Below are 72,089 nucleotides of genomic sequence, written 5' to 3'. Positions count from 1 at the left end.
CTAAATGTGACTGTAAAAAGCTCTTTAGAGTTTCTGCCACTGGTATGTAGTAAGCACATTTTTGTGTCATGTTTTCATCCTTTCCCAATGCCACTTTTTGGGGTTCTGTGTATTTAAACATCTTTGTGAATGTCTGATTTCTGGAGTATGTTGTTCTTAAGTGTCCCTGATGACAGAACAAATCTGACTCTTTAATGCAGTCACATATTTTAGTGACTGCTTCATCTGATAGGCTCATCTCATTTTTTAATAAAGAACATACTTTAGTTATTGTGTAGGCTTGACCTAACTCACATGACACATGTTTCGGAGATAAGACTGACTATCATTCTCTGGCATATCACTGGCTGCACTAGATGTTTAGCTTCATGTGTGTTTTCTAAATCATCTGTACTGGCAATGACATCTGGGGGCTGAGGGTGAGTTTCCCTGTAGCCTACATGTCATCAATACCATCAGGGGAGCATGCTTTATGCTTCCTACACATGTGAGAAGTACAGTGATGACTTTTTTGTAAACACATGCTTACAACCACTTACTAGACATGACACAGACCTGCCCTCTCCGATATAATCATTTAAGTGAGACACTAGCTCTTTCACAGTGTGAAAATGGCGGTCACATAATGAAACTGCACATTTTAAATCCTTAAAACAGCTATAGGAGCAGTTTGCGATGCAGGTGCATTGTGTACACGATAAAAATGGCCCTTGAAAGCTGAGTAAGTGGTAAATGTTTGACTACAGTCGGCAGCAACACATTTGAAAAGACAACGTGGCTCATTCCTATGCTCTCTGCAATGTAGTACTAGTACATAGCCTCTTAATGTATACAATTTCTTTTTACAAAGTTTGCCTGTGATTTTCAGCTGAACTAAGTTTTCACACATGAATCAAGCTAGTTTGCTAGTAGCTACTGATCTTAAATATCAACTGGTGCTAGTTTACCAGTTTGGTCTCGAAAAAAGTAGGCTAAATGTGAAGCTTACCGTGCCAAATTCCTTTTTCTGATTAAACAGCAACAGACTATAGAAGCCCGTTTTCCGCCACTTGAAAAAAACCTGCCAGATAAGTCAAAATTATGAGATATAAAGTCATAATAATGAGAAATAAAGTCGTAATTTTGAAATTTATACTATGATTTTTACAATTGTTACATGTCAAATTTACACAATTATTTTGTTATAAGTATTACAGTATTTCTCGGTTTTTGATAGCAATATCTGTAGTTTTAACAAATGAATTTGATTATAATCACATATTGTTGTTGTAAATATAACAAAACATTCTAGTTTACAAAAGTTCACTGTGATTTAAACAAAAAATATATGTTTTTGGGTTTACAATACTTTTCTGTAGGGATTTTACATAGTTTTTTACAGTGAACATAAAAATAAAATGAAAGGACATACTGTAGATATTTAGAATATGAACACAATTGTCTGTGAAACGAAGAACATTTTAAAAATCTGACAATACATTTGTCTAATGCAGATCCATATAAGGGATTGCCCATTACTGTATATTCAAAGCATCTATATGTGTTTTCCTTGAAAGATCACTCAGGATCAGTCAGATTAAATTTAAGATTATCATCAGATTTTGTTTGTTTTTGTACCCAAAACAGTGTATGCTCTCTGTTGAATTGCAATGACATGGCATATCCATTACATTTGCTTTACCATACACAAAATATATAAACGCAGAGGGGTGAAAATCCTGACATCACATTTACATTTACATTCCATTATTTTGTAACTATTTTGCAAAATCTGATGAACAAATAGCACTAATCAAGCTACACTCATTATTATACATCTATATTTGGCTTCCACAATATCACAATATACAATGATGTGCTGAACGGGGCTGCTATGCACAAGAGTGCATGTTTCCAGAGTGGAAAACCTATTGGTTGTGGTTTTTAAGAAAATAACACCTGCAATGCAAATGCTGTGTCAGAGTAGAGCAATGACAGATACTGACCATCTGGGTCCCACAACTAGTATTACAGGGCATAACTCATGTCTGACAGGACAGGAGGCTGAAGGTCACAAGGATGTCAGCATGTAATTGACCATATAGTCATTAGTATATAATGAGTGTATTTCATAAATAGGAGTTACAAGTAAAACGATATAACTTTGTAACTACTTTTCATAGTTGTATCCTATTTAACTACCATTCACCTAATGTTCATGGCATGAAGTTTACATTAATGAATTAGTTTGATTTGTTTTTGTTTGTGCACATTCAACCCCTTCTCACATTGTCCACTACCATGGTCAATCTGACAGTCTGTTTCTGTTTTGTGTTTTACAGATGCATTATGTCTTTGCATTTAAACCAGTTAGATTCTAAAATCAGACCATACAAATGCTTGAATATAGTTTAAAGCTGCAGTTGGCAGTTGATTTTTTTGATCATATTCACAGAAACCGACAATATGCTCCGACAGAACAACATAAATCAGCCGGTTTTAGAAAAAAAAACGCACTTCTACCTCCACCTATAGCCTATTATTTGTTTTGAAAAAATCCACAGCTCCCGGTTCTTCTGGTCCAATCAGTCTGGTGCAGTCTGGTGCGCATTGAAGAGCACAAACTCAATGAGAGGGTGCTCGGTGGTAGTGGGGGAGGGGCATGAGAGTTTCATGAGAGTTTCATGAGAGAAAGTCCTAGCCTGGGTTTTCCCATGCTGCCTTGCGCACAATTTTATTCACGCTGCTAGGCAGCCTGGATTCCATGGACTTCGTTTTCACCTCAACGAAGGAACCAATCACAGAATGGAAGGGGGACAGCAAGACAATGACGACACACCGAAGCGGTTAGGAGCTACGTACAGACGCATTTGATAGACATTCGTAGCGCCCAATAAACGGCTCTGGGCATTCTTAAATCAAGTTTCAAATACGAGAAAATGTAGTTCCCAGACCCCATCTCAATGAGATGAGGTCTGACGTTAGCCAGGCTATAAGTCCCCTCAATGTGTTAAACTTGCCAACTGCAGCTTTAAGTGATCCAATTGGCCAATCATAGTGTCCTGATATCCTATGTCCTATGAGGCCTTGCGTCAGTAGAAACTCTACCATCATTGGCTGGAACACTCAAATGTAGTTTTAATAATATATTAAAAAAGACATATTAGGCTAGCCTGACGAGCCAGACCCACATTAAAATGTAGGGTCTGGGCACTCACCGTTCGCAGTGCTCAGTCCGAGGGGCGGGATAATCGGTTGTCTTTCAAATTCCCTCTGCACGCAATAGGACAGAGCTATGAGTCCCATGCGTTTCCCACCAGCGGAGCTAGTTGGATAGTTCAAACTTTTGCCAACTTAATAAAAGCTTAACTTGTGTCACGCTGTTCGCCAACAGCAACATTATCTTATTTGTTTTCAAGTAGCAGGGAATTTAAGCCAAACCGTTGCAACTCTGCCATCAATCATTATGTTAAGCCAGCCTAACGACTCTATACACGATTTGATTGGCCAGATAGAAGTTTAATTTTTCGAGCTCACAAGCCAACGGAGAGTTGCTAGACTAGCCCTGGCAGCAAATGTAATTAGCTGCCGCTAGGGTGCATCTAGATTTCTAGGCTAATATTAGGCCACTGAATTAGTTTAGTCCAGTTATATGTACAACCACAAACAGTACATGTTGTCTCTGAGATCCGTAGTGACATCTCTTATGAAGGTTTGCGACTTTACACAGAAAAAGTACAGAAAAAGTCCCATCTCATATTCATTAATAGGGAGAGTCAATGGGTATTTGTCAGGGTTGGCTTGCAAGGTAGTCTCCCTGAAGGTAGAGGAGAAGCTGAATGAAGCCTGTAAGTATCATTATGGAAAGAACAGTGTTATAGTTTAAGATCTTCACCTCATAGCTGACTTTGCTCAAGAGGATTATTCCTATGGTATATAATTAAATAGCAGGGACAGTAGTGTAGCCAAAATTATTTTAAAGACCTTCATCCTTGCTTGGTTGGCTCCCTCTCCCTCTTCTCAACCCTCTCCTGAACCAGGTGTTGTCAGGGCCCGTAAGATGACCCAAGAACAAAACAGCATCACTAGGAACAAAGCTATGTTGACAGTCAATTAAATTTCTATTTAATTGTATTTCAATTTAATTGTACTTAGAGCGCCAAAACATTCCAGGAGAAACTGGTGCACAAATGGATACACTATTGATCCCAAGCTGAAGAGAATCTGATGTGAAGTTTAGAGCAAATAATTCAGAAGCAACTCATGTTCCTGCTCCAGTGATGATTAACCATATCACACCGATGTGTAGTGATAAGCCAATTAGGAAATTGATGGCCACAGCAACAGCATTCAGATTTTGAATAATAGGCAGTATCATATATGTGAATCTGGAACATGACTGTCAGGATGTTCCTTTCATGAGAACCCAGACAATACAGTAGCTCTGGGAAAATAATTGAAATCCATATATCAGCACAGTGCATATTTTCCGGAGGCACTGTATGATAATGGTCTAGGGGGAACACATTTGAGGGTGTCTCACAGAATAGCTATATTAGGACACAAGTTTATGTTGCATGTACAGTAGTGTTGTCTAGTGTCTGACAAAAAAATATATCTCATGTACCATAGTATATAGCCCAGGCTGAGTGATGTTTCTCATACATAATGAACTTAGCAAGAGAAAACATATGGCACATAATGCAATATTTTGAGGAGAATGAAAATGTGAAAATAGTTTAGACATTTTATGTTTGCATTACAGAATTAATGACACAGTTTACATATACCATCTACAACAATAATTAGGAAACCTTTCACACGAAAATTATGAAGACACACTTTACATTTCTATGATGAAGTTATTTGTCACATTTTAATGGTGAAATTACTGTATAAGTATAACTATGTCACATTTTAATGGTGAAATGACTGTATAAGTATAACTATGTCACATTTTAATGGTGAAATGACTGTATAAGTATAACTAGCTCACTTTCTCATTGTTTTTTCTTCACCCCTTCTCTGAGAACCCACCCTCCTCCAACTGCACTTCATCTCAACACAACAAGGGATGGCAAAACAAAACCATCAAAGGGACTTTTTAATTATGCATTATCCAATCTAGCATTGCATTTACAATGAAAACAGTCATTATTATCGTCTCTCTCTATGCATTATCCAATCTAGCATTGCATTTACAATGAAAACAGTCATTATTATCGTCTCTCTCTATGCATTATCCAATCTAGCATTGCATTTACAATGAAAACAGTCATTATTATCGTCAACATTATCCAATCTAGCATTGCATTTACAATGAAAACAGTCATTATTATCGTCTCTCTCTATGCATTATCCAATCTAGCATTGCATTTACAATGAAAACAGTCATTATTATCGTCAACATTTTTATCACGGTTTACCATTATACCGGTAATCGTTACATCCCTAGGGGAAGCTTTTAGAAGATGTCTGCATTATATGCCATTATATATCAGATACGGAGGGCAACACCAGGTGGTAAATTAATGGAAGTCAATTGAGGGAAAAAAACATATTTTCCTTGGCATAAATAGTGTTTGAATAATCCATTTTAAAATATAGTTTATCTACCTTTAAAAAAAAACATTTATGGCCATCGGTTGAGAAATGTATGAGTTTGAGGGCTTTGTAACCCAAAACCCTTGCAGCTGCTCATTAACCTCCGTTCATTTGCTGGTAAGTATAGCCCATATGTGGTGGCTGCATTGACATGTTCTCCTAATAACTTAACACACAATGCAGTATCTAGTGTAGGTTTATGTGTGAGGTGAATAGAATAGAATAGAATAGAATAAAATAGAATAGACTGTGGACTACGTTCTATCAAGGAGTACCCACACAGTGGAGTTTCCCGGTCCTCTGAAGGAAGAGAAATGGCTGGATAAAACCTCCACATATCAAAATACATCGAGTAAAAGGTTCCGTTACATAAAGAGCATCTGATTGGGATTGCATTATTAGAAACAATACCACTGTTTCAGGGGCATATTGCACAATTGTGCTCACAAGTAAGATTAGAATGATTTTGACAGCCCTCATCTTGGCCTGATTGGCCCTCTCTCTCTCCCTCCCTCCATCCCCAGGTTGGGGTTGTTTCAGAGCTCTGAGGACTGCCAAAAAGCAGAACAGTTTCACCACAATCAGAACTATAATCAAAATTGGAAATGTATACCAAACAGACGTTATGGCATAGATCAAAATACAGGCTAGGATTATTAGCCAGACCACAGTTGAGCATACCATCTTGTACCTCAGTGCTTTGTATTTAAGAAAAAATACAGGGTAGACCACAGCCATATAACGCTCCACACAAATGGTGGTCTGAAACAGGGGACGTCCAGACAGTAACAAGCCACTGAATAAATATGCTGCAAGCTGCAGTGTATTATGGGAATATGTACACCAGGCAAATAGGTCAAATGGTGACAGTATTCCCACTACAATTTCACACAGAGACAAATTCAGTTCGAAAAAGCAGGATACTAGAGTCTGTGCAGGATCCACAACGATAAGCCACATCATGTAGCTGTTCAGAGGCACGCCTATCATGCTGATGGCTACGGCTGCTATTTTCAAAACTTGGTGCGGGCAGAATTCACTTGTAGTGTTCGTGTGGGACAGAGAGGGGAATTCTGTAACGTTGAATGTGTACATCCTCAAGTTGCTGTTCAGCTGATGATATATCTGTAGTAACATAAAAACTAAAATGAAAGGACATAGATATTTAGAATATAAACACAATTGTCTGTGCAACCAAGAACATTTTAAAAGTCTGATAATACACTGTCTAATGCTGATACATATAAGGGATTGTCCATATTATATTGTATATTATATTGTATATTCAAAGCACCTATATATGTGTTTTCCTTGAAAGATCACTCAGGATCGGTCAGATTAATTTAAGATTATCATCAGATTTTGTTTGTTTTTGTACCCAAAATAGTATATGCTCTCTGTTGAATTGCAATGACATGGCATGTCCATTACATTTGCTTTACCATACACAAAAATTTATAAACGCAGAGGTGAAAATCCTGACATCACATTTACATTTACATTTACATGACATTATTTTGTAACTATTACTTTGCAAAATCTGATGAACAAATAGCACTAATCAAGCTACACTAATTATTATATATCTATATTTCGCTTCCAGGCAGAAATCAAACATCATTCTTACCGAGGCGATAACATCTGACAAGAGATGTTAGGTGGCCTGATGTGCTGATCACAATATACAATGATGTGCTGAACGGGGCTGCTATGCACAAGAGTGCATGTTTACAGAGTGGAAAACCTATTGGTTGTGGTTTTTAAGAAAATAACACCTGCAATGCAAAAATGATGTGTCAGAGTAGAGCAATGACAGATACTGACCATCTGGGTCCCACAACTAGTATTACAGGGCATAACTCATGTCTGACAGGACAGGAGGCTGAAGGTCACAAGGATGTCAGCATGTAATTGACCATATAGTCATTAGTATATAATGAGTGTATTTCATTAATAGGAGTTACAAGTAAAACAATATAACTTTGTAACTACTTTTCATAGTTGTATCCTATTTAAGTACCATTCACCTAATGTTCATGGCATGAAGTTTACATTAATGAATTAGTTTGATTTGTTTTTGTTTGTGCACATTCAACCCCTTCTCACATTGTCCACTACCATGGTCAATCTGACAGTCTGTTTCTGTTTTGTGTTTTACAGATGCATTATGTCTTTGCATTTAAACCAGATAGATTCTAAAATCAGACCATACAATTGCTTGAATATAGGTTAAAGCTGCAGTTGGCAAGATTTATTTGATCATATTCACTGAAACCGACAATATGCTCTGACAGAACAACATAAATCAGCCGGTTTTAGAAAAAAAAAACGCACTTCTACCTCCACCTATAGCCTGTTATTTGTTTTGCAAAAATCCACAGCTCCCGGTTCTTCTGGTCCAATCAGTCTGGTGCAGTCTGGTGCGCATTGACGAGCACAAACTCAATGAGAGGGTGCTCGGTGGTAGTGGGGGAGGGGCATGAGAGTTGTAAACATTAAAAATGTTGGCTAAGTCCTAGCCTGGGTTTTCCCATGCTGCCTTGCGCACAATTTTATTCACGCTGCTAGGCAGCCTGGATTCCATGGACTTCGTTTTCACCTCAACGAAGGAACCAATCACAGAACGGAAGGGGGACCGCAAGACAATGACGACACACCGAAGCGGTTATGAGCTACGTACAGATGCCCATATATACTTATAGCCTGGCTAACGTCAGACCTCATCTCATTGAGATGGGGTCTGGGAACTACATTTTCTCGTATTTGAAACTTGATTTAAGAATGCCCAGAGCCGTTTATTGGGGTCTGGGAACTACATTTTCTCGTATTTGAAACTTGATTTAAGAATGCCCAGAGCCGTTTATTGGGCGCTACGAATAGACATTCGTAGCGCCCAATAAACGGCTCTGGGCATTCTTAAATCAAGTTTCAAATACGAGAAAATGTAGTTCCCAGACCCCATCTCAATGAGATGAGGTCTGACGTTAGCCAGGCTATAAGTCCCCTCAATGTGTTAAACTTGCCAACTGCAGCTTTAAGTGATCCAATTGGCCAATCATAGTGTCCTGATATCCTATGTCCTATGAGGCCTTGTGTCAAAAGTGGGAGCAACTTGTGCTTCCAAGTTTAACAAATGAGATGTGTTTGGGAGGCTTTTTTAAAGTTTAAGTTATTCAGACATATTCTTTTTAATTCGTTGTCATTTGGGGGGCAGTAGAAACTCTACCATCATTGGCTGGAACACTCAAATGTAGTTTTAATAATATATTAAAAAAGACATATTAGGCTAGCCTGACGAGCCAGACCCACATTAAAATGTAGGGTCTGGGCACTCATCGCAGTGCTCAGTCCGAGGGGCGGGATAATCGGTTGTCTTTCAAATTCCCTCTGCACGCAATAGGACAGAGCTATGAGTCCCATGCGTTTCCCACCAGCGGAGCTAGTTGGATAGTTCAAACTTTTGCCAACTTAATAAAAGCTTAACTTGTGTCACGCTGTTCGCCAACAGCAACATTATCTTATTTGTTTTCAAGTAGCAGGGAATTTAAGCCAAACCGTTGCAACTCTGCCATCAATCATTATGTTAAGCCAGCCTAACGACTCTATACACGATTTGATTGGCCTGATAGAAGTTTAATTTTTCGAGCTCACAAGCCAACGGAGAGTTTCTAGACTAGCCCTGGCAGCAAATGTAATTAGCTGCCGCTAGGGTGCGTCTAGATTTCTAGGCTAATATTAGGCCACTGAATTAGTTTAGTCCAGTTATATGTACAACCACAAACAGTACATGTTGTCTCTGAGATCCGTAGTGACATCTCTTATGAAGGTTTGCGACTTTACACAGAAAAAGTACAGAAAAAGTCACATCTCATATTCATTAATAGGGAGAGTCAATGGGTATTTGTCAGGGTTGGCTTGCAAGGTAGTCTCCCTGAAGGTAGAGGAGAAGCTGAATGAAGCCTGTAAGTATCATTATGGAAAGAACACTGTTATAGTTTAAGATCTTTACCTCATAGCTGACTTTGCTCAAGAGGATTATTCCTATGGTATATAATTAAATAGCAGGGATAGTAGTGTAGCCAAAATTATTTTAAAGACCTTCATCCTTGCTTGGTTGGCTCCCTCTCCCTCTTCTCAACCCTCTCCTGAACCAGGTGTTGTCAGGGCCCGTAAGATGACCCAAGAACAGAACAGCATCGATAAGAACAGAGCTATGTTGACAGTCAATTACATTTTTAAATTTAATTGTATTTCAATTTAATTGTACTTATAGAGCGCCAAAACATTACATGACTGGGGAGCTTGAACACAGCTAGATAGTGCTTCACAAGTCTGGAACAGGGGACAGCCAGTGAACAAGAATACTGTCAAAGAAGTACACACATTCCAGGAGAAACTGGTGCACAAATGGATACACTATTGATCCCAAGCTGAAGAGAATCTGATGTGAAGTTTAGAGCAAATAATTCAGAAGCAACTCATGTTCCTGCTCCAGTGATGATCAACCATATCACACAGATGTGTAGTGATAAGCCAATTAGGAAATTGATGGCCACAGCAACAGCATTCAGATTTTGAATAATAGACAATATCATATATGTGAATCTGGAACATGACTGTCAGGATGTTCCTTTCATGAGAACCCAGACAATACAGTAGCTCTGGAAAAATAATTGAAATCCATATATCAGCACAGTGCATATTTTCTGGAGGCACTGTATGATAATGGTCTAGGGGGAACACATTTGAGGGTGTCTCACAGAATAGCTATATTAGGACACACGTTTTATGTTGCATGTAGTGTTGTCTAGTGTCTGACAAAAAATATATATATCTCATGTACCATAGTATATAGCCCAGGCTGAGTGATGTTTCTCATACATAATAAATAAATAAATAAATTAGCAAGAGAAAACATATGGCACATAATGCAATATTCTGAGGAGAATGAAATGTGAAAATAGTTTAGACATTTTATGTTTGCATTACAGAATTAATGACAGTTTACATACCATCTACAACAATAATTAGGAAACCTTTCTATGATGAAGTTATTTGTCACATTTTAATGGTGAAATGACTGTATAAGTATAACTATGTCACATTTTAATGGTGAAATGACTGTATAAGTATAACTATGTCACATTTTAATGGTGAAATGACTATATAAGTATAACTATGTCACATTTTAATGGTGAAATGACTGTATAAGTATAACTAGCTCACTTTCTCATTGTTTTTTCCTCACCCCTTCTCTGAGAACCCATCCTCCTCCAACTGCACTTCATCTCAACACTACAAAGGATAGCAAAACAAACCCATCAAAGGGACTTTTTAATTATGCATTATCCAATCTAGCATTGCATTTACAATGAAAACAGTCATTATTATCGTCTCTCTCTATGCATTATCCAATCTAGCGTTGCATTTACAATGAAAACAGTCATTATTATCGTCTCTCTCTATGCATTATCCAATCTAGCGTTGCATTTACAATGAAAACAGTCATTATTATCGTCTCTCTCTATGCATTATCCAATCTAGCATTGCATTTACAATGAAAACAGTCATTATTATCGTCAACATTTTAATTATGCATTATCGAATCTAGCATTGCATTTACAATGAAAACAGTCATTATTATCGTCAACATTATCCAATCTAGCATTGCATTTACAATGAAAACAGTCATTATTATCGTCAACATTTTTAATTATGCATTATCCAATCTAGCATTGCATTTACAATGAAAACAGTCATTATTATCGTCAACATTTTTATCACGGTTTACCATTATACCGGTAATCGTTACATCCCTAGGGGAAGCTTTTAGAAGATGTCTGCATTATATGCCGATGCCTCATATAAGATAAGATAAACTTTATTGTCCCTCAAGGGGAAATTTGTCTTGGGCTGTAAAGTGCCTTCACTGTGAACACGAATCACATACATGCAGGACAACAATCACATACATGCAGGACAACAATCACATACAAGCAGGACAACAATCACATACAACAATCACATACAAGCAGGACAACAATCACATACAACAATCACATACGTGCAGGACAACAATCACATACATGCAGGACAACAATCACATACAAGCAGGACATGACCCTGAGGGAGAAAATAGCCCTTCAAATTTGTAAGAAGGCATAAATAGATAACCCATAATATTCCATATGATTTTATTATTCAGCAGTAAAAGCACCTTAAACTGATCAAATCATATACATATACCGTTAATTTATACGACATTAAATAGTCTTTGAAATCACCAAACAGAGTCGATGTATGACATGGAGTCTGTAAGGTCATGATAATAAACCCAATTTTTATGACTCTTTTGACACAAAATCTGGTACAATGGTATATAGGTGAGTTCATAGAGAAACCTAGATTCCCCGCTGGCCTCTAGAACGAATGTCAACATTGCTGCCATCTTACGGAGGGCAACACCAGGTGGTAAATTAATGGAAGTCAATCCATTAAGTCACCACAAATGGTGGTCTGAAACAGGGGACGTCCAGACAGGAACAAGCCACATAATAAATGTGCTGCAAACTGCAGTATATTATGGGAATATGTACACCAGGCAAATAGGTTAATTGGTGACAGTATTCCCACTACAATTTCACACAGAGACAAATTCAGTTTGAAAAAGCAGGATACTAGAGTCTGTGCAGGATCCACAACGATAAGCCACGTCATGTAGCTGTTCAGAGGCACGCCTATCATGATGATGGCTACGCCTGCTATTTTCCAAACTTGTAACGGGCAGAATTCACTTGTAGTGTTCGTGTGGGACAGAGAGGGGAATGCTGTAACGTTGAATGTGTACATCCTCAAGGTGCTGTTCAGCTGATGATATATCTGTAGTAACATAAAAAATAAAATGAAAGGACATAGATATTTAGAATATAAACACAATTGTCTGTGCAACCAAGAACATTTTAAAAGTCTGATAATACACTTGTCTAATGCTGATCCATATAAGGGATTGTCCATTACTGTATATTCAAAGCACCTATATATGTGTTTTCCTTGAAAGATCACTCAGGATCAGTCAGATTAATTTAAGATTATCATCAGATTTTGTTTGTTTTTGTACCCAAAACAGTATATGCTCTCTGTTGAATTGCAATGACATGGCATATCCATTACATTTGCTTTACCATGCACAAAAATGTATAAACACAGAGGGGTGAAAATCCTGACATCACATTTACATTTACATTCCATTATTATGACGGCCGCAAGCGAAGCGGTCATATAGGGATTGTCAAAGTTTTTTTTTTTTTTCTCCGTCATCTACTTCCTGAATTTTTGGTCAACGATACCCGGGACACCGAACCACCGGGGCACATGAAGATATTCAGAACTGCACCAAATTTTATGTGTATGATTGACCTGGCATTCTCTGGGGTTATGCCAAGTTTCATAGAATTTTATCCATGGGGGGGTCTAAAAAAAACATACATTTAGTACATTTAGTGACTGTACACTCATTGGCCTGTAGATGGCGGTGCACACATATACACATGCACGCACATACTATCGGTATTAGAACAGCCGATACATAATTACAATTTCAGTAGGATTAAAAGAAAGCCAAAATAAATATTCATCATCATCATGGCTGCATTTCCAGTATTGGCGATAAGTAGTCGTTTGTCCACTAGATGGCGCATCGTTGCAGTGAGACGTAATTTTGTTGGAAGTTAAAAGTGGGCTGGAAAAACAATGGACGCTTCCTACAAGGACTGTAGTTTACCGCAGAGAACGTCTAATAAGGATAGGACGATGTTCATATTAAATGTAATTCCCGTTTCTTTTATCGGACATGCTTGGTTTTTACTGCATGTACGTTAATCTTATAATATCAATAAGGACCTAGGTAATGTTACCGTTAGCATTGGTTGAGTGATGGAGGCCAATTTGATTGATTGCATTTGTAGAAAACTATAAATGCGGTTATACCAAGCAAATTGATAGCAGCACTGTAATTGTATCTTTCGACTAAAAAAGCCTACCTGTAGCTTAGGGAAGCTAACAGCTTTCTATTAGTATCTAGTTTGTTAGTTACAGTTTTGTCATAACTCCCTGATGCATTTTTGCATTTAGAATAGCCAGAGCGTGGATATCTCAATCGGACAGAGCGTGGATATCTCAATATGGACTAGGTCACCCAGCCTGATCTGCCCGCTATTTATTTTTTTGATTTATTAAAATATTGAGCTTGGTCTGGTGAAAGCCAGACTAGCCATGGACCTCAGTTACACAATGCAAGGGAACACGAATCAGCCTATATTTGCACGAACAATAACGGACAACAGCTCTTCAACTTTGGCCCGTTAAAATGTGTATGAACAGTCTAGCGACGCATTTCATCAAGGCCCATTCGGACATGTCAGTTATTTGCACCACTGATTAGATGTAAAACAGCATTTCGTTTCAGACTACTGTTACTTAATTTGTGCATTAACAATAACATTTCAGACTACTGTTACTTAATTTGTGCATTGACAATAAAGTATTACATGAACTAAAGATGACTAAAATCTTATGTAGAAGAAGAAACATTCACAAAAAATCCACCCATCCAAAAATTACCTTTGTTTTTGATAGCTGTTGAAAACGGCATGGAACTGACAGAGATGTTTTTGTTTATAAATAAATAAATAACATTATGCTGATACCTTTTGCTTTTCCCTAATACAATGTAGCCTACAGGTGTAAGTGACATTTCATCAATCCAGTTGCAATGGATGAACTGTGATGAACTGTCCTACTTGTGATTGTTTAGAGATTTTAAAGGTTTTATAACAATGCTACATCTTCTTTGGCTATTCTACAATCTATTCACCTTTTCAGCACCAGTAGGTTACTTTCTGTGCAGCCGCACACACACACTCAGGCATGCCAAACAAGCATACACAAAAGTTTCAAGAGTGGGGGATGGAGTAAAATATGGAGACAAATTGAAGTGTGATTTATTTTCGCGGAACGGATGTACAGGACTGAGCGGCGGTCATATTTTGTACCGCTATGCGGTACATCTAGTTTTGTAACTATTTTGCAAAATCTGATGAACAAATAGCACTAATCAAGCTACACTCATTATTATACATCTATATTTGGCTTCCACAATATACAATGATGTGCTGAACGGGGTTGCTATGCACAAGAGTGCATGTTTCCAGAGTGGAAAACCTATTGGTTGTGGTTTTTAAGAAAATAACACCTGCAATGCAAATGCTGTGTCAGAGTAGAGCAATGACAGATACTGACCATCTGGGTCCCACAACTAGTATTACAGGGCATCACTCATGTCTGACAGGACAGGAGGCTGAAGGTCACAAGGATGTCAGCATGTAATTGACCATATAGTCATTAGTATATAACTAGATGTACCGCATAGCGGTACAAAATATGACCGCCGCTCAGTCCTGTACATCCATTCCGCGAAAATAAATCACACTTCAATTTGTCTCCATATTTTACTCCATCCCCCACTCTTGAAACTTTTGTGTATGCTTGTTTGGCATGCCTGAGTGTGTGTGTGCGGCTGCACAGAAAGTAGCCTACTGGCTTTAGGTAGCCTAAAGGTGAAGTTTGCGGACGACACAACACTGGTGGGCCTCATCACTAAGGGCGATGAGGCTCACTACAGAGAAGAAGTAGACCTGCTGGCTAAATGGTGCAAAGACAACAACCTCCTGCTAAATGTCAGCAAGACCAAGGAGATTGTTGTCAACTTTCAGAGAGGCCACAAACAACTGCCACCACTGTCCATCGACGGAGATGCTGTGGAGAGAGTGAGCAGCACAAAATTTCTGGGGGTGCACATCAGCGACGACCTCTCCTGGACCACCAACACAGCATCACTGGCGAAGAAAGCCCAGCAGCGCCTCTACTTCTTGCGCAAATTGAAGAAGGCAAGTGCCACGCCTCCTGTCATGACTACATTCTACAGAGGGACCATCGAGAGCATCGTCTCCAGCAGCATCACAGTGTGGGGCGGAAGCTGCACAGATCAGAACAGGAAGACCCTCCAGCGCACTGTTAACACAGCTAAGAGGATCATTGGAGCACCACTCCCCTCCCTGCAGGACATTTACACCACCCGCCTCACCCGCAAAGCACAAATGATTGTCAAGGATACAACCCACCCTGCACACGAACTGTTCAGCCTCCTGCCCTCTGGAAAGCGGTACAGGAGCCTCCGCTCCCGCACCACCAGACTGGCAAGTAGCTTCATCCACCAAGCAATCAGGATGCTGAACACTCTACCCACTCTCCCATCACTGACAGCCCCCCCCACCCACCAGCCAACCAGGAACCTAGGAAACTAGGATCCTGTCTACCAAACCCCCCCCCCCCCCCCAACACTGCTTCACATCAAGCCTGATATACTTGAATTACTGCATACTGCATATCAATGTAAATATACAGGTCACACAAGCACAAGTTTAAACTTCATGTAACTGTTAAGACTATAGAAATATACAACACAACTACCTCTATTTTTTTTATATATATGTCCTATATTTCTATTTTGGTACATACATGTTCTATATTTCAGTCTTGCACTTTAATTTAATGTTTATTGTCTATGGCTATGTCCATAGTATGTCTATGTCTGTATTTAAAGCATGTCTATGTCTGCATGGGAAAGTAAGAAACGAAATTTCAATTCTTTGTATGACCAGTGCATGTAAAGAAATTGACAATAAAAGCCGACTTGACTTGACTTGACTACTGGTGCTGAAAAGGTGAATAGATTGTAGAATAGCCAAAGAAGATGTAGCATTGTTATAAAACCTTTAAAATCTCTAAACAATCACAAGTAGGGCAGTTCATCACAGTTCATCCATTGCAACTGGATTGATGAAAGGTCACTTACACCTGTAGGCTACATTGTATTTGGGAAAAGCAAAAGGTATCAGCATAATGTTATTTTTTAATTTTTTTTAAATTTTTTTATGTATTTATAAACAAAAACATCTCTGTCAGTTCCATGCCGTTTTCAACAGCTATCAAAAACAAAGGTAATTTTTGGATGGATGGATTTTTTGTGAATGTTTCTTCTTCTACATAAGATTTTAGTCATCTTTAGTTCATGTAATACTTTATTGTCAATGCACAAATTAAGCAACAGTAGTCTGAAACGTTATTGTTAATGCACAAATTAAGTAACAGTAGTCTGAAACGAAATGCTGTTTTACATCTAACCAGTGGTGCAAATAACTGACATGTCCAAATGGGCCTTGATGAAATGCGTCGCTAGACTGTTCATACACATTTTAACGGGCCAAAGTTGAAGAGCTTTTGTCCGTTATTGTTCGTGCAAATATAGGCTGATTCATGTTCCCTTGCATTGTGTAACTGAGGTCCATGGCTAGTCTGGCTTTCATCAGACCAAGCTCAATCTTTTAAGAAATCAAAAAATAAATAGCGGGCAGATCAGGCTGGGTTCACCCAGCCTAGTCCATAGGCACCCGATATTGTTTAATTTTCAGATTGAGATATTCACGCTCTGGCTATTCTAAATGCAAAAATGCATTAGGGAGTTATGACAAAACTGTAACTAACAAACTAGATCCTAATAGAAAGCTGTTAGCTTCCCTAAGCTACAGGTAGGATTATAAGGTAGGCCTATTTACAACATAAATTGTCAATAGGCTATGCTGGCGACACAAATAAAATTTCCTTTGGAAACCAATGGCTTACGACTTACAGTATCAAGCGGACTTAAACTGCCATATCGTGGCGAAAAGTTGTAATAACATTCACGCAGCTCCATGAGTCAAGGAAAGCGCGAATGAAGTAGTCACTTCTAAATGGGACCCACTACACAGTAGCTTAAGGTGTTTTGCTAAAGCAGCCATAATGAAATGAAGGTGTCATTGTTTGGATACTTCACACACACGTGCTTTTTAATTTCACAGACTACAACTACCAAGCTGGAATCAAAGCACATCGATTCCCCTCTCTCTCACACCCTGCACGCACTTAAAACAGAATAAACAGGTGTCTCAGTCTCACGCATGTATAGGCAAAACTGTATCAGACCGGTGTAACGTTGGTAAATCTTCCATTGCACAGAATGATTTTGTAGCACGTGCAATAAATGACAGTCGAAAGATACAAACAGTGCTGCTATCAATTTGCTTGGTATAACCGCATTTATAGTTTTCTACAAATGCAATCAATCAAATGGGCCTCCATCACTCAACCAACGCTAACGGTAACATTACCTAGGTCCTTATTGATATTACAAGATTAACGTACCTGCAGTAAAAACCAAGCATGTCCGATAAACATCCTCAGATTTATTTCGGCTTCAAGAAGAAATGGGAATTACACTTCATGTGAACATCGTCCTGTCCTTATTAGATGTTCGCTGCGGTAAATTACAGTCCTTGTAGGAAGTGTCCATTGTTTTTCCCCAACCCACTTTTAACTTCCAACAATATTACGTCTCACTGCAACGATGCGCCATCTAGTGGACAAACGACTACTTATCGCCAATACTGAAAATGCAGCCATGATGATGATGATGAATATTTATTTTGGCTTTCTTTTGATCCTACTGAATTTGTAATTATGTATCGGCCGTTCTAATACCGATAGTATGTGGGTGCCTGTGTGTGTGCATGTTTATATGTGTGCACCGCCATTTACAGGCCAATGAGTGTACAGTCACTAAATGTACACATAACCTAATTTTTTTAGACCCCCCCATGGATGAAATTCTACGAAACTTGGCATACCCCCAGACCCCCAGAGAATGCCAGGTCAATCATACACATAAAATTTGGTGCAGTTCTGAACATCTTAACTGAAGATAGGGGCGATTAAAGCAGAATAATATTGCATTTTCATTTTTTACCGGGGGGGTGCAAATCACAAATGAGTGATTATGAGCCAGGTTGATGTGGGCCCTTGAGACCAACATACCATAAAAGAGAACTGTGTCTGCCCACAGAGAACTGTGTCTGCCCTACCCTCCTTTCGGGGGGTCCAAATACCCCGGTCTTTCAGTGTCCCGGGAATCCTTGTTGGTGTACGTCACTAAATGTACACATAAGTTATTTTATTGTAGGGCCCCCATTGACCGAAAGTACACAAAACTTGGCATGCATTCGGAGGGTGTCATAATGATCCTACACTTTTAATTTCGTGCAGTTTTGACCTTGTCAGCCAGAGATATTGTGATGAAAACACCTAATTTTTTGCTTTTTAATTTTTAACTAGGTGGCGCTATACATGAAATAAGTGATAATGGGATGGGTTGACATGCCCCCTTAAGACCAACATACAAAAAAAAAGGTGGACCTCCTAGGCCCTACGGTTCTCGAGATATTCACAGAAAACTCCGGCCACCTACAGGCCAGTTGGTGTATAGTAACATAAATTAATTTATTGTGTGGCCCCCCATGAACGGAATTCCACAAAACTTGGCGTGCATACAGAGGGTGTCATAATGATCCTACACTTCCAATTTCGTGCAGTTTTGACTATGTTAGGTCACAGATACCTTCAATTACACCACCTCATTTTTACTTTTTTGTGTTTAACTAGGTGGCGCTATACATGAAATGAGTGGTTATGGAATGAGTTGACATGGCCCCTTGAGATCAACATACAAAAAAAAAATGGTCCTCCTAAACCCTACGGTTTTCGAGATATTCACAGAAAACTGTGTCTGCCCTACCCTCCTTTCGGGGGGTGCAGTCCAGCGAGGGGGCTACAGATCAAAACGAAAAATGATGGTTTCATGCTATCCATATGGGGTTACATGCCCACCAAGTTTCGTCTACCCCAGTCTTTCAGTGTCCCGGGAATCCTTGACGGAAATGCGAAAAAGAAAAAAAAAAAAAATCTGCTTCGCTGCACGGCGGTCATGATAAGATAATGTTGCTGTTGGCGAACAGTGTGACACGAGTTACTGTAAGCTTTTATTAAGTTGGCAAAACTTTGAGCTAGCCAACTAGCTCCGCTGGTGGGAAACGCATGGGACTCATAGCTCTGTCCTATATTGCGTGCAGAGGGAATTTGAAAGACAACCGATTATCCCGCCCCTCGGACTGAGCACTGCGAAAGGTGAGTGCCCAGACCCTACATTTTAATGTGGGTCTGGCTCGTCAGGCTAGCCTAATATGTCTTTTTTAATATATTATTAAAACTACATTTGAGTGTTCCAGCCAATGATGGTAGAGTTTCTACTGCCCCCCAAACGACAACGAATTAAAAAGAATATGTCTGAATAACTCATAGGACATAGGATATCAGGACACTATGATTGGCCAATTGGATCACTTAAAGCTGCAGTTGGCAAGTTTAACACATTGAGGGGACTTACAGCCTGGCTAACGTCAGACCTCATCTCATTGAGATGGGGTCTGGGAACTACATTTTCTCGTATTTGAAACTTGATTTAAGAATGCCCAGAGCCGTTTATTGGGCGCTACGAATGTCTATCAAATGCGTCTGTACGTAGCTCATAACCGCTTCGGTGTGTCGTCATTGACTTGCTGTCCCCCTTCCGTTCTGTGATTGGTTCCTTCGTTGAGGTGAAAACGAAGTCCATGGAATCCAGACTGCCTAGCAGCGTGAATAAAATTGTGCGCAAGGCAGCATGGGAAAACCCAGGCTAGGACTTAGCCAACATTTTTAATTAAAAATGAAAAAATTGAAAATTGAAAGTGTAGGATCATTATGACACCCTCCGAATGCATGCCAAGTTTTGTGAACTTTCGTTCATGGGGGGCCTTACAATAAAATAATTTATGTGTACATTTAGTGACCGTACACCAACAAGGATTCCCGGGACACTGAAAGACCGGGGTACACGAAACTTGGTGGGCATGTAACCCCACATGGATAGCATGGAACTATCGTTTTTTGTTTTGATCTGTAGCCCCCCCGCTGTACTGGACCCACCAAAATGAGGGTAGACACAGTTTTCTGTGAATATCTTGAGAACCGTAGGGCCTAGGATGACCAATTTTTTCCGTATGTTTGCCTCCAGGGGTCATGTTAACCCATTCCATGTGCACACATGTGCATAAACAGATACACACGCACACACATATATTCACAGTTATCATACGTATGACACATACTCACACAGTAGACATATGTACGCATGCATGCACATACACAAACACACAAACGCAGGCAAACACACAAGCACGCACACACACACACACACACACATAAACATAAACATGTACACGCACACATGCACACAATTCAAGAATTTCTCAGAATTATGAACAGGCAAGATGGGGGTGGGGTTGTATAAAATGAATTTTACATGTGAAATCTATGAACTAATCATGTTTTGGTACTTGTTGTCTAGCAGATACCAGTGAGAATTGAGTGTGGATAATGCAATTTAGTGAGACAGTTAGAATCATATAGGCCTTTCAGCGTGATTTTTTTTGGTGGAAAAAATGTGCTGGACTGGGTGGCGGTCATATTTTGTACCGCTCTGCGGTACATCTAGTTTGTTTTCAAGTAGCAGGGAATTTAAGCCAAACCGTTGCAACTCTGCCATCAATCATTATGTTAAGCCAGCCTACGACTCTATACACGATTTGATTGGCCTGATAGAAGTTTACTTTTTCGAGCTCACAAGCCAACGGAGAGTTGCTAGACTAGCCCTGGCAGCAAATGTAATTAGCTGCCGCTAGGGTGCGTCTAGATTTCTAGGCTAATATTAGGCCACTGAATTAGTTTAGTCCAGTTATATGTACAACCACAAACAGCACATGTTGTCTCTGAGATCCGTAGTAACATCTCTTATGAAGGTTTGCGACTTTACACAGAAAAAGTACAGAAAAAGTCACATCTCATATTCATTAATAGGGACAGTCAATGGGTATTTGTCAGGGTTGGCTTGCAAGGTAGTCTGCCTGAAGGTAGAGGAGAGGCTGAATGAAGCCTGTAAGTATCATTATGGAAAGAACAGTGTTATAGTTTAAGATCTTCACCTCATAGCTGACTTTGCTCAAGAGGATTATTCCTATGGTATATAATTAAATAGCAGGGACAGTAGTGTAGCCAAAATTATTTTAAAGACCTTCATCCTTGCTTGGTTGGCTCCCTCTCCCTCTTCTCAACCCTCTCCTGAACCAGGTGTTGTCAGGACCCGTAAGATTTCCGGAAGGAAACTTACCGGAAACTTTCCATGGGAAGTTAAGCTGGGGAATTTTGGAAATATTCCAAATTGGAAACTTTCATGAAATTAAAGGAAATTATGGGAATTTACGGGAATTAACTGGGACTTTTTGGTAATTCCTACTGTTTCATATACAGACATTAACATTTTGTTTCGTAATAAGCAATATGATTTGTTTGTTCGTATTTTCGCTTAGCTTAGCATACAAAGCTAGCTACCATGCTAGCAGGAATCCCATTATCTGCCTATGGTTTACTAGCGTGCTAAGATAGCAACACAGAAACCACTGAACTGCCCAAGATACACCATGCCACTCAACAACAAAATCCAATTGGTTGGAACATTGACTGACTATCAGTTTGTTCAGTTAGAATCCCAGAAAATGGTAAAACAAATAAAAAAACAATGACACAACATACCACCCCAACCAAACCTTATAGATTATGTAAATTATATATAAATTGTCAAGCTTAATCAGACAGATTAATCGTCTCATTACAGTTTATGCAAAATGACGTACACCCATTTGAATGAGGACAAAAGTGACGACAAGCCCATAACTGGGCAACTCTGCTAACTTAGCCCAGTTTCACACCAATTTGTGGGAATACATGAGATGACATTTTCACTGGGAATTTTCCCCATGCACATAAACGCACCATAGGTTTCCTTTATGTCTAGTAGCCTATGCTGATTGCTGTGTGCATGGGATTGACGTACTGTATGTGCATGGTAGAAATTTGACTGAAATTGCATTAAATCAGGTTGTTTTAACTAATATTATGCTGCAAGATGGGGTTTTGTCCACTACATTTAAATACCCTGTTATAAACTAACTTGCCATATTAAAAAATCCCAGTTTATTCCCATTAATTCCCGTTCATTTCTGTATATTCCCGTTAATTCCCATGGAAAGTTTCCAACTTTGAAAATTCCCGGAATTTTGCAACCCTATTCCTGCTCCAGTGATGATCAACCATATCACACAGATGTGTAGTGATAAGCCAATTAGGAAATTGATGGCCACAGCAGCAGCATTCAGATTTTGAATAATAGGCAGTATCATATATGTGAATCTGGAACATCACTGTCAGGATGTTCCTTTCATGAGAACCCAGACAATACAGTAGCTCTGGAAAAATAATTGAAATCCATATATCAGCACAGTGCATATTTTCCGGAGGCACTGTATGATAATGGTCTAGGGGGAACACATTTGAAGGTGTTTCACAGAATAGCTATATTAGGACACAAGTTTATGTTGCATGTACAGTAGTGTTGTCTAGTGTCTGACAAAAAAATATATCTCATGTACCATAGTATATAGCCCAGGCTGAGTGATGTTTCTCATACATAATGAACTTAGGAAGAGAAAACATATGGCACATAATGCAATATTTTGAGGAGAATGAAAATGTGAAAATAGTTTAGACATTTTATGTTTGCATTACAGAATTAATGACACAGTTTACATATACCATCTACAACAATAATTAGGAAACCTTTCACACGAAAATTATGAAGACACACTTTAAATTTCTATGATGAAGTTATTTGTCACATTTTAATGGTGAAATGACTGTATAAGTATAACTATGTCACATTTTAATGGTGAAATGACTGTATAAGTATAACTATGTCACATTTTAATGGTGAAATGACTGTATAAGTATAACTATGTCACATTTTAATGGTGAAATGACTATATAAGTATAACTATGTCACATTTTAATGGTGAAATGACTGTATAAGTATAACTAGCTCACTTTCTCATTGTTTTTTCTTCACCCCTTCTCTGAGAACCCACCCTCCTCCAACTGCACTTCATCTCAACACAACAAGGGATGGCAAAACAAAACCATCAAAGGGACTTTTTAATTATGCATTATCCAATCTGGCATTGCATTTACAATGAAAACAGTCATTATTATTGTCTCTCTCTATGCATTATCCAATCTAGCATTGCATTTACAATGAAAACAGTCATTATTATCGTCAACATTTTTATCGCGGTTTACCATTATACCGGTAATCGTTACATCCCTAGGGGAAGCTTTTAGAAGATGTCTGCATTATATGCCATTATATATCAGATACGGAGGGCAACACCAGGTGGTAAATTAATGGAAGTCAATTGAGGAAAAAAAACATATTTTCCTTGGCATAAATAGTGTTTGAATAATCCATTTTAAAATATAGTTTATCTACCTTTAAAAAAAAACATTTATGGCCATCGGTTGAGAAATGTATGAGTTTGAGGGCTTTGTAACCCAAAATTCTTGCAGCTGCTCATTAACTTCCGTTCATTTGCTGGTAAGTATAGCCCATATGTGGTGGCTGCATTGACATTTTCTCCTAATAACTTAACACACAATGCAGTATCTAGTGTAGGTTTCTATGTTTATGTGTGAGGTGAATAGAATAGAATGGAATAAAATAGAATAGACTGTGGACTACGTTCTATCAAGGAGTACCCACACAGTGGAGTTTCCCGGTCCTCTGAAGGAAGAGAAATGGCTGGATAAAACCTGCACATATCAAAATACATCGAGTAAAAGGTTCCGTTACATAAAGAGCATCTGATTGGGATTGCATTATTAGAAACAATACCACTGTTTCAGGGGCATATTGCACAATTGTGCTCACAAGTAAGATTAGAATGATTTTGACAGCCCTCATCTTGGCCTGATTGGCCCTCTCTCTCTCCCTCCCTCCATCCCCAGGTTGGGGTTGTTTCAGAGCTCTGAGGACTGCCAAAAAGCAGAACAGTTTCACCACAATCAGAACTATAATCAAAATTGGAAATGTATACCAAACAGACGTTATGGCATAGATCAAACTACAGGCTAGGATTATTAGCCAGACCACAGTTGAGCATACCATCTTGTACCTCAGTGCTTTGTATTTTAGAAAAACTACAGGGTAGACCACAGCCATATAACGCTCCACACAAATGGAGGTCTGAAACAGGGGACGTCCAGACAGGAACAAGCCACAGAATAAATATACTGCAAACTGCACTATATAATGGGAATATGTACACCAGGCAAATAGGTCAAATGGTGACAGTATTCCCACTACAATTTCACACAGAGACAAATTCAGTTCGAAAAAGCAGGATACTAGAGTCTGTGCAGGATCCACAACGATAAGCCACGTTATGTAGCTGTTCAGAGGCACGCCTATCATGCTGATGGCTACGCCTGCTATTTTCCAAACTTGGAACGGGCAGAATTCACTTGTAGTGTTCGTGTGGGACAGAGAGGGAAATTCTGTAACGTTGAATGTGTACATCCTCAAGTTGCTGTTCAGCTGATGATATATCTGTAGTAACATAAAAACTAAAATGAAAGGACATAGATATTTAGAATATAAACACAATTGTCTGTGCAACCAAGAACATTTTAAAAGTCTGATAATACACTGTCTAATGCTGATACATATAAGGGATTGTCCATATTATATTGTATATTATATTGTATATTCAAAGCACCTATATATGTGTTTTCCTTGAATGATCACTTAGGATCGGTCAGATTAATTTAAGATTATCATCAGATTTTGTTTGTTTTTGTACCCAAAATAGTATATGCTCTCTGTTGAATTGCAATGACATGGCATGTCCATTACATTTGCTTTACCATACACAAAAATGTATAAACGCAGAGGTGAAAATCCTGACATCACATTTACATTTACATTTACATTACATTATTTTGTAACTATTACTTTGCAAAATCTGATGAACAAATAGCACTAATCAAGCTACACTCATTATTATATATCTATATTTCGCTTCCAGGCAGAAATCAAACATCATTCTTACCGAGGCGATAACATCTGACAAGAGATGTTGGGTGGCCTGATGTGCTGATCACAATATACAATGATGTGCTGAACGGGGCTGCTATGCACAAGAGTGCATGTTTATAGAGTGGAAAACCTATTGGTTGTGGTTTTTAAGAAAATAACACCTGCAATGCAAAAATGATGTGTCAGAGTAGAGCAATGACAGATACTGACCATCTGGGTCCCACAACTAGTATTACAGGGCATAACTCATGTCTGACAGGACAGGAGGCTGAAGGTCACAAGGATGTCAGCATGTAATTGACCATATAGTCATTAGTATATAATGAGTGTATTTCATTAATAGGAGTTACAAGTAAAACAATATAACTTTGTAACTACTTTTCCTAGTTGTATCCTATTTAAGTACCATTCACCTAATGTTCATGGCATGAAGTTGACATTAATGAATTAGTTTGATTTGTTTTTGTTTGTGCACATTCAACCCCTTCTCACATTGTCCACTACCATGGTCAATCTGACAGTCTGTTTCTGTTTTGTGTTTTACAGATGCATTATGTCTTTGCATTTAAACCAGATAGATTCTAAAATCAGACCATACAAATGCTTGAATATAGGTTAAAGCTGCAGTTGGCAAGATTTATTTGATCATATTCACTGAAACCGACAATATGCTCTGACAGAACAACATAAATCAGCCGGTTTTAGAAAAAAAAAACGCACTTCTACCTCCACCTATAGCCTGTTATTTGTTTTGCAAAAATCCACAGCTCCCGGTTCTTCTGGTCCAATCAGTCTGGTGCAGTCTGGTGCAGTCTGGTGCGCATTGACAAGCACAAACTCAATGAGAGGGTGCTCGGTGGTAGTGGGGGAGGGGCATGAGAGTTGTAAACATTAAAAATGTTGGCTAAGTCCTAGCCTGGGTTTTCCCATGCTGCCTTGCGCACAATTTTATTCACGCTGCTAGGCAGCCTGGATTCCATGGACTTCGTTTTCACCTCAACGAAGGAACCAATCACAGCATCTCTTATGAAGGTTTGCGACTTTACACAGAAAAAGTACAGAAAAAGTCACATCTCATATTCATTAATAGGGAGAGTCAATGGGTATTTGTCAGGGTTGGCTTGCAAGGTAGTCTCCCTGAAGGTAGAGGAGAAGCTGAATGAAGCCTGTAAGTATCATTATGGAAAGAACACTGTTATAGTTTAAGATCTTTACCTCATAGCTGACTTTGCTCAAGAGGATTATTCCTATGGTATATAATTAAATAGCAGGGACAGTAGTGTAGCCAAAATTATTTTAAAGACCTTCATCCTTGCTTGGTTGGCTCCCTCTCCCTCTTCTCAACCCTCTCCTGAACCAGGTGTTGTCAGGGCCCGTAAGATGACCCAAGAACAGAACAGCATCGATAGGAACAGAGCTATGTTGACAGTCAATTACATTTTTAAATTTAATTGTATTTCAATTTAATTGTACTTATAGAGCGCCAAAACATTACATGACTGGGGAGCTTGAACACAGCTAGATAGTGCTTCACAAGTCTGGAACAGGGGACAGCCAGTGAACAAGAATACTGTCAAAGAAGTACACACATTCCAGGAGAAACTGGTGCACAAATGGATACACTATTGATCCCAAGCTGAAGAGAATCTGATGTGAAGTTTAGAGCAAATAATTCAGAAGCAACTCATGTTCCTGCTCCAGTGATGGTCAGCCATATCACACAGATGTGTAGTGATAAGCCAATAAGGAAATTGATGGCCACAGCAACAGCATTCAGATTTTGAATAATAGGCAGTATCATATATGTGAATCTGGAACATGACTGTCAAGATGTTCCTTTCATGAGAACCCAGACAATACAGTAGCTCTGGAAAAATAATTGAAATCCATATATCAGCACAGTGCATATTTTCCGGAGGCACTGTATGATAATGGTCTAGGGGGAACACATTTGAGGGTGTCTCACAGAATAGCTATATTAGGACACACGTTTTATGTTGCATGTAGTGTTGTCTAGTGTCTGACAAAAAAAAATATATCTCATGTACCATAGTATATAGCCCAGGCTGAGTGATGTTTCTCATACATAATAAACTTAGCAAGAGAAAACATATGGCACATAATGCAATATTCTCAGGAGAATGAAATGTGAAAATAGTTTAGACATTTTTTCTGTTTGCATTACAGAATTAATGACACAGTTTACATACCATCTACAACAATAATTAGGAAACCTTTCTATGATGAAGTTATTTGTCACATTTTAATGGTGAAATGACTGTATAAGTATAACTATGTCACATTTTAATGGTGAAATGACTGTATAAGTATAACTATGTCACATTTTAATGGTGAAATGACTATATAAGTATAACTATGTCACATTTTAATGGTGAAATGACTGTATAAGTATAACTATGTCACATTTTAATGGTGAAATGACTGTATAAGTATAACTATGTCACTTTCTCATTGTTTTTTCCTCACCCCTTCTCTGAGAACCCACCCTCCTCCAACTGCACTTCATCTCAACACAACAAGGGATGGCAAAACAAAACCATGAAAGGGACTTTTTAATTTTGCATTATCCAATCTAGCATTGCATTTACAATGAAAACAGTCATTATTATTGTCTCTCTCTATGCATTATCCAATCTAGCATTGCATTTACAATGAAAACAGTCATTATTATTGTCTCTCTCTATGCATTATCCAATCTAGCATTGCATTTACAATGAAAACAGTCATTATTATCGTCTCTCTCTATGCATTATCCAATCTAGCATTGCATTTACAATGAAAACAGTCATTATTATCGTCAACATTATCCAATGTAGCATTGCATTTACAATGAAAACAGTCATTATTATCGTCTCTCTCTATGCATTATCCAATCTAGCATTGCATTTACAATGAAAACAGTCATTATTATCGTCAACATTATCCAATCTAGCATTGCATTTACAATGAAAACAGTCATTATTATCGTCTCTCTCTATGCATTATCCAATCTAGCATTGCATTTACAATGAAAACAGTCATTATTATCGTCAACATTATCCAATCTAGCATTGCATTTACAATGAAAACAGTCATTATTATCGTCAGCATTATCCAATCTAGCATTGCATTTACAATGAAAACAGTCATTATTATCGTCAACATTATCCAATCTAGCATTGCATTTACAATGAAAACAGTCATTATTATCGTCTCTCTCTATGCATTATCCAATCTAGCATTGCATTTACAATGAAAACAGTCATTATTATCGTCTCTCTGTATGCATTATCCAATCTAGCATTGCATTTACAATGAAAACAGTCATTATTATCGTCGACATTATCCAATCTAGCATTGCATTTACAATGAAAACAGTCATTATTATCGTCAACATTATCCAATCTAGCATTGCATTTACAATGAAAACAGTCATTATTATCGTCTCTCTCTATGCATTATCCAATCTAGCATTGCATTTACAATGAAAACAGTCATTATTATTGTCTCTCTCTATGCATTATCCAATCTAGCATTGCATTTACAATGAAAACAGTCATTATTATCGTCAACATTTTTATACCGGATTACCATTATACCGGTAATCGTTACATCCCTAGGGGAAGCTTTTAGAAGATGTCTGCATTATATGCCGATGCCTCATATAAGATAAGATAAACTTTATTGTCCCTCAAGGGGAAATTTGTCTTGGGCTGTAAAGTGCCTTCACTGTGAACAACAATCACATACGTGCAGGACAACAATCACATACGTGCAGGACAACCATCACATACATGCAGGACAACAATCACATACAAGCAGGACAACAATCACATACAACAATCACATACATGCAGGACAACAATCACATACAAGCAGGACATGACCCTGAGGGAGAAAATAGCCCTTCAAATTTGTAAAAATGCATAAATAGATAACCCATAATTCCCATAAAATTCCATATGATTTTATTATTCAGCAGGATAAGCACCTTAAACTGATCAAATCATATACATATACCGTTAATTTATACGACATTAAATAGTCTTTGAAATCACCAAACGGAGTCGATGTATGACATGGAGTCTGTAAGGTCATGATAATAAACCCAATTTTTATGACTATTTTGACAAAAAATCTGGTACAATGGTATATAGGTGAGTTCATAGAGAAACCTAGATTCCCCGCTGGCCTCTAGAACGAATGTCAACATTGCTGCCATGACACCAGGTGGTAAATTAATGGAAGTCAATCCATTAAGTCACCACAAATGGTGGTCTGAAACAGGGGACGTCCAGACAGGAACAAGCCACATAATAAATATGCTGCAAACTGCAGTATATTATGGGAATATGTACACTAGGCAAATAGGTTAATTGGTGACAGTATTCCCACTACAATTTCACACAGAGACAAATTCAGTTCGAAAAAGCAGGATACTAGAGTCTGTGCAGGATCCACAACGATAAGCCACGTCATGTAGCTGTTCAGAGGCACGCCTATCATGCTGATGGCTACGGCTGCTATTTTCCAATAACGTTTAACGTTTCAGACTACTGTTACTTAATTTGTGCATTGACAATAAAGTATTACATGAACTAAAGATGACTAAAATCTTATGTAGAAGAAGAAACATTCACAAAAAATCCATCCATCCAAAAATGACCTTTGTTTTTTTAATAGCTGTTGAAAACGGCATGGAACTGACAGAGATGTTTTTGTTTATAAATAAATAAATAAATAAATAACATTATGCTGATACCTTTTGCTTTTCCCAAATACAATGTAGCCTACAGGTGTAAGTGACATTTCATCAATCCAGTTGCAATGGATGAACTGTGATGAACTGTCCTACTTGTGATTGTTTAGAGATTTTAAAGGTTTTATAACAATGCTACATCTTCTTTGGCTATTCTACAATCTATTCACCTTTTCAGCACCAGTAGGCTACTTTCTGTGCAGCCGCACACACACACTCAGGCATGCCAAACAAGCATACACAAAAGTTTCAAGAGTGGGGGATGGAGTAAAATATGGAGACAAATTGAAGTGTGATTTATTTTCGCGGAACGGATGTACAGGACTGTGCGGCGGTCATATTTTGTACCGCTATGCGGTACATCTAGTTTTGTAACTATTTTGCAAAATCTGATGAACAAATAGCACTAATCAAGCTACACTCATTATTATACATCTATATTTGGCTTCCACAATATCACAATATACAATGATGTGCTGAACGGGGCTGCTATGCACAAGAGTGCATGTTTCCAGAGTGGAAAACCTATTGGTTGTGGTTTTTAAGAAAATAACACCTGCAATGCAAATGCTGTGTCAGATTAGAGCAATGACAGATACTGACCATCTGGGTCCCACAACTAGTATTACAGGGCATCACTCATGTCTGACAGGACAGGAGGCTGAAGGTCACAAGGATGTCAGCATGTAATTGACCATATAGTCATTAGTATATAATGAGTGTATTTAATAAATAGGAGTTACAAGTAAAACGATATAACTTTGTAACTACTTTTCATAGTTGTATCCTATTTAACTACCATTCACCTAATGTTCATGGCATGAAGTTTACATTAATGAATTAATTTGATTTGTTTTTGTTTGTGCACATTCAACCCCTTCTCACATTGTCCACTACCATGGTCAATCTGACAGTCTGTTTCTGTTTTGTGTTTTACAGATGCATTATGTCTTTGCATTTAAACCAGTTAGATTCTAAAATCAGACCATACAAATGCTTGAATATAGTTTAAAGCTGCAGTTGGCAGTTGATTTTTTTGATCATATTCACAGAAACCGACAATATGCTCTGACAGAACAACATAAATCAGCCGGTTTTAGAAAAAAACCCGCACTTCTACCTCCACCTATAGCCTGTTATTTGTTTTGCAAAAATCCACAGCTCCCGGTTCTTCTGGTCCAATCAGTCTGGTGCAGTCTGGTGCGCATTGACGAGCACAAACTCAATGAGAGGGTGCTCAGTGGTAGTGGTAGTTCACGCTGCTAGGCAGTCTGGATTCCATGGACTTCGTTTTCACCTCAACGAAGGAACCAATCACAAAACGGAAGGGGAACAGCAAGACAATGACGACACACCGAAGCGGTTATGAGCTACGTACAGACGCATTTGATAGACATTCGTAGCGCCCAATAAACGGCTCTGGGCATTCTTAAATCAAGTTTCAAATACGAGAAAATGTAGTTCCCAGACCCCATCTCAATGAGATGAGGTCTGACGTTAGCCAGGCTATAAGTCCCCTCAATGTGTTAAACTTGCCAACTGCAGCTTTAAGTGATCCAATTGGCCAATCATAGTGTCCTGATATCCTATGTCCTATGAGGCCTTGCGTCAAAAGTGGGAGAAACTTGTGCTTCCAAGTTTAACAAATGAGATGTGTTTGGGAGGCTTTTTTAAAGTTTAAGTTATTCAGACATATTCTTTTTAATTCGTTGTCGTTTGGGGGGCAGTAGAAACTCTACCATCATTGGCTGGAACACTCAAATTTAGTTTTAATAATATATTAAAAAAGACATATTAGGCTAGCCTGACGAGCCAGACCCACGTTAAAATGTAGGGTCTGGGCACTCACCGTTCACAGTGCTCAGTCCGAGGGGCGGAATAATCGGTTGTCTTTCAAATTCCCTCTGCACGCAATATAGGACAGAGCTATGAGTCCCATGCGTTTTTCCACCAGCGGAGCTAGTTGGATAGTTCAAACTTTTGCCATCTTAATAAAAGCTTAACTCGTGTCACACTGTTCACCAACAGCAACATTAGTTAGTTAGTTAGTTTGTTTATTTGTCCTTACATAGGAAATTTGTTTTCACATACCATACAAGCCTCATAGACATGAAATACATAGGTACACACAGTTACGGTTCTTCACCCACCACCCTGTTACCACATACCCCACCCACATAGATGTTAACAGCACATATACAGCACATATACATCACATTACACAGATACAAACAGGGTGTGGGACTGACGCAGTCATTGGTGTAGAGGGTGAAGAGGAAGGGGCTTAGGACACACCCCTGCGGGGCGCCGGTGTTAATTGTGGTGAGTGGTGATGTGACTGCACTTATCTTGACGGCTTGTGGTCTGTCACTGAGGAAGTTGTGCATCCAGTGGATGAGGGTCGGGGGGACGTGCAGGTGGTGGAGTTTGTTGATCATCAGGTGGCGTTGGATGGTGTTGAAGGCAGAACTGAAGTCAATGAAGAGTAATCTGGCGAAGTTTGTAGGTGTTTCAAGATGTTGGAGGAGGGAGTGGTGGAGACATGTCACAGCATCCTCCGTCCCTCTCCTGGCCGTGTAGGCAAACTGGTGGCTGTCCAGCTGTGGGCTGACAACTGGGAGGAGGGTTCTGAGGATCAGTTTTTCCAGGCATTTCATGATTATTGAGGTGAGTGGCGGTGATAGATGGTGGGGGAGAGCTCAGCTGCGCAGTCCCTTAGCACCCGGGCAAGGATGCCGTCTGGACCTGGAGCTTTCCCAGGCTTGCATCTCCTCAGCTGCTGACGCACGTCCTCAGTTGTAAATGGGACCTGGGGGTCTGGTTCCAGGGTGGGAATGGCCTCCAGTAGAGTCCTACAGGTGTCTGAGTGGTCCACTGTGTCGAATCTGGAGTAGAAGTTGTTTAATTCTATGGCAAAAGAGCTTGGGTCTGATTTATCCTGTAGTTTGTGTTTACTGTTCAGTCCTGTGAGTGTTCTTATTTTTTGAAAGGCTTGTTTTGTGTTCATGGTACTGAATTCATGCTCTAGTCTGTCTTTGTATTCGAGTTTAGCCTTTGTCAATTACCTTTAATTATCTTATTACATTATCTTATTTGTTTTCAAGTAGCAGGGAATTTAAGCCAAACCGTTGCAACTCTGCCATCAATCATTATGTTAAGCCAGCCTAACGACTCTATACACGATTTGATTGGCCTGATAGAAGTTTGCTTTTTCGAGCTCACAAGCCAACGGAGAGTTGCTAGACTAGCCCTGGCAGCAAATGTAATTAGCTGCCGCTAGGGTGCGTCTAGATTTCTAGGCTAATATTAGGCCACTGAATTAGTTTAGTCCAGTTATATGTACAACCACAAACAGTACATGTTGTCTCTGAGATCCGTAGTGACATCTCTTATGAAGGTTTGCGACTTTACACAGAAAAAGTACAGAAAAAGTCACATCTCATATTCATTAATAGGGACAGTCACTGGGTATTTGTCAGGGTTGGCTTGCAAGGTAGTCTCCCTGAAGGTAGAGGAGAAGCTGAATGAAGCCTGTAAGTATCATTATGGAAAGAACAGTGTTATAGTTTAAGATCTTCACCTCATAGCTGACTTTGCTCAAGAGGATTATTCCTATGGTATATAATTAAATAGCAGGGACAGTAGTGTAGCCAAAATTATTTTAAAGACCTTCATCCTTGCTTGGTTGGCTCCCTCTCCCTCTTCTCAACCCTCTCCTGAACCAGGTGTTGTCAGGGCCCGTAAGATGACCCAAGAACAGAACAGCATCACTAGGAACAAAGCTATGTTGACAGTCAATTAAATTTCAATTTAATAGTATTTCAATTTAATTGTATTAATAGAGTGCCAAAACATTACATGACTGGGGAGCTTGAACACAGCTAGATAGTGCTTCACAAGCCTGGAACAGGGGACAGCCAGTGAACAAGAATACTGTCAAAGAAGTACACACATTCCAGGAGAAACTGGTGCACAAATGGATACACTATTGATCCCAAGCTGAAGAGAATCTGATGTGAAGTTTAGAGCAAATAATTCAGAAGCAACTCATGTTCCTGCTCCAGTGATGATCAACCATATCACACAGATGTGTAGTGATGAGCCAATTAGGAAATTGATGGCCACAGCAACAGCATTCAGATTTTGAATAATAGGCAGTATCATATATGTGAATCTGGAACATGACTGTCAGGATGTTCATTTCATGAGAACCCAGACAATACAGTAGCTCTGGAAAAATAATTGAAATCCATATATCAGCACAGTGCATATTTTCCGGTGGCACTGTATGATAATGGTCTAGGGGGAACACATTTGAGGGTGTTTCACAGAATAGCTTATATTAGGACACAAGTTTATGTTGCATGTAGTGTTGTCTAGTGTCTGACAAAAAAATATATCTCATGTACCATAGTATATAGCCCAGGCTGAGTGATGTTTCTCATACATAATGAACTTAGCAAGAGAAAACATATGGCCAGTGGTGGAATGTAACGAAGTACAAATACTTCGTTACTGTACTTAAGTAAATTTTCCACGTATTTGTACTTTACTGAAGTAAAATTTATAGTGCATACTTTTGACTTTTACTTCGTTACATTTTACAGCAATTATCTGTACTTTTACTCCGCTACATTTCTACAACACCATCGTTCCTTTTTACGATACATTTTATGATCAGTTTTTTTTTTCTCTCTGACAAACACGTTTGTTTTACCGGGGGGTTGCTACCAAAGATTCTGGAGCGCTACGTGCATTCTTAGAAACATAAGCTTCTAGTCTAGACCAGGCAAAGCGTGAGCTTGTAGCCATCTGCATTCGGTAGGCTATATTCACCAGACCCATGGCTACACTGTACATGCAACTTTGTTCTGTGCCTTTCTCTGTCTGTTCTCTGCAGCGTTAGGGCCCCCTCTCCGATGAGATTGCTATCCGTGGATCAGCGAAGTTACAGGTTATGCCCATGCTTCTGTCACACGTCTTATCATTTGCGGCACAAATGAATGGTAGACTATTAATGAACCGGTGGCCGGAAAAAACGTAACATTTTCCAGATTAGGAAATATTCCTTAATTGTGTGTGATTAAATAAAGATGCATAGCCTACAATTGGGGGGTAGTAACGTGAGCGCTCATTCAATGTCTATGCGTCTGCGCAAGTGAAACTGAACTTAATCATAAAGACACCTTTCTCAGCAACTTTTCTGTTCAATCAGCATAATTGGCATTACGATCCACCCGACGTTTCCCTTGTCTACCCCGTTAAACTTCAGGCTCTCGTGTTTTGCTGAATGATATTACTCAGCAGATCACCCTAGTAGATAACCAGAATTACAGTCTCTAGAATTGTAGGTCAGAATGTAAACTGGGCCACAGATGGTAAGCACAATTGCATTAACTTAAAACTATCTAGTCGAGTATAACCTAAAACTAGCTTAATTAAAATGGCACAGCCCATACTGATTTTTCCTTTTAGAATATAGATATTAAGAGAATAAATCATTATGCAAATACTTTTACTTTTAATACTTAAAGTACATTTAAAAGCAGGTACTTTTTACTTTTACTTAAGTAGGGTTGTCATTGTGGTACTTTTACTTTTACTAAAGTAAATATTTCTCTGTGTATTTGTACTTTTACTTAAGTACTGAGGTTCAGTACTTCCTCCACCACTGCATATGGCACATAATGCAATATTTTGAGGAGAATGAAAATGTGAAAATAGTTTAGACATTTTATGTTTGCATTACAGAATTAATGACACAGTTTAAATATACCATCTACAACAATAATTAGCAAACCTTTCACAGGAAAATTATGAAGACACACTTTACATTTCTATGATGAAGTTATTTGTCACATTTTAATGGTGAAATGACTGTATAAGTATAACTATGTCACATTTTAATGGTGAAATGACTATATAAGTATAACTATGTCACATTTTAATGGTGAAATGACTGTATAAGTATAACTATGTCACATTTTAATGGTGAAATGACTGTATAAGTATAACTAGCTCACTTTCTCATTGTTTTTTCCTCACCCCTTCTCTGAGAACCCACCCTCCTCCAACTGCACTTCATCTCAACACTACAAAGGATAGCAAAACAAACCCATCAAAGGGACTTTTTAATTTTGCATTATCCAGTCTGGCATTGCATTTACAATGAAAACAGTCATTATTATCGTCTCTCTCTATGCATTATCCAATCTAGCGTTGCATTTACAATGAAAACAGTCATTATTATCGTCTCTCTCTATGCATTATCCAATCTAGCATTGCATTTACAATGAAAACAGTCATTATTATCGTCTCTCTCTATGCATTATCCAATCTAGCATTGCATTTACAATGAAAACAGTCATTATTATCGTCAACATTATCCAATCTAGCATTGCATTTACAATGAAAACAGTCATTATTATCGTCTCTCTCTATGCATTATCCAATCTAGCATTGCATTTACAATGAAAACAGTCATTATTATCGTCAACATTATCCAATCTAGCATTGCATTTACAATGAAAACAGTCATTATTATCGTCAACATTATCCAATCTAGCATTGCATTTACAATGAAAACAGTCATTATTATCGTCAGCATTATCCAATCTAGCATTGCATTTACAATGAAAACAGTCATTATTATCGTCTCTCTCTATGCATTATCCAATCTAGCATTGCATTTACAATGAAAACAGTCATTATTATCGTCAACATTATCCAATCTAGCATTGCATTTACAATGAAAACAGTCATTATTATCGTCTCTCTCTATGCATTATCCAATCTAGCATTGCATTTACAATGAAAACAGTCATTATTATCGTCAACATTATCCAATCTAGCATTGCATTTACAATGAAAACAGTCATTATTATCGTCTCTCTCTATGCATTATCCAATCTAGCATTGCATTTACAATGAAAACAGTCATTATTATCGTCTCTCTCTATGCATTATCCAATCTAGCATTGCATTTACAATGAAAACAGTCATTATTATCGTCAACATTATCCAATCTAGCATTGCATTTACAATGAAAACAGTCATTATTATCGTCTCTCTCTATGCATTATCCAATCTAGCATTGCATTTACAATGAAAACAGTCATTATTATCGTCTCTCTCTATGCATTATCCAATCTAGCATTGCATTTACAATGAAAACAGTCATTATTATCGTCAACATTATCCAATCTAGCATTGCATTTACAATGAAAACAGTCATTATCGTCAACATTTTTATCACGGTTTACCATTATACCGGTAATCGTTACATCCCTAGGGGAAGCTTTTAGAAGATGTCTGCATTATATGCCGATGCCTCATATAATATAAGATAAACTTTATTGTCCCTAGAGGGGAAATTTGTCTTGGGCTGTAAAGTGCCTTCACTGTGAACAACAATCACATACATGCAGGACAACAATCACATACAAGCAGGACAACAATCACATTCAACAATCACATGCATGTAGGGTTGCAAAGGGGCGGAAAATTTCCGGTAAATTTCCGGAAACTTACCATGGGAAGTTAAGTTGGGGAATTTTGGAAATATTCAAAATTGGAAACTTTCATGGAATTAAAGGAAATTATGGGGATTAATGGGAATTTACGGGAATTGACTGGGAATTTTGAGTAATTCATACAAACTGTTTCGTATACAAACATTAACATTTTGTTTCGTAATAAGCAATATGATTTGTATGTTGGTATTTTCGCTTAGCTTAGCATACAAAGCTAGCTAGCATGCTAGCGGAAATCCCATTCTCTGCCTATGGTTTACATGCGTGCTAAACTAGCAACACTGAACTGCCCAAGATACACCACACCACTCAACAACAAAATCCGATTGGTTTGAAAAAATTTTCCCCATGCATATGAACGCACCATAGGTTTCCTTTATGTCTAGCAGCCTATGCCGATTGCTGTGTGCATGTGATTGACATATGTGCAGGGTAGAAATTTGACTGAAATTGTATTAAATCAGGTTGTTTTAACTAATATTAGACTGCAAAATGGGGTTTTGTCCACTACATTAAGTTCCCTGTTATAGACTAACTTGCCATATTAAAAATTCCCAGTTTACTCCCGTTTATTCCTGTTAATTCCCATATATTCCCATTAATTCCCATGGAAAGTTTCCAACTTTGAAAATTCCCGGAATTTTGCAACCCTACATACATGCAGGACAACAATCACATACAAGCAGGACATGACCCTGAGGGAGAAAATAGCCCTTCAAATTTGTAAGAAGGCATAAATAGATAACCCATAATTCCCATAAAATTCCATATGATTTTATTATTCAGCAGTAAAAGCACTTCAAACTGATCAAATCATATACATATACCGTTAATTTATACGACATTAAATAATCTTTGAAATCACCAAACGGAGTCGATGTATGACATGGAGTCTGTAAGGTCATGATAATAAACCCAATTTTTATGACTATTTTGACAAAAAATCTGGTACAATGGTATATAGGTGAGTTCATGGAGAAACCTAGATTCCCCGCTGGCCTCTAGAACGAATGTCAACATTGCTGCCATCTTACGGAGGGCAACACCAGGTGGTAAATTAATGGAAGTCAATTGAGAAAAAAAAAACATATTTTCCTTGGCATAAATAGTGTTTGAATAATCCATTTTAAAATATAGTTTATCTACCTTTAAAAAAAAACATTTATGGCCATCGGTTGAGAAATGTATGAGTTTGAGGGCTTTGTAACCCAAAATTCTTGCAGCTGCTCATTAACCTCCGTTCATTTGCTGGTAAGTATAGCCCATATGTGGTGGCTGCATTGACATTTTCTCCTAATAACTTAACACACAATGCAGTATCTAGTGTAGGTTTCTATGTTTATGTGTGAGGTGAATAGAATAGAATAGAATAAAATAGAATAGACTGTGGACTACGTTCTATCAAGGAGTACCCACACAGTGGAGTTTCCCGGTCCTCTGAAGGAAGAGAAATGGCTGGATAAAACCTGCACATATCAAAATACATCGAGTAAAAGATTCCGTTACATTAAGAGCATCTGATTTGGATTGCATTATTAGAAACAATACCACTGTTTCAGGGGCATATTGCACAATTGTGCTCACAAGTAAGATCAGAATGATTTTGACAGCCCTCATCTTGGCCTGATTGGCCCTCTCTCTCTCCCTCCCTCCATCCCCAGGTTGGGGTTGTTTCAGAGCTCTGAGGACTGCCAAAAAGCAGAACAGTTTCACCACAATCAGAACTATAATCAAAATTGGAAATGTATACCAAACAGACGTTATGGCATAGATCAAACTACAGGCTAGGATTATTAGCCAGACCACAGTTGAGCATACCATCTTGTACCTCAGTGCTTTGTATTTTAGAAAAACTACAGGGTAGACCACAGCCATATAACGCTCCACACAAATGGAGGTCTGAAACAGGGGACGTCCAGACAGTAACAAGCCACAGAATAAATATTGTGTAAGTTGCAGTATATTATTGGAATTTTTACACCAGGCAAGTAGGTTAAGTAGTGACAGTATTCCCACTACAATTTCACACAGAGACAAATTTAGTTCGAAAAAGCAGGATACTAGAGTCTGTGCAGGATTCAAAACGATAAGCCACGTTATGTAGCTGTTCAGAGGCACGCCTATCATGCTGATGGCTACAATTGCTGTATAACCAATTTCGAACTGGCAGAATTCACTTGTAGTGTTCGTGTGGGACAGAGAGGGGAATTCTGTAACGTTGAATATGTACATCCTTAAGTTGCTGTTCAGCTGATGATATATCTGTAGTAACATAAAAACTAAAATGAAAGGACATAGATATTTAGAATATAAACACAATTGTCTGTGCAACCAAGAACATTTTAAAAGTCTGATAATACATTGTCTAATGCTGATACATATAAGGGATTGTCCATATTATATTGTATATTATATTGTATATTCAAAGCACCTATATATGTGTTTTCCTTGAAAGATCACTCAGGATCGGTCAGATTAATTTAAGATTATCATCAGATTTTGTTTGTTTTTGTAACCAAAATAGTATATGCTCTCTGTTGAATTGCAATGACATGGCATGTCCATTACATTTGCTTTACCATACACAAAAATGTATAAACGCAGAGGTGAAAATCCTGACATCACATTTACATTTACATTTACATTACATTATTTTGTAACTATTACTTTGCAAAATCTGATGAACAAATAGCACTAATCAAGCTACACTCATTATTATATATCTATATTTCGCTTCCAGGCAGAAATCAAACATCATTCTTACCGAGGCGATAACATCTGACAAGAGATGTTAGGTGGCCTGATGTGCTGATCACAATATACAATGATGTGCTGAACGGGGCTGCTATGCACAAGAGTGCATGTTTATAGAGTGGAAAACCTATTGGTTGTGGTTTTTAAGAAAATAACACCTGCAATGCAAAAATGATGTGTCAGAGTAGAGCAATGACAGATACTGACCATCTGGGTCCCACAACTAGTATTACAGGGCATAACTCATGTCTGACAGGACAGGAGGCTGAAGGTCACAAGGATGTCAGCATGTAATTGACCATATAGTCATTAATATATAATGAGTGTATTTCATAAATAGGAGTTACAAGTAAAACAATATAACTTTGTAACTACTTTTCATAGTTGTATCCTATTTAAGTACCATTCACCTAATGTTCATGGCATGAAGTTTACATTAATGAATTAGTTTGATTTGTTTTTGTTTGTGCACATTCAACCCCTTCTCACATTGTCCACTACCATGGTCAATCTGACAGTCTGTTTCTGTTTTGTGTTTTACAGATGCATTATGTCTTTGCATTTAAACCAGTTAGATTCTAAAATCAGACCATACAAATGCTTGAATATAGTTTAAAGCTGCAGTTGGCAGTTGATTTTTTTGATCATATTCACAGAAACCGACAATATGCTCTGACAGAACAACATAAATCAGCCGGTTTTAGAAAAAAAAAACGCACTTCTACCTCCACCTATAGCCTGTTATTTGTTTTGCAAAAATCCACAGCTCCCGGTTCTTCTGGTCCAATCACTCTGGTGCAGTCTGGTGCGCATTGACGAGCACAAACTCAATGAGAGGGTGCTCGGTGGTAGTGGGGGAGGGGCATGAGAGTTGTAAACATTAAAAATGTTGGCTAAGTCCTAGCCTGTGTTTTCCCATGCTGCCTTGCGCACAATTTTATTCACGCTGCTAGGCAGCCTGGATTCCATGGACTTCGTTTTCACCTCAACGAAGGAACCAATCACAGAACGGAAGGGGGACAGCAAGACAATGACGACACACCGAAGCGGTTATGAGCTACATACAGACGCATTTGATAGACATTCGTAGCGCCCAATAAACGGCTCTGGGCATTCTTAAATCAAGTTTCAAATACGAGAAAATGTAGTTCCCAGACCCCATCTCAATGAGATGAGGTCTGACGTTAGCCAGGCTATAAGTCCCCTCAATGTGTTAAACTTGCCAACTGCAGCTTTAAGCGATCCAATTGGCCAATCATAGTGTCCTGATATCCTATGTCCTATGAGTTATTCAGACATATTCTTTTTAATTCGTTGTCGTTTGGGGGGCAGTAGAAACTCTACCATCATTGGCTGGAACACTCAAATGTAGTTTTAATAATATATTAAAAAAGACATATTAGGCTAGCCTGACAAGCCAGACCCACATTAAAAGTAGGGTCTGGGCACTCACCATTCGCAGTGCTCAGTCCGAGGGGCGGGATAATCGGTTGTCTTTCAAATTCCCTCTGCACGCAAGGGGAATGGGACAGAGCTATGAGTCCCATGCGTTTCCCACCAGCGGAGCTAGTTGGATAGTTCAAACTTTTGCCAACTTAATAAAAGCTTAACTTGTGTCACGCTGTTCGCCAACAGCAACATTATCTTATTTGTTTTCAAGTAGCAGGGAATTTAAGCCAAACCGTTGCAACTCTGCCATCAATCATTATGTTAAGCCAGCCTAACGACTCTATACACGATTTGATTGGCCTGATAGAAGTTTAATTTTTCGAGCTCACAAGCCAACGGAGAGTTGCTAGACTAGCCCTGGCAGCAAATGTAATTAGCTGCCGCTAGGGTGCGTCTAGATTTCTAGGCTAATATTAGGCCACTGAATTAGTTTAGTCCAGTTATATGTACAACCACAAACAGTACATGTTGTCTCTGAGATCCATAGTGACATCTCTTATGAAGGTGTACGACTTTACACAGAAAAAGTACAGAAAAAGTCACATCTCATATTCATTAATAGGGAGAGTCACTGGGTATTTGTCAGGGTTGGCTTGCAAGGTAGTCTCCCTGAAGGTAGAGGAGAAGCTGAATGAAGCCTGTAAGTATCATTATGGAAAGAACAGTGTTATAGTTTAAGATCTTTACCTCATAGCTGACTTTGCTCAAGAGGATTATTCCTATGGTATATAATTAAATAGCAGGGACAGTAGTGTAGCCAAAATTATTTTAAAGACCTTCATCCTTGCTTGGTTGGCTCCCTCTCCCTCTTCTCAACCCTTTCCTGAACCAGGTGTTGTCAGGGCCCGTAAGATGACCCAAGAACAGAACAGCATCGATAGGAACAAAGCGATGTTGACAGTCAATTACATTTTTAAATTTAATTGTATTTCAATTTAATTGTACTCATAGAGCGCCAAAACATTACATGACTGGGGAGCTTGAACACAGCTAGATAGTGCTTCACAAGTCTGGAACAGGGGACAGCCAGTGAACAAGAATACTGTCAAAGAAGTACACACATTCCAGGAGAAACTGGTGCACAAATGGATACACTATTGATCCCAAGCTGAAGAGAATCTGATGTGAAGTTTAGAGCAAATAATTCAGAAGCAACTCATGTTCCTGCTCCAGTGATGATCAACCATATCACACAGATGTGTAGTGATAAGCCAATTAGGAAATTGATGGCCACAGCAACAGCATTCAGATTTTGAATAATAGGCAGTATCATATATGTGAATCTGGAACATGACTGTCAGGATGTTCCTTTCATGAGAACCCAGACAATACAGTAGCTCTGGAAAAATAATTGAAATCCATATATCAGCACAGTGCATATTTTCTGGAGGCACTGTATGATAATGGTCTAGGGGGAACACATTTGAGGGTGTCTCACAGAATAGCTATATTAGGACACACGTTTTATGTTGCATGTAGTGTTGTCTAGTGTCCAGAGGTGGAAAAAGTACGAAAATATTGTACTCAAGTAAAAGTACCAATACCTTGATGAAATATTACTCATGTACAAGTTAAAATACCAATCTGAAAATGTACTCAAGTAAAAGTAAAAAGTAGTTCATTTAAAATGTACTTTAAGTAAAAGTTACTTAGTTACTTTTTTGGGGGGGCGGGGTACCAGAACAACCAGTTTCACCAAAGACTTTCTAATGAGGAGATACAGCACTCAAAAAATCCTCCATAGTAATGCATGGGGTTAGTTTGTAACGCCAATATGGCAGTTGTCTACACATCATATGTCTACACATATCACAACCCTTCCGCGGCAAAACGTTGACATGTGAATACATTGAGCCAATCATGTGGTGTGTTGTAAAATACATTGAGCCAATCATGTGGTGTGCTGTGAAGACATCGTGCCAATCATCTGTTGTGATCTCTCTGCTGGAGCAAGATTGGTGTCGTGAAGCCTTACGCACACGCATTTCTGCTGAAATAGATGCACGATAAGTGCCCAAAAAGTATTGCAATATGGCCACCGAGTGGAGGTACTTGCCTGAAAAGGACGTTGAGAAATGGAGATCTATGTGAAAAATCACCGGAGTTCTCCTTTAAGTTTGAGCAGTAGTTGATTTTCAAAGTTAGTTGCACTCATCCTTGGGTCGCTTTGCAGTGAACAGTAATCCAGCACAACTGAAAAGCCCCTCACAGGCAGCTGAGGCAGGCAGACCAATATTGAGTTGCAGAGTTTTTTTTATATTTGGAAACGAGCAGAAGGTTCAGCAGATTAAAGGGCGTTGTACTGGGGGGGAAAGTGGGAAGTATAGGGCCCCAATGGAGGAGAGGGCCCGTGAAAAGTGGAATACAGGGGGCACAACATTTTCACCAGGCATTAGTAATAACTCAGGTAATCCACACATAAAAAATCCAAACAACTCCATAAGTAGAGTCATGTAATGAAGTGGAATAACACAGGGGAAAAGTATTAAACATGCTAAGAAAAAGCCCTAAGGCAAGGAAAGGGAAGGAATCTATATAGAGAGTAGTTATCCTTTCTATCTGTGCAAATTAATATAAGCTTAGTTAGTATATTGATGGGCTATAAAAAGGTTTTTCATTACCAAGGTGTCACACAAGAAACATTTCATGATGGATAAAAGCAAAAAGCTCTCCCAAGACCTTTGCAACCTTATTGTTGCAAAACATATCAATGAAACTGGTTACAGATGCATTTCAAAACATCTTCCAGTAAGCAGCATGGGAGCCATTATCTGCAAGTGGAAGAAACATCACTGCATCATCAACCGGCCATGCACAGGATCTCCTTGTAATATTTCTGACCAGGGAGTCAGAAGGATAGTCAATTCCAAGAGTCAAGGACCACTCGGAGAAAGCTCCAGAAAGACTTGAAGGCAGCCAATTCAATTAAATAGTTTTGGAAGTAACTAAAGATCAGAATTCACAAGAGGGACCCCTGGAATCTGTTTAGAACAATGGGCCAAAATCAGACCTGATACTGCGACCAATAAGTTTTGTCATACAGGAAATGTCTTGAAGCTTTCTTTACAAACAAAGGCTTTTCCACAAAGTATTGAAGAAATTTCAGTAGGCATGTTCAATACTTTTTTCCTGTGTCATTCCACTTTAATACACAAAACTCTTTTATGTTTGGATTTTTTATATGTGTGTTAATATAATGTGTGGTGAAAATGTCGAATAGACTCACTGGAAGTTTAGGCTAATTACTGAAAAAAAAAAAAAAAAAAACGTTCAATACTTATTTCCACCATATATTTATTTTACCTGAATATTTTAACTTCCAAATTAAATGTCAAAATGAATGTCAGACGAAATTTAAAGGTTGACTGACTGGATTTTGTATACAAAACATAGTGAAAACTGTGTAAGGTCACTCTCACTCTCCCTTGCTAAAGAGCTAAATGGTTTAGTCCGCCTGCACGATTCATAAGGTAGTCTATCTTTTGTTTACTTAGTTGAGCATCGCTAGTAGTGGACCGCTAATTGTTTTGCTGCTGGTGCAATGTCTTTCTCCAAGAAAGCCAAGTCAGGTTACTAAAAACAAAGGCCAAAACAGGAAAAAGAGAGACATCAAAATGAGGGGAAACAACTGCTAATAAACTTCTTTCCAAAGAAAGGTGAGCACAAACGTCAAAACACGAAATCCCATGGTGTTTGCTTAAATATCTCCGCAATCATTAGTGCTAAAACGAACTGAGACAACCGATTGGAATAGCGGAAAATACACTTTCATAGGTTAGGCTAATCTGATGCATTTCGTGATCCAGTCTCCATCACTTTCAGAAAGACTGCATGGCGCCAGCTTGATTCATGTCCTGTTGTAGGCTACATGCTGATCATCATCACTAGGCTAGTGGTTTAGGGCGCGATTTTTTTCTCTCCCTTTCCGTTTTCGTTAGTCTTTTTTTTTTACTCAAGTAAAGGATGGGATTTTTGATGTAGCGAAGTACAATACTTCACTCAAAATGTAATCAAGTAAAATTTAAAATACCGATTTTATAAACTACTTAAAAAATACAAAATACACAGAAAAACTACTCAATACAGTAACGTGAGTAAATGTATTTCGTTACTTTCCACCTCTGCTAGTGTCTGACAAAAAATATATATATCTCATGTACCATAGTATATAGCCCAGGCTGAGTGATGTTTCTCATACATAATAAATAAATAAATAAATTAGCAAGAGAAAACATATGGCACATAATGCAATATTCTGAGGAGAATGAAATGTGAAAATAGTTTAGACATTTTATGTTTGCATTACAGAATTAATGACAGTTTACATACCATCTACAACAATAATTAGGAAACCTTTCTATGATGAAGTTATTTGTCACATTTTAATGGTGAAATGACTATATAAGTATAACTATGTCACATTTTAATGGTGAAATGACTGTATAAGTATAACTATGTCACATTTTAATGGTGAAATGACTGTATAAGTATAACTAGCTCACTTTCTCATTGTTTTTTCCTCACCCCTTCTCTGAGAACCCACCCTCCTCCAACTGCACTTCATCTCAACACTACAAGGGATAGCAAAACAAAACCATCAAAGGGACTTTTTAATTTTGCATTATCCAATCTAGCATTGCATTTACAATGAAAACAGTCATTATTATCATCTCTCTCTATGCATTATCCAATCTAGCATTGCATTTACAATGAAAACAGTCATTATTATTGTCTCTCTCTATGCATTATCCAATCTAGCATTGCATTTACAATGAAAACAGTCATTATTATCGTCTCTCTCTATGCATTATCCAATCTAGCATTGCATTTACAATGAAAACAGTCATTATTATCGTCAACATTATCCAATCTAGCATTGCATTTACAATGAAAACAGTCATTATTATCGTCAACATTTTTAATTATGCATTATCCAATCTAGCATTGCATTTACAATGAAAACAGTCATTATTATCGTCAACATTTTTATCGCGGTTTACCATTATACCGGTAATCGTTACATCCCTAGGGGAAGCTTTTAGAAGATGTCTGCATTATATGCCGATGCCTCATATAAGATAAGATAAACTTTATTGTCCCTCAAGGGGAAATTTGTCTTGGGCTGTAAAGTGCCTTCACTGTGAACAACAATCACATACATGCAGGACAACAATCACATACGTGCAGGACAACCATCACATACATGCAGGACAACAATCACATACAAGCAGGACAACAATCACATACAACAATCACATACATGCAGGACAACAATCACATACAATCAGGACATGACCCTGAGGGAGAAAATAGCCCTTCAAATTTGTAAAAAGGCATAAATAGATAACCCATAATTCCCATAAAATTCCATATGATTTTATTATTCAGCAGTATAAGCACCTTAAACTGATCAAATCATATACATATACCGTTAATTTATACGACATTAAATAGTCTTTGAAATCACCAAACGGAGTCGATGTATGACATGGAGTCTGTAAGGTCATGATAATAAACCCAATTTTTATGACTATTTTGACAAAAAATCTGGTACAATGGTATATAGGTGAATTCATAGAGAAACCTAGATTCCCCGCTGGCCTCTAGAACGAATGTCAACATTGCTGCCATCTTACAGAGGGCAACACCAGGTGGTAAATTAATGGAAGTCAATCCATTAAGTCACCACAAATGGTGGTCTGAAACAGGGGACGTCAAGACAGGAACAAGCCACATAATAAATATGCTGCAAACTGCAGTATATTATGGGAATATGTACACTAGGCAAATAGGTTAATTGGTGACAGTATTCCCACTACAATTTCACACAGAGACAAATTCAGTTCGAAAAAGCAGGATACTAGAGTCTGTGCAGGATCCACAACGATAAGCCACGTCATGTAGCTGTTCAGAGGCACGCCTATCATGCTGATGGCTACGGCTGCTATTTTCCAATAACGTTTAACGTTTCAGACTACTGTTACTTAATTTGTGCATTGACAATAAAGTATTACATGAACTAAAGATGACTAAAATCTTATGTAGAAGAAGAAACATTCACAAAAAATCCATCCATCCAAAAATGACCTTTGTTTTTTTAATAGCTGTTGAAAACGGCATGGAACTGACAGAGATGTTTTTGTTTATAAATAAATAAATAAATAAATAACATTATGCTGATACCTTTTGCTTTTCCCAAATACAATGTAGCCTACAGGTGTAAGTGACATTTCATCAATCCAGTTGCAATGGATGAACTGTGATGAACTGTCCTACTTGTGATTGTTTAGAGATTTTAAAGGTTTTATAACAATGCTACATCTTCTTTGGCTATTCTACAATCTATTCACCTTTTCAGCACCAGTAGGCTACTTTCTGTGCAGCCGCACACACACACTCAGGCATGCCAAACAAGCATACACAAAAGTTTCAAGAGTGGGGGATGGAGTAAAATATGGAGACAAATTGAAGTGTGATTTATTTTCGCGGAACGGATGTACAGGACTGTGCGGCGGTCATATTTTGTACCGCTATGCGGTACATCTAGTTTTGTAACTATTTTGCAAAATCTGATGAACAAATAGCACTAATCAAGCTACACTCATTATTATACATCTATATTTGGCTTCCACAATATCACAATATACAATGATGTGCTGAACGGGGCTGCTATGCACAAGAGTGCATGTTTCCAGAGTGGAAAACCTATTGGTTGTGGTTTTTAAGAAAATAACACCTGCAATGCAAATGCTGTGTCAGATTAGAGCAATGACAGATACTGACCATCTGGGTCCCACAACTAGTATTACAGGGCATCACTCATGTCTGACAGGACAGGAGGCTGAAGGTCACAAGGATGTCAGCATTTAATTGACCATATAGTCATTAGTATATAATGAGTGTATTTAATAAATAGGAGTTACAAGTAAAACGATATAACTTTGTAACTACTTTTCATAGTTGTATCCTATTTAACTACCATTCACCTAATGTTCATGGCATGAAGTTTACATTAATGAATTAATTTGATTTGTTTTTGTTTGTGCACATTCAACCCCTTCTCACATTGTCCACTACCATGGTCAATCTGACAGTCTGTTTCTGTTTTGTGTTTTACAGATGCATTATGTCTTTGCATTTAAACCAGTTAGATTCTAAAATCAGACCATACAAATGCTTGAATATAGTTTAAAGCTGCAGTTGGCAGTTGATTTTTTTGATCATATTCACAGAAACCGACAATATGCTCTGAAAGAACAACATAAATCAGCCGGTTTTAGAAAAAAAACCGCACTTCTACCTCCACCTATAGCCTGTTATTTGTTTTGCAAAAATCCACAGCTCCCGGTTCTTCTGGTCCAATCAGTCTGGTGCAGTCTGGTGCGCATTGACGAGCACAAACTCAATGAGAGGGTGCTCAGTGGTAGTGGTAGTTCACGCTGCTAGGCAGTCTGGATTCCATGGACTTCGTTTTCACCTCAACGAAGGAACCAATCACAAAACGGAAGGGGAACAGCAAGACAATGACGACACACCGAAGCGGTTATGAGCTACGTACAGACGCATTTGATAGACATTCGTAGCGCCCAATAAACGGCTCTGGGCATTCTTAAATCAAGTTTCAAATACGAGAAAATGTAGTTCCCAGACCCCATCTCAATGAGATGAGGTCTGACGTTAGCCAGGCTATAAGTCCCCTCAATGTGTTAAACTTGCCAACTGCAGCTTTAAGTGATCCAATTGGCCAATCATAGTGTCCTGATATCCTATGTCCTATGAGGCCTTGCGTCAAAAGTGGGAGAAACTTGTGCTTCCAAGTTTAACAAATGAGATGTGTTTGGGAGGCTTTTTTAAAGTTTAAGTTATTCAGACATATTCTTTTTAATTCGTTGTCGTTTGGGGGGCAGTAGAAACTCTACCATCATTGGCTGGAACACTCAAATTTAGTTTTAATAATATATTAAAAAAGACATATTAGGCTAGCCTGACGAGCCAGACCCACGTTAAAATGTAGGGTCTGGGCACTCACCGTTCACAGTGCTCAGTCCGAGGGGCGGAATAATCGGTTGTCTTTCAAATTCCCTCTGCACGCAATATAGGACAGAGCTATGAGTCCCATGCGTTTTTCCACCAGCGGAGCTAGTTGGATAGTTCAAACTTTTGCCATCTTAATAAAAGCTTAACTCGTGTCACACTGTTCACCAACAGCAACATTAGTTAGTTAGTTAGTTTGTTTATTTGTCCTTACATAGGAAATTTGTTTTCACATACCATACAAGCCTCATAGACATGAAATACATAGGTACACACAGTTACGGTTCTTCACCCACCACCCTGTTACCACATACCCCACCCACATAGATGTTAACAGCACATATACAGCACATATACATCACATTACACAGATACAAACAGGGTGTGGGACTGACGCAGTCATTGGTGTAGAGGGTGAAGAGGAAGGGGCTTAGGACACACCCCTGCGGGGCGCCGGTGTTAATTGTGGTGAGTGGTGATGTGACTGCACTTATCTTGACGGCTTGTGGTCTGTCACTGAGGAAGTTGTGCATCCAGTGGATGAGGGTCGGGGGGACGTGCAGGTGGTGGAGTTTGTTGATCATCAGGTGGCGTTGGATGGTGTTGAAGGCAGAACTGAAGTCAATGAAGAGTAATCTGGCGAAGTTTGTAGGTGTTTCAAGATGTTGGAGGAGGGAGTGGTGGAGACATGTCACAGCATCCTCCGTCCCTCTCCTGGCCGTGTAGGCAAACTGGTGGCTGTCCAGCTGTGGGCTGACAACTGGGAGGAGGGTTCTGAGGATCAGTTTTTCCAGGCATTTCATGATTATTGAGGTGAGTGCAACTGGCCGGTAGTGGTTGAGTTCGGAGGGGCGGTGATAGATGGTGGGGGAGAGCTCAGCTGCGCAGTCCCTTAGCACCCGGGCAAGGATGCCGTCTGGACCTGGAGCTTTCCCAGGCTTGCATCTCCTCAGCTGCTGACGCACGTCCTCAGTTGTAAATGGGACCTGGGGGTCTGGTTCCAGGGTGGGAATGGCCTCCAGTAGAGTCCTACAGGTGTCTGAGTGGTCCACTGTGTCGAATCTGGAGTAGAAGTTGTTTAATTCTATGGCAAAAGAGCTTGGGTCTGATTTATCCTGTAGTTTGTGTTTACTGTTCAGTCCTGTGAGTGTTCTTATTTTTTGAAAGGCTTGTTTTGTGTTCATGGTACTGAATTCATGCTCTAGTCTGTCTTTGTATTCGAGTTTAGCCTTTGTCAATTACCTTTAATTATCTTATTACATTATCTTATTTGTTTTCAAGTAGCAGGGAATTTAAGCCAAACCGTTGCAACTCTGCCATCAATCATTATGTTAAGCCAGCCTAACGACTCTATACACGATTTGATTGGCCTGATAGAAGTTTGCTTTTTCGAGCTCACAAGCCAACGGAGAGTTGCTAGACTGGCAGCAAATGTAATTAGCTGCCGCTAGGGTGCGTCTAGATTTATAGGCTAATATTAGGCCACTGAATTAGTTTAGTCTTACAACCACAAACAGCACATGTTGTCTCTGAGATCCGTAGTGACATCTCTTATGAAGGTTTGCGACTTTACACAGAAAAAGTACAGAAAAAGTCACATCTCATATTCATTAATAGGGAGAGTCAATGGGTATTTGTCAGGGTTTGCTTGCAAGGTAGTCTCCCTGAAGGTAGAGGAGAGGCTGAATGAAGCCTGTAAGTATCATTATGGAAAGAACAGTGTTATAGTTTAAGATCTTCACCTCATAGCTGACTTTGCTCAAGAGGATTATTCCTATGGTATATAATTAAATAGCAGGGACAGTAGTGTAGCCAAAATTATTTTAAAGACCTTCATCCTTGCTTGGTTGGCTCCCTCTCCCTCTTCTCAACCCTCTCCTGAACCAGGTGTTGTCAGGGCCCGTAAGATGACCCAAGAACAGAACAGCATCACTAGGAACAAAGCTATGTTGACAGTCAATTAAATTTCAATTTAATTGTATTTCAATTTAATTGTACTTAGAGCGCCAAAACATTCCAGGAGAAACTGGTGCACAAATGGATACACTATTGATCCCAAGCTGAAGAGAATCTGATGTGAAGTTTAGAACAAATAATTCAGAAGCAACTCATGTTCCTGCTCCAGTGATGATCAACCATATCACACCGATGTGTAGTGATAAGCCAATTAGGAAATTGATGGCCACAGCAACAGCATTCAGATTTTGAATAATAGGCAGTATCATATATGTGAATCTGGAACATGACTGTCAGGATGTTCCTTTCATGAGAACCCAGACAATACAGTAGCTCTGGAAAAATAATTGAAATCCATATATCAGCACAGTGCATATTTTCCGGAGGCACTGTATGATAATGGTCTAGGGGGAACACATTTGAGGGTGTTTCACAGAATAGCTTATATTAGGACACAAGTTTATGTTGCATGTAGTGTTGTCTAGTGTCTGACAAAAAAATATATCTCATGTACCATAGTATATAGCCCAGGCTGAGTGATGTTTCTCATACATAATGAACTTAGCAAGAGAAAACATATGGCCAGTGGTGGAATGTAACGAAGTACAAATACTTCGTTACTGTACTTAAGTAAATTTTCCACGTATTTGTACTTTACTGAAGTAAAATTTATAGTGCATACTTTTGACTTTTACTTCGTTACATTTTACAGCAATTATCTGTACTTTTACTCCGCTACATTTCTACAACACCATCGTTCCTTTTTACGATACATTTTATGATCAGTTTTTTTTTTCTCTCTGACAAACACGTTTGTTTTACCGGGGGGTTGCTACCAAAGATTCTGGAGCGCTACGTGCATTCTTAGAAACATAAGCTTCTAGTCTAGACCAGGCAAAGCGTGAGCTTGTAGCCATCTGCATTCGGTAGGCTATATTCACCAGACCCATGGCTACACTGTACATGCAACTTTGTTCTGTGCCTTTCTCTGTCTGTTCTCTGCAGCGTTAGGGCCTCCTCTCCGATGAGATTGCTATCCGTGGATCAGCGAAGTTACAGGTTATGCCCATGCTTCTGTCACACGTCTTATCATTTGCGGCACAAATGAATGGTAGACTATTAATGAACCGGTGGCCGGAAAAAACGTAACATTTTCCAGATTAGGAAATATTCCTTAATTGTGTGTGATTAAATAAAGATGCATAGCCTACAATTGGGGGGTAGTAACGTGAGCGCTCATTCAATGTCTATGCGTCTGCGCAAGTGAAACTGAACTTAATCATAAAGACACCTTTCTCAGCAACTTTTCTGTTCAATCAGCATAATTGGCATTACGATCCACCCGACGTTTCCCTTGTCTACCCCGTTAAACTTCAGGCTCTCGTGTTTTGCTGAATGATATTACTCAGCAGATCACCCTAGTAGATAACCAGAATTACAGTCTCTAGAATTGTAGGTCAGAATGTAAACTGGGCCACAGATGGTAAGCACAATTGCATTAACTTAAAACTATCTAGTCGAGTATAACCTAAAACTAGCTTAATTAAAATGGCACAGCCCATACTGATTTTTCCTTTTAGAATATAGATATTAAGAGAATAAATCATTATGCAAATACTTTTACTTTTAATACTTAAAGTACATTTAAAAGCAGGTACTTTTTACTTTTACTTAAGTAGGGTTGTCATTGTGGTACTTTTACTTTTACTAAAGTAAATATTTCTCTGTGTATTTGTACTTTTACTTAAGTACTGAGGTTCAGTACTTCCTCCACCACTGCATATGGCACATAATGCAATATTTTGAGGAGAATGAAAATGTGAAAATAGTTTAGACATTTTATGTTTGCATTACAGAATTAATGACACAGTTTAAATATACCATCTACAACAATAATTAGCAAACCTTTCACACGAAAATTATGAAGACACACTTTACATTTCTATGATGAAGTTATTTGTCACATTTTAATGGTGAAATGACTGTATAAGTATAACTATGTCACATTTCACAACAGCTTCATACACCAAGCTGTAAGGATGCTGAACTCTCTCCCTCCTCTCCCCCCTCCACCCTCAGCTACATAACATCCTGGACATTGGACCCACAATGGCCGCGTGCACTACTCCACTTGCACACTTGCACACTTGTACACTTTACAACTTGTTGTTGTTGTCCTGAAAACACAACACTTCTGCTGCTCTTACACAACTTGCACCACTATGTCACTTTCTTTCTTAGGTCAAACAGAACTACCCAAGCCTTTTATTGGCCTGACTTTGCACTAGTATTTTATTGACTGTCTATGCACAATTTCAACCAATTTTGCTGCTCTTATTTTTTTTCATTATTATATGTGCCCTCTTATTTACTTACTTTTTTTGTTTACTTGAATGTTATGTTTGTCTGTGGACTTAAATTGGTAAAATATGTCTTGTCTTCACCGTGGGATAGTGAGAAACGTAATTTCGATCTCTTTGTATGTCTGGAACATGTGAAGAAATTGACAATAAAGCTGACTTTGACTTTGACTTTGACTTTGATTTTAATGGTGAAATGACTATATAAGTATAACTATGTCACATTTTAATGGTGAAATGACTGTATAAGTATAACTATGTCACATTTTAATGGTGAAATGACTGTATAAGTATAACTAGCTCACTTTCTCATTGTTTTTTCCTCACCCCTTCTCTGAGAACCCACCCTCCTCCAACTGCACTTCATCTCAACACTACAAAGGATAGCAAAACAAACCCATCAAAGGGACTTTTTAATTTTGCATTATCCAATCTGGCATTGCATTTACAATGAAAACAGTCATTATTATCGTCTCTCTCTATGCATTATCCAATCTAGCGTTGCATTTACAATGAAAACAGTCATTATTATCGTCTCTCTCTATGCATTATCCAATCTAGCATTGCATTTACAATGAAAACAGTCATTATTTTCGTCTCTCTCTATGCATTATCCAATCTAGCATTGCATTTACAATGAAAACAGTCATTATTATCGTCAACATTATCCAATCTAGCATTGCATTTACAATGAAAACAGTCATTATTATCGTCAACATTATCCAATCTAGCATTGCATTTACAATGAAAACAGTCATTATTATCGTCTCTCTCTATGCATTATCCAATCTAGCATTGCATTTACAATGAAAACAGTCATTATTATCGTCAACATTATCCAATCTAGCATTGCATTTACAATGAAAACAGTCATTATTATCGTCAACATTATCCAATCTAGCATTGCATTTACAATGAAAACAGTCATTATTATCGTCTCTCTCTATGCATTATCCAATCTAGCATTGCATTTACAAAGAAAACAGTCATTATTATCGTCAACATTATCCAATCTAGCATTGCATTTACAATGAAAACAGTCATTATTATCGTCTCTCTCTATGCATTATCCAATCTAGCATTGCATTTACAATGAAAACAGTCATTATTATCGTCAACATTATCCAATCTAGCATTGCATTTACAATGAAAACAGTCATTATTATCGTCAACATTATCCAATCTAGCATTGCATTTACAATGAAAACAGTCATTATTATCGTCTCTCTCTATGCATTATCCAATCTAGCATTGCATTTACAATGAAAACAGTCATTATTATCGTCTCTCTCTATGCATTATCCAATCTAGCATTGCATTTACAATGAAAACAGTCATTATTATCGTCAACATTATCCAATCTAGCATTGCATTTACAATGAAAACAGTCATTATTATCGTCAACATTATCCAATCTAGCATTGCATTTACAATGAAAACAGTCATTATTATCGTCTCTCTCTATGCATTATCCAATCTAGCATTGCATTTACAATGAAAACAGTCATTATTATCGTCTCTCTCTATGCATTATCCAATCTAGCATTGCATTTACAATGAAAACAGTCATTATTATCGTCAACATTATCCAATCTAGCATTGCATTTACAATGAAAACAGTCATTATCGTCAACATTTTTATCACGGATTACCATTATACCGGTAATCGTTACATCCCTAGGGGAAGCTTTTAGAAGATGTCTGCATTATATGCCGATGCCTCATATAATATAAGATAAACTTTATTGTCCCTCAAGGGGAAATTTGTCTTGGGCTGTAAAGTGCCTTCACTGTGAACAACAATCACATACATGCAGGACAACAATCACATACAAGCAGGACAACAATCACATTCAACAATCACATACATGTAGGGTTGCAAAGGGGCGGAAAATTTCCGGTAAATTTCCGGAAACTTACCATGGGAAGTTAAGTTGGGGAATTTTGGAAATATTCAAAATTGGAAACTTTCATGGAATTAAAGGAAATTATGGGGATTAATGGGAATTTACGGGAATTGACTGGGAATTTTGAGTAATTCATACAAACTGTTTCGTATACAAACATTAACATTTTGTTTCGTAATAAGCAATATGATTTGTATGTTGGTATTTTCGGTTAGCTTAGCATACAAAGCTAGCTAGCATGCTAGCGGAAATCCCATTCTCTGCCTATGGTTTACATGCGTGCTAAACTAGCAACACTGAACTGCCCAAGATACACCACACCACTCAACAACAAAATCCGATTGGTTTGAAAAAATTTTCCCCATGCATATGAACGCACCATAGGTTTCCTTTATGTCTAGCAGCCTATGCCGATTGCTGTGTGCATGTGATTGACATATGTGCAGGGTAGAAATTTGACTGAAATTGTATTAAATCAGGTTGTTTTAACTAATATTAGACTGCAAAATGGGGTTTTGTCCACTACATTAAGTTCCCTGTTATAGACTAACTTGCCATATTAAAAATTCCCAGTTTACTCCCGTTTATTCCTGTTAATTCCCATATATTCCCATTAATTCCCATGGAAAGTTTCCAACTTTGAAAATTCCCGGAATTTTGCAACCCTACATACATGCAGGACAACAATCACATACAAGCAGGACATAACCCTGAGGGAGAAAATAGCCCTTCAAATTTGTAAGAAGGCATAAATAGATAACCCATAATTCCCATAAAATTCCATATGATTTTATTATTCAGCAGTAAAAGCACTTCAAACTGATCAAATCATATACATATACCGTTAATTTATACGACATTAAATAATCTTTGAAATCACCAAACGGAGTCGATGTATGACATGGAGTCTGTAAGGTCATGATAATAAACCCAATTTTTATGACTATTTTGACAAAAAATCTGGTACAATGGTATATAGGTGAGTTCATGGAGAAACCTAGATTCCCCGCTGGCCTCTAGAACGAATGTCAACATTGCTGCCATCTTACGGAGGGCAACACCAGGTGGTAAATTAATGGAAGTCAATTGAGAAAAAAAAAACATATTTTCCTTGGCATAAATAGTGTTTGAATAATCCATTTTAAAATATAGTTTATCTACCTTTAAAAAAAAACATTTATGGCCATCGGTTGAGAAATGTATGAGTTTGAGGGCTTTGTAACCCAAAATTCTTGCAGCTGCTCATTAACCTCCGTTCATTTGCTGGTAAGTATAGCCCATATGTGGTGGCTGCATTGACATTTTCTCCTAATAACTTAACACACAATGCAGTATCTAGTGTAGGTTTCTATGTTTATGTGTGAGGTGAATAGAATAGAATAGAATAAAATAGAATAGACTGTGGACTACGTTGTATCAAGGAGTACCCACACAGTGGAGTTTCCCGGTCCTCTGAAGGAAGAGAAATGGCTGGATAAAACCTGCACATATCAAAATACATCGAGTATAAGATTCCGTTACATAAAGAGCATCTGATTTGGATTGCATTATTAGAAACAATACCACTGTTTCAGGGGCATATTGCACAATTGTGCTCACAAGTAAGATCAGAATGATTTTGACAGCCCTCATCTTGGCCTGATTGGCCCTCTCTCTCTCCCTCCCTCCATCCCCAGGTTGGGGTTGTTTCAGAGCTCTGAGGACTGCCAAAAAGCAGAACAGTTTCACCACAATCAGAACTATAATCAAAATTGGAAATGTATACCAAACAGACGTTATGGCATAGATCAAACTACAGGCTAGGATTATTATCCAGACCACAGTTGAGCATACCATCTTGTACCTCAGTGCTTTGTATTTTAGAAAAACTACAGGGTAGACCACAGCCATATAACGCTCCACACAAATGGAGGTCTGAAACAGGGGACGTCCAGACAGTAACAAGCCACAGAATAAATATTGTGTAAGTTGCAGTATATTATTGGAATTTTCACACCAGGCAAGTAGGTTAAGTAGTGACAGTATTCCCACTACAATTTCACACAGAGACAAATTTAGTTCGAAAAAGCAGGATACTAGAGTCTGTGCAGGATTCAAAACGATAAGCCACGTTATGTAGCTGTTCAGAGGCACGCCTATCATGCTGATGGCTACAATTGCTGTATAACCAATTTCGAACTGGCAGAATTCACTTGTAGTGTTCGTGTGGGACAGAGAGGGGAATTCTGTAACGTTGAATATGTACATCCTTAAGTTGCTGTTCAGCTGATGATATATCTGTAGTAACATAAAAACTAAAATGAAAGGACATAGATATTTAGAATATAAACACAATTGTCTGTGCAACCAAGAACATTTTAAAAGTCTGATAATACACTGTCTAATGCTGATACATATAAGGGATTGTCCATATTATATTGTATATTATATTGTATATTCAAAGCACCTATATATGTGTTTTCCTTGAAAGATCACTCAGGATCGGTCAGATTAATTTAAGATTATCATCAGATTTTGTTTGTTTTTGTACCCAAAATAGTATATGCTCTCTGTTGAATTGCAATGACATGGCATGTCCATTACATTTGCTTTACCATACACAAAAATGTATAAACGCAGAGGTGAAAATCCTGACATCACATTTACATTTACATTTACATTACATTATTTTGTAACTATTACTTTGCAAAATCTGATGAACAAATAGCACTAATCAAGCTACACTCATTATTATATATCTATATTTCGCTTCCAGGCAGAAATCAAACATCATTCTTACCGAGGCGATAACATCTGACAAGAGATGTTGGGTGGCCTGGTGTGCTGATCACAATATACAATGATGTGCTGAACGGGGCTGCTATGCACAAGAGTGCATGTTTACAGAGTGGAAAACCTATTGGTTGTGGTTTTTAAGAAAATAACACCTGCAATGCAAAAATGCTGTGTCAGAGTAGAGCAATGACAGATACTGACCATCTGGGTCCCACAACTAGTATTACAGGGCATAACTCATGTCTGACAGGACAGGAGGCTGAAGGTCACAAGGATGTCAGCATGTAATTGACCATATAGTCATTAATATATAATGAGTGTATTTCATAAATAGGAGTTACAAGTAAAACAATATAACTTTGTAACTACTTTTCATAGTTGTATCCTATTTAAGTACCATTCACCTAATGTTCATGGCATGAAGTTTACATTAATGAATTAGTTTGATTTGTTTTTGTTTGTGCACATTCAACCCCTTCTCACATTGTCCACTACCATGGTCAATCTGACAGTCTGTTTCTGTTAGTGTTTTACAGATGCATTATGTCTTTGCATTTAAACCAGTTAGATTCTAAAATCAGACCATACAAATGCTTGAATATAGTTTAAAGCTGCAGTTGGCAAGATTTATTTGATCATATTCACTGAAACCGACAATATGCTCTGACAGAACAACATAAATCAGCCGGTTTTAGAAAAAAAAAACGCACTTCTACCTCCACCTATAGCCTGTTATTTGTTTTGCAAAAATCCACAGCTCCCGGTTCTTCTGGTCCAATCAGTCTGGTGCAGTCTGGTGCGCATTGACGAGCACAAACTCAATGAGAGGGTGCTCGGTGGTAGTGGGGGAGGGGCATGAGAGTTGTAAACATTAAAAATGTTGGCTAAGTCCTAGCCTGGGTTTTCCCATGCTGCCTTGCGCACAATTTTATTCACGCTGCTAGGCAGCCTGGATTCCATGGACTTCGTTTTCACCTCAACGAAGGAACCAATCACAGAACGGAAGGGGGACAGCAAGACAATGACGACACACCGAAGCGGTTATGAGCTACATACAGACGCATTTGATAGACATTCGTAGCGCCCAATAAACGGCTCTGGGCATTCTTAAATCAAGTTTCAAATACGAGAAAATGTAGTTCCCAGACCCCATCTCAATGAGATGAGGTCTGACGTTAGCCAGGCTATAAGTCCCCTCAATGTGTTAAACTTGCCAACTGCAGCTTTAAGCGATCCAATTGGCCAATCATAGTGTCCTGATATCCTATGTCCTATGAGTTATTCAGACATATTCTTTTTAATTCGTTGTCGTTTGGGGGGCAGTAGAAACTCTACCATCATTGGCTGGAACACTCAAATGTAGTTTTAATAATATATTAAAAAAGACATATTAGGCTAGCCTGACAAGCCAGACCCACATTAAAATGTAGGGTCTGGGCACTCACCATTCGCAGTGCTCAGTCCGAGGGGCGGGATAATCGGTTGTCTTTCAAATTCCCTCTGCACGCAAGGGGAATGGGACAGAGCTATGAGTCCCATGCGTTTCCCACCAGCGGAGCTAGTTGGATAGTTCAAACTTTTGCCAACTTAATAAAAGCTTAACTTGTGTCACGCTGTTCGCCAACAGCAACATTATCTTATTTGTTTTCAAGTAGCAGGGAATTTAAGCCAAACCGTTGCAACTCTGCCATCAATCATTATGTTAAGCCAGCCTAACGACTCTATACACGATTTGATTGGCCTGATAGAAGTTTAATTTTTCGAGCTCACAAGCCAACGGAGAGTTGCTAGACTAGCCCTGGCAGCAAATGTAATTAGCTGCCGCTAGGGTGCGTCTAGATTTCTAGGCTAATATTAGGCCACTGAATTAGTTTAGTCCAGTTATATGTACAACCACAAACAGTACATGTTGTCTCTGAGATCCATAGTGACATCTCTTATGAAGGTGTACGACTTTACACAGAAAAAGTACAGAAAAAGTCACATCTCATATTCATTAATAGGGAGAGTCACTGGGTATTTGTCAGGGTTGGCTTGCAAGGTAGTCTCCCTGAAGGTAGAGGAGAAGCTGAATGAAGCCTGTAAGTATCATTATGGAAAGAACACTGTTATAGTTTAAGATCTTTACCTCATAGCTGACTTTGCTCAAGAGGATTATTCCTATGGTATATAATTAAATAGCAGGGATAGTAGTGTAGCCAAAATTATTTTAAAGACCTTCATCCTTGCTTGGTTGGCTCCCTCTCCCTCTTCTCAACCCTCTCCTGAACCAGGTGTTGTCAGGGCCCGTAAGATGACCCAAGAACAGAACAGCATCGATAGGAACAAAGCGATGTTGACAGTCAATTACATTTTTAAATTTAATTGTATTTCAATTTAATTGTACTCATAGAGCGCCAAAACATTACATGACTGGGGAGCTTGAACACAGCTAGATAGTGCTTCACAAGTCTGGAACAGGGGACAGCCAGTGAACAAGAATACTGTCAAAGAAGTACACACATTCCAGGAGAAACTGGTGCACAAATGGATACACTATTGATCCCAAGCTGAAGAGAATCTGATGTGAAGTTTAGAGCAAATAATTCAGAAGCAACTCATGTTCCTGCTCCAGTGATGATCAACCATATCACACAGATGTGTAGTGATAAGCCAATTAGGAAATTGATGGCCACAGCAACAGCATTCAGATTTTGAATAATAGGCAGTATCATATATGTGAATCTGGAACATGACTGTCAGGATGTTCCTTTCATGAGAACCCAGACAATACAGTAGCTCTGGAAAAATAATTGAAATCCATATATCAGCACAGTGCATATTTTCTGGAGGCACTGTATGATAATGGTCTAGGGGGAACACATTTGAGGGTGTCTCACAGAATAGCTATATTAGGACACACGTTTTATGTTGCATGTAGTGTTGTCTAGTGTGTCTGACAAAAAATATATATATCTCATGTACCATAGTATATAGCCCAGGCTGAGTGATGTTTCTCATACATAATAAATAAATAAATAAATTAGCAAGAGAAAACATATGGCACATAATGCAATATTCTGAGGAGAATGAAATGTGAAAATAGTTTAGACATTTTATGTTTGCATTACAGAATTAATGACAGTTTACATACCATCTACAACAATAATTAGGAAACCTTTCTATGATGAAGTTATTTGTCACATTTTAATGGTGAAATGACTATATAAGTATAACTATGTCACATTTTAATGGTGAAATGACTATATAAGTATAACTATGTCACATTTTAATGGTGAAATGACTGTATAAGTATAACTATGTCACATTTTAATGGTGAAATGACTATAAGTATAACTAGCTCACTTTCTCATTGTTTTTTCCTCACCCCTTCTCTGAGAACCCACCCTCCTCCAACTGCACTTCATCTCAACACTACAAGGGATAGCAAAACAAAACCATCAAAGGGACTTTTTAATTTTGCATTATCCAATCTAGCATTGCATTTACAATGAAAACAGTCATTATTATTGTCTCTCTCTATGCATTATCCAATCTAGCATTGCATTTACAATGAAAACAGTCATTATTATCGTCTCTCTCTATGCATTATCCAATCTAGCATTGCATTTACAATGAAAACAGTCATTATTATCGTCAACATTTTAATTATGCATTATCGAATCTAGCATTGCATTTACAATGAAAACAGTCATTATTATCGTCTCTCTCTATGCATTATCCAATCTAGCATTGCATTTACAATGAAAACAGTCATTATTATCGTCAACATTATCCAATCTAGCATTGCATTTACAATGAAAACAGTCATTATTATCGTCAACATTATCCAATCTAGCATTGCATTTACAATGAAAACAGTCATTATCGTCAACATTTTTATCACGGTTTACCATTATACCGGTAATCGTTACATCCCTAGGGGAAGCTTTTAGAAGATGTCTGCATTATATGCCGATGCCTCATATAAGATAAGATAAACTTTATTGTCCCTCAAGGGGAAATTTGTCTTGGGCTGTAAAGTGCCTTCACTGTGAACAACAATCACATACGTGCAGGACAACCATCACATACATGCAGGACAACAATCACATACAACAATCACATACATGCAGGACAACAATCACATACAAGCAGGACATGACCCTGAGGGAGAAAATAGCCCTTCAAAATTGTAAAAAGGCATAAATAGATAACCCATAATTCCCATAAAATTCCATATGATTTTATTATTCAGCAGTATAAGCACCTTAAACTGATCAAATCATATACATATACCGTTAATTTATACGACATTAAATAGTCTTTGAAATCACCAAACGGAGTCGATGTATGACATGGAGTCTGTAAGGTCATGATAATAAACCCAATTTTTATGACTATTTTGACAAAAAATCTGGTACAATGGTATATAGGTGAGTTCATAGAGAAACCTAGATTCCCCGCTGGCCTCTAGAACGAATGTCAACATTGCTGCCATCTTACAGAGGGCAACACCAGGTGGTAAATTAATGGAAGTCAATCCATTAAGTCACCACAAATGGTGGTCTGAAACAGGGGACGTCAAGACAGGAACAAGCCACATAATAAATATGCTGCAAACTGCAGTATATTATGGGAATATGTACACTAGGCAAATAGGTTAATTGGTGACAGTATTCCCACTACAATTTCACACAGAGACAAATTCAGTTCGAAAAAGCAGGATACTAGAGTTTGTGCAGGATCCACAACGATAAGCCACGTCATGTAGCTGTTCAGAGGCACGCCTATCATGCTGATGGCTACGGCTGCTATTTTCCAATAACGTTTAACGTTTCAGACTACTGTTACTTAATTTGTGCATTGACAATAAAGTATTACATGAACTAAAGATGACTAAAATCTTATGTAGAAGAAGAAACATTCACAAAAAATCCATCCATCCAAAAATGACCTTTGTTTTTTTAATAGCTGTTGAAAACGGCATGGAACTGACAGAGATGTTTTTGTTTATAAATAAATAAATAAATAAATAACATTATGCTGATACCTTTTGCTTTTCCCAAATACAATGTAGCCTACAGGTGTAAGTGACATTTCATCAATCCAGTTGCAATGGATGAACTGTGATGAACTGTCCTACTTGTGATTGTTTAGAGATTTTAAAGGTTTTATAACAATGCTACATCTTCTTTGGCTATTCTACAATCTATTCACCTTTTCAGCACCAGTAGGCTACTTTCTGTGCAGCCGCACACACACACTCAGGCATGCCAAACAAGCATACACAAAAGTTTCAAGAGTGGGGGATGGAGTAAAATATGGAGACAAATTGAAGTGTGATTTATTTTCGCGGAACGGATGTACAGGACTGTGCGGCGGTCATATTTTGTACCGCTATGCGGTACATCTAGTTTTGTAACTATTTTGCAAAATCTGATGAACAAATAGCACTAATCAAGCTACACTCATTATTATACATCTATATTTGGCTTCCACAATATCACAATATACAATGATGTGCTGAACGGGGCTGCTATGCACAAGAGTGCATGTTTCCAGAGTGGAAAACCTATTGGTTGTGGTTTTTAAGAAAATAACACCTGCAATGCAAATGCTGTGTCAGATTAGAGCAATGACAGATACTGACCATCTGGGTCCCACAACTAGTATTACAGGGCATCACTCATGTCTGACAGGACAGGAGGCTGAAGGTCACAAGGATGTCAGCATTTAATTGACCATATAGTCATTAGTATATAATGAGTGTATTTAATAAATAGGAGTTACAAGTAAAACGATATAACTTTGTAACTACTTTTCATAGTTGTATCCTATTTAACTACCATTCACCTAATGTTCATGGCATGAAGTTTACATTAATGAATTAATTTGATTTGTTTTTGTTTGTGCACATTCAACCCCTTCTCACATTGTCCACTACCATGGTCAATCTGACAGTCTGTTTCTGTTTTGTGTTTTACAGATGCATTATGTCTTTGCATTTAAACCAGTTAGATTCTAAAATCAGACCATACAAATGCTTGAATATAGTTTAAAGCTGCAGTTGGCAGTTGATTTTTTTGATCATATTCACAGAAACCGACAATATGCTCTGACAGAACAACATAAATCAGCCGGTTTTAGAAAAAAAAACGCACTTCTACCTCCACCTATAGCCTGTTATTTGTTTTGCAAAAATCCACAGCTCCCGGTTCTTCTGGTCCAATCAGTCTGGTGCAGTCTGGTGCGCATTGACGAGCACAAACTCAATGAGAGGGTGCTCAGTGGTAGTGGTAGTTCACGCTGCTAGGCAGTCTGGATTCCATGGACTTCGTTTTCACCTCAACGAAGGAACCAATCACAAAACGGAAGGGGAACAGCAAGACAATGACGACACACCGAAGCGGTTATGAGCTACGTACAGACGCATTTGATAGACATTCGTAGTGCCCAATAAACGGCTCTGGGCATTCTTAAATCAAGTTTCAAATATGAGAAAATGTAGTTCCCAGACCCCATCTCAATGAGATGAGGTCTGACGTTAGCCAGGCTATAAGTCCCCTCAATGTGTTAAACTTGCCAACTGCAGCTTTAAGTGATCCAATTGGCCAATCATAGTGTCCTGATATCCTATGTCCTATGAGGCCTTGCGTCAAAAGTGGGAGAAACTTGTGCTTCCAAGTTTAACAAATGAGATGTGTTTGGGAGGCTTTTTTAAAGTTTAAGTTATTCAGACATATTCTTTTTAATTCGTTGTCGTTTGGGGGGCAGTAGAAACTCTACCATCATTGGCTGGAACACTCAAATTTAGTTTTAATAATATATTAAAAAAGACATATTAGGCTAGCCTGACGAGCCAGACCCACGTTAAAATGTAGGGTCTGGGCACTCACCGTTCACAGTGCTCAGTCCGAGGGGCGGAATAATCGGTTGTCTTTCAAATTCCCTCTGCACGCAATATAGGACAGAGCTATGAGTCCCATGCGTTTTTCCACCAGCGGAGCTAGTTGGATAGTTCAAACTTTTGCCATCTTAATAAAAGCTTAACTCGTGTCACACTGTTCACCAACAGCAACATTAGTTAGTTAGTTAGTTTGTTTATTTGTCCTTACATAGGAAATTTGTTTTCACATACCATACAAGCCTCATAGACATGAAATACATAGGTACACACAGTTACGGTTCTTCACCCACCACCCTGTTACCACATACCCCACCCACATAGATGTTAACAGCACATATACAGCACATATACATCACATTACACAGATACAAACAGGGTGTGGGACTGACGCAGTCATTGGTGTAGAGGGTGAAGAGGAAGGGGCTTAGGACACACCCCTGCGGGGCGCCGGTGTTAATTGTGGTGAGTGGTGATGTGACTGCACTTATCTTGATGGCTTGTGGTCTGTCACTGAGGAAGTTGTGCATCCAGTGGATGAGGGTCGGGGGGACGTGCAGGTGGTGGAGTTTGTTGATCATCAGGTGGCGTTGGATGGTGTTGAAGGCAGAACTGAAGTCAATCTGAAATCTGGCGAAGTTTGTAGGTGTTTCAAGATGTTGGAGGAGGGAGTGGTGGAGACATGTCACAGCATCCTCCGTCCCTCTCCTGGCCGTGTAGGCAAACTGGTGGCTGTCCAGCTGTGGGCTGACAACTGGGAGGAGGGTTCTGAGGATCAGTTTTTCCAGGCATTTCATGATTATTGAGGTGAGTGCAACTGGCCGGTAGTGGTTGAGTTCGGAGGGGCGGTGATAGATGGTGGGGGAGAGCTCAGCTGCGCAGTCCCTTAGCACCCGGGCAAGGATGCCGTCTGGACCTGGAGCTTTCCCAGGCTTGCATCTCCTCAGCTGCTGACGCACGTCCTCAGTTGTAAATGGGACCTGGGGGTCTGGTTCCAGGGTGGGAATGGCCTCCAGTAGAGTCCTACAGGTGTCTGAGTGGTCCACTGTGTCGAATCTGGAGTAGAAGTTGTTTAATTCTATGGCAAAAGAGCTTGGGTCTGATTTATCCTGTAGTTTGTGTTTACTGTTCAGTCCTGTGAGTGTTCTTATTTTTTGAAAGGCTTGTTTTGTGTTCATGGTACTGAATTCATGCTCTAGTCTGTCTTTGTATTCGAGTTTAGCCTTTGTCAATTACCTTTAATTATCTTATTACATTATCTTATTTGTTTTCAAGTAGCAGGGAATTTAAGCCAAACCGTTGCAACTCTGCCATCAATCATTATGTTAAGCCAACCTAACGACTCTATACACGATTTGATTGGCCTGATAGAAGTTTACTTTTTCGAGCTCACAAGCCAACGGAGAGTTGCTAGACTAGCCCTGGCAGCAAATGTAATTAGCTGCCGCTAGGGTGCGTCTAGATTTCTAGGCTAATATTAGGCCACTGAATTAGTTTAGTCCAGTTATATGTACAACCACAAACAGTACATGTTGTCTCTGAGATCCGTAGTGACATCTCTTATGAAGGTTTGCGACTTTACACAGAAAAAGTACAGAAAAAGTCACATCTCATATTCATTAATAGGGACAGTCACTGGGTATTTGTCAGGGTTGGCTTGCAAGGTAGTCTCCCTGAAGGTAGAGGAGAAGCTGAATGAAGCCTGTAAGTATCATTATGGAAAGAACAGTGTTATAGTTTAAGATCTTCACCTCATAGCTGACTTTGCTCAAGAGGATTATTCCTATGGTATATAATTAAATAGCAGGGACAGTAGTGTAGCCAAAATTATTTTAAAGACCTTCATCCTTGCTTGGTTGGCTCCCTCTCCCTCTTCTCAACCCTCTCCTGAACCAGGTGTTGTCAGGGCCCGTAAGATGACCCAAGAACAGAACAGCATCACTAGGAACAAAGCTATGTTGACAGTCAATTAAATTTCAATTTAATTGTATTTCAATTTAATTGTACTTAGAGCGCCAAAACATTCCAGGAGAAACTGGTGCACAAATGGATACACTATTGATCCCAAGCTGAAGAGAATCTGATGTGAAGTTTAGAGCAAATAATTCAGAAGCAACTCATGTTCCTGCTCCAGTGATGATCAACCATATCACACCGATGTGTAGTGATAAGCCAATTAGGAAATTGATGGCCACAGCAACAGCATTCAGATTTTGAATAATAGGCAATATCATATATGTGAATCTGGAACATGACTGTCAGGATGTTCCTTTCATGAGAACCCAGACAATACAGTAGCTGTGGAAAAATAATTGAAATCCATATATCAGAACAGTGCATATTTTCCGGAGGCACTGTATGATAATGGTCTAGGGGGAACACATTTGAGGGTGTTTCACAGAATAGCTTATATTAGGACACAAGTTTATGTTGCATGTAGTGTTGTCTAGTGTCTGACAAAAAAATATATCTCATGTACCATAGTATATAGCCCAGGCTGAGTGATGTTTCTCATACATAATGAACTTAGCAAGAGAAAACATATGGCCAGTGGTGGAATGTAACGAAGTACAAATACTTCGTTACTGTACTTAAGTAAATTTTCCACGTATTTGTACTTTACTTAAGTAAAATTTATAGTGCATACTTTTGACTTTTACTTCGTTACATTTTACAGCAATTATCTGTACTTTTACTCCGCTACATTTCTACAACACCATCGTTCCTTTTTACGATACATTTTATGATCAGTTTTTTTTTTCTCTCTGACAAACACGTTTGTTTTACCGGGGGGTTGCTACCAAAGATTCTGGAGCGCTACGTGCATTCTTAGAAACATAAGCTTCTAGTCTAGACCAGGCAAAGCGTGAGCTTGTAGCCATCTGCATTCGGTAGGCTATATTCACCAGACCCATGGCTACACTGTACATGCAACTTTGTTCTGTGCCTTTCTCTGTCTGTTCTCTGCAGCGTTAGGGCCTCCTCTCCGATGAGATTGCTATCCGTGGATCAGCGAGTTACAGGTTATGCCCATGCTTCTGTCACACGTCTTATCATTTGCGGCACAAATGAATGGTAGACTATTAATGAACCGGTGGCCGGAAAAAACGTAACATTTTCCAGATTAGGAAATATTCCTTAATTGTGTGTGATTAAATAAAGATGCATAGCCTACAATTGGGGGGTAGTAACGTGAGCGCTCATTCAATGTCTATGCGTCTGCGCAAGTGAAACTGAACTTAATCATAAAGACACCTTTCTCAGCAACTTTTCTGTTCAATCAGCATAATTGGCATTACGATCCACCCGACGTTTCCCTTGTCTACCCCGTTAAACTTCAGGCTCTCGTGTTTTGCTGAATGATATTACTCAGCAGATCACCCTAGTAGATAACCAGAATTACAGTCTCTAGAATTGTAGGTCAGAATGTAAACTGGGCCACAGATGGTAAGCACAATTGCATTAACTTAAAACTATCTAGTCGAGTATAACCTAAAACTATCTTAATTAAAATGGCACAGCCCATACTGATTTTTCCTTTTAGAATATAGATATTAAGAGAATAAATCATTATGCAAATACTTTTACTTTTAATACTTAAAGTACATTTAAAAGCAGGTACTTTTTACTTTTACTTAAGTAGGGTTGTCATTGTGGTACTTTTACTTTTACTAAAGTAAATATTTCTCTGTGTATTTGTACTTTTACTTAAGTACTGAGGTTCAGTACTTCCTCCACCACTGCATATGGCACATAATGCAATATTTTGAGGAGAATGAAAATGTGAAAATAGTTTAGACATTTTATGTTTGCATTACAGAATTAATGACACAGTTTAAATATACCATCTACAACAATAATTAGCAAACCTTTCACACGAAAATTATGAAGACACACTTTACATTTCTATGATGAAGTTATTTGTCACATTTTAATGGTGAAATGACTGTATAAGTATAACTATGTCACATTTTAATGGTGAAATGACTGTATAAGTATAACTATGTCACATTTTAATGGTGAAATGACTGTATAAGTATAACTATGTCACATTTTAATGGTGAAATGACTGTATAAGTATAACTAGCTCACTTTCTCATTGTTTTTTCCTCACCCCTTCTCTGAGAACCCACCCTCCTCCAACTGCACTTCATCTCAACACTACAAAGGATAGCAAAACAAACCCATCAAAGGGACTTTTTAATTTTGCATTATCCAATCTGGCATTGCATTTACAATGAAAACAGTCATTATTATCGTCTCTCTCTATGCATTATCCAATCTAGCGTTGCATTTACAATGAAAACAGTCATTATTATCGTCTCTCTCTATGCATTATCCAATCTAGCATTGCATTTACAATGAAAACAGTCATTATTATCGTCTCTCTCTATGCATTATCCAATCTAGCATTGCATTTACAATGAAAACAGTCATTATTATCGTCTCTCTCTATGCATTATCCAATCTAGCATTGCATTTACAATGAAAACAGTCATTATTATCGTCAACATTATCCAATCTAGCATTGCATTTACAATGAAAACAGTCATTATTATCGTCAACATTATCCAATCTAGCATTGCATTTACAATGAAAACAGTCATTATTATCGTCTCTCTCTATGCATTATCCAATCTAGCATTGCATTTACAATGAAAACAGTCATTATTATCGTCAACATTATCCAATCTAGCATTGCATTTACAATGAAAACAGTCATTATTATCGTCAACATTATCCAATCTAGCATTGCATTTACAATGAAAACAGTCATTATTATCGTCTCTCTCTATGCATTATCCAATCTAGCATTGCATTTACAATGAAAACAGTCATTATTATCGTCTCTCTCTATGCATTATCCAATCTAGCATTGCATTTACAATGAAAACAGTCATTATTATCGTCAACATTATCCAATCTAGCATTGCATTTACAATGAAAACAGTCATTATTATCGTCTCTCTCTATGCATTATCCAATCTAGCATTGCATTTACAATGAAAACAGTCATTATTATCGTCAACATTATCCAATCTAGCATTGCATTTACAATGAAAACAGTCATTATTATCGTCTCTCTCTATGCATTATTCAATCTAGCATTGCATTTACAATGAAAACAGTCATTATTATCGTCTCTCTCTATGCATTATCCAATCTAGCATTGCATTTACAATGAAAACAGTCATTATTATCGTCAACATTATCCAATCTAGCATTGCATTTACAATGAAAACAGTCATTATTATCGTCTCTCTCTATGCATTATCCAATCTAGCATTGCATTTACAATGAAAACAGTCATTATTATCGTCAACATTATCCAATCTAGCATTGCATTTACAATGAAAACAGTCATTATTATCGTCTCTCTCTATGCATTATCCAATCTAGCATTGCATTTACAATGAAAACAGTCATTATTATCGTCAACATTATCCAATCTAGCATTGCATTTACAATGAAAACAGTCATTATTATCGTCTCTCTCTATGCATTATCCAATCTAGCATTGCATTTACAATGAAAACAGTCATTATTATCGTCTCTCTCTATGCATTATCCAATCTAGCATTGCATTTACAATGAAAACAGTCATTATTATCGTCAACATTATCCAATCTAGCATTGCATTTACAATGAAAACAGTCATTATTATCGTCTCTCTCTATGCATTATCCAATCTAGCATTGCATTTACAATGAAAACAGTCATTATTATCGTCAACATTATCCAATCTAGCATTGCATTTACAATGAAAACAGTCATTATTATTGTCTCTCTCTATGCATTATCCAATCTAGCATTGCATTTACAATGAAAACAGTCATTATTATCGTCTCTCTCTATGCATTATCCAATCTAGCATTGCATTTACAATGAAAACAGTCATTATTATCGTCAACATTATCCAATCTAGCATTGCATTTACAATGAAAACAGTCATTATTATCGTCTCTCTCTATGCATTATCCAATCTAGCATTGCATTTACAATGAAAACAGTCATTATTATCGTCAACATTATCCAATCTAGCATTGCATTTACAATGAAAACAGTCATTATTATCGTCTCTC

Source organism: Alosa sapidissima, chromosome 5 (assembly GCF_018492685.1).
Source record: "Alosa sapidissima isolate fAloSap1 chromosome 5, fAloSap1.pri, whole genome shotgun sequence".
Taxonomy (NCBI): domain Eukaryota; kingdom Metazoa; phylum Chordata; class Actinopteri; order Clupeiformes; family Clupeidae; genus Alosa; species Alosa sapidissima.
The sequence above is the reverse complement of the archived record's forward strand: the minus strand, read 5'-3'. Positions refer to the sequence as shown.